Source organism: Dasypus novemcinctus, chromosome 30 (genome assembly GCF_030445035.2).
Source record: "Dasypus novemcinctus isolate mDasNov1 chromosome 30, mDasNov1.1.hap2, whole genome shotgun sequence".
Taxonomy (NCBI): domain Eukaryota; kingdom Metazoa; phylum Chordata; class Mammalia; order Cingulata; family Dasypodidae; genus Dasypus; species Dasypus novemcinctus.
Window position 1 is genome coordinate 30394880 of NC_080702.1, and position 72089 is coordinate 30466968.

At 41.8% G+C, this 72089-nt stretch overlaps 1 protein-coding gene across 1 annotated transcript; it reads right to left on the minus strand.

Annotated features, from left to right (window-relative positions):
• Positions 1-474: 474 nt before the first annotated feature.
• On the minus strand, positions 475-36166 carry LOC101429006 (adhesion G protein-coupled receptor E2). The gene is made up of 21 exons (XM_071212771.1): positions 36072-36166; positions 35424-35477; positions 35036-35158; positions 20319-20474; positions 19090-19091; positions 18604-18733; positions 17946-18092; positions 17414-17560; positions 17264-17310; positions 17086-17163; positions 16607-16784; positions 15517-15624; positions 15122-15336; positions 14792-14968; positions 9274-9471; positions 8401-8636; positions 6735-6801; positions 4697-4788; positions 3553-3721; positions 3358-3468; positions 475-644 (listed from the first exon to the last, which is right to left on the minus strand). The coding sequence occupies exons 1-21, from the start codon at positions 36127-36129 to the stop codon at positions 585-587; spliced, it is 2553 nt and encodes an 850-aa protein (XP_071068872.1). The 5' UTR covers positions 36130-36166; the 3' UTR covers positions 475-584.
• Between the last annotated feature and the right edge of the window lie 35923 nt (positions 36167-72089).

A 72089-nucleotide genomic window follows, 5' to 3' on the forward strand; every position in this document is an offset into this window, starting at 1 on the left:
TTAGCCGCATGATGTATGGACCCAACTTCTTCAGCAAATGAGTGTCCAGTATTTCTTGCATATTTCCCTCACAATTCTACCACTAAAAGTTACTTATGAAATGGTGAAAGCAGATCACAGTGTTTGTAGCTAGCAGAGCTATTACATGGGTATGATAGCAGTTGAAAGGGAAGTCTAAGGAAAGCTTAAAAAATGTGACATAAGACTGTATAACATAGTGAAACCTCATGTGAACTATGAATATGGGTGATATTGCATATATAAGACTCTTTTTACAAAATATAAATACAGAAAAACGAGAGAGATGGAAACAGAATGGCATGGGAAGTATAGAGAGATTGAGAGGTTATGAGCTCTTTTTTTGTTCTTTTTAAAAATTATTCTTATTGGAATAAAGAAAATTCTCTAAAATGATTGAAGTGATGAGTGCACAATTATGTGATTATACTGAATACACTATATTGTACACTTGGGTGGATTTGTGCTTTATTAGTATGTATTAATACAATTGATATTTTAAAAAATTACTCGTAGCAAACATTAAAAAGTATTTTTTTTCATGTTCTTCTCACATAGGATGACATTCATGATTTTCTTCCTTTTCTAGGAGACAAGCTCATCTGGTTTAGCTGGTCATAATTCTCCTGAAAAGGAAATGATACTGTGTTAAAGAAGTGCAAGAATTGTACACTGAAAACTATAAAACATTATCGAAAGAAGTTAAAGAAGGTGCAAATGATTGGAAAAACATCTCATGTTCATGAGTTGGAAGCCTTAATATTTCTTAATATTGCCAAATTGATCTACAAAATCCAGTTAACATTTTTGTGCAGAAAATAACAAGCAGATCCTAAAATTTATTTTATCGGGGTATCAAGAATGGTCAAGGGAAGCGGACTTGGCCCAGTGGTTAGGGCGTCCGTCTACCACATGGGAGGTCCGCGGTTCAAACCCTGGCCCTTCTTGACCCATGTGGAGCTGGCCCATGTGCAGTGCTGATGTGTGCAAGGAGTGCCCTGCCACACAAGGGTGTCCCACGTGTAGGGGAGCCCCACGCGCAAGGAGTGCACCCCGTAAGGAGAGCCGCCCAGCGCGAAAGAAAGTGCAGTCTGCCTAAGAATTGTGCTGCCCACACGGAGAGCTGACACAAGATGATGCAACAACAAAAAAGAAACACAGATTCCCGTGCTGCTGACAACAACAGAAGCTGACAACAACAGAAGTGGACAAAGAAGAAGACGCAGCAAATAGACACAGAGAACAGACAACCCAGGCATGGGGCGGGGGGGCGGGGTGGAGGGGAGGGGAGAAAATAAATAAATCTTAAAAAAAAAAAGAATGGTCAAAACAACCTTGAAAAAGAACTACTTTGGAGTGATCCCTAATTTCAAAACTTACCACAGTAATCTACAGTAATCAGGAGAATGTGGTTCTGGCATAAAGATAGACATATAAATCAATGGAATAGAATTAAGGGTCCAGAAATAAACCCTTATATGTATGGTTAATTTATTTTAGACAAGGACGCCAAGATAAGTCAATAGGGAGAGAATATTCTTTTCAACAAATGATGCTGCGCCAACTGGATATGGTCCTGGAAAAGAAAGAAGATAGACCTCTACATCACACCATATGTAAAAATTAACCCCAAATGGATCATATATCTAAACGGTACAACTAAAACTATACAAATTTTGGAAGAAAAACAGGTATAAATTTCTGTGGTGTTGATATTAGGAAATCATTTCTTTGATACAACACTGAACACACGACTGATGAAAGAAAAAAATAAATTGTACTTCATCAAAATTAAAAATGTTTGTGCCTTAAGGGACACCATCAAGAAAGTCAAAGCATAACTCAAAGAATGGGAGAAAGCATTTGCTAATCATATGTCTGATAAGGGACTAAAATCCAGAATACATAAACAATTTTTTCAACTCAATGATAAAAGAAATATAAATACCCAGCTAACAATGGGCAAAGGAGTTGGACAGACATTTCCCAAAGAAGATAGGCAATTGGCCAATAAGCACATGAAAAGATGCTCAACATCATTAATCATTAGGAAATGCACACAAAACCACAATGAGATAGCACTTCATACCCACTAGGATGCCTAGAATTAAAAAAAAAAAAAAGAAAAGAAAAGTAACTGTTAGTGAGGACATGGAGAAATTGGACCCCTTGTACATTGCTGGTTTTGTATATCTGAACTACAAATATTTGGTATTACTAATATTGCTAGCATTTATCCTACATCCTCTGTGATCCTCCACTCAGATTTTGCTATGTTTGAGGGTGCTGAAAATACCAAGAACCATTGCAAAGTATTTTTATTTTAGTACTGTACACATAAAGCCACAGTTACCATTTTAGTCACTTAATGTGTACCATTAGGTGGCATTTAAGGAATAGACCATGTTGTGCAACCATCACAACTACCTAGTTCCAAGACATTTTCATCATCCCAAAAGGAAACCCTTTGGTCACATCCCATGACCTCCTTCCCCCAGCCCCTGGCAACCACTCATCTGCTTTCTGTCTCTATGGAGTCATCTGTTCTGGACATTTCATGAAATTGTACAATAGGTGGCCTTTTGCATCTGGCTACTTTCACCTAGCATTATGTTTTCAAGGGTCACCCATTTTGTAGCATGGATGAGTATTTCACCCCTTTTTGTGCCTGAATAATATTCCATTGCATGCATGTGATACATTTTGTTATCCATTTATCAGATGATGGACATTTGGGTTGTTTCCATCTTCGGACTCTTGCAAATAAGCTGCCATGAACTTTCATGTATGAGTTTTGTTTGAACACCCGTTTTCAGGGTTGCATACTTTTAAAGTCTTTTACAGCCAGAAATTCAAATGAATACTTCTTTCACTTTACTTTTATGACTATATATATCAATATGCCATGTTTTTATTGCTCTTGACTTAGGGGGTGACATGGTGTGACTGTGTGTAAAGCTTCTGCATCACTACTTCAGATATTTGGTGCCTCCTTATTTAGCTTGCCATAATGTCCTTCTCTGCTTACAAGCATTTTGTATCTTCTTTCCCAAATAAAATGAGACAGCACATGCACCTGGTATGGCACAAAGCGGGGGCTCAACATGTGGGGAGTGAGATGTCAGCCATGGGCAAAGGTCCAGTTGAGCACAGTTGAAAGTTAAAGTGAAAGCAGACAAAGACCTTGAATGAGAGAGAATTGCCTTTGAGTGAGACAAGCGTCAAATGGAGTGTGAGCAGCACTGCAGTATCTCCCACTGTAGACCCAAGCCAACTAGTGTGACAGGCATGTGCTGCTGAACCATACCTATTATTGAAGTACTTTGGGAGGGAACTTACTGTGCTGGGTTTGGAGGCATGAGGTATGATCCTGCTGGTGACTGTGTGCTTCTCAGACTCAGTTTTCATTCCCTGGATCCCTTTGAACCAGTTCCTGTATTGCTCCCGGACCTACAACGACAAAGCATGCCCTGGGTTAGCCCACAGAGAGGAGCAAGGATGGGAGGAGTCCTGGATAGAGCCAGGAAGAGGTACCTGCTGGCTGAGGAGGCAGTACACCAGGAAGATGAAGACTCCCTGCAGGCTGTTGACGATGGTGAAGAGGTAAAGCATCACATGGGCAGCTGGGCCCACCTGCAGCATGCCCAGACACCACGTGCATCCCAGGATGAAGAGCTGAGCAGTTGCTTTAAATGCCAACATCCTGGGCAGAATGAGAAAGGAGACCTACATTGTGCCCAGAGTGTTCAAATTAAGGCTGTTTTCATCTCTATCCCATGGACATCCTTGTCTTCCTCCCCTGGTGACGTGTTCCCACTGCTTTGACCTTTACTGTCAAATAGTTCCCCAAAATAAAGACCACTTGGGTCCAGGATGGCATTTTGATTTAGACTGAGGAGGCTAGTGATGTTCCATGAAGATACCTAATTCCATGTCGTAATGCTGGGACATTATTTAGTAATGTTGGAATGGTAAATGGAACATTATTGAGGATACACTCTGCCCCTGGCTCTGTGCTGGAGTCTGGGCACAAGAATGAAAAAGACAAGATTTCTGCCGGCACATACCTTACAACCTAGCAGAAAAACAGAAGCAAATAGTCACTTATATTTGTGAATTGCAAGCTACTAAGCTGGCTTGCATCTAGGACCCTTTCCATCCTCAACCTCTCCATGAACTGCCTGCGCATCTTTGCCTAGAATAGAGATCATTAATTCTGTGCAAAGGTGAAGAAAGTAAAGATCATCCAAAGCCGCCTAGAGAAGGTGATTGTGGATATTTAAATGGGTTTGAACAATTGTGGGAGTGGAGTGGGTAAAAGGAAGAGCATAAATGCAGGAGCAGGACATAGATGGGCATGCTGTGTTCCAGTACAAGCTATATTTAATATCCCTTAGTGTTTCACAAAGAGATACATATTCCCTGGACCTTTGTCATAGTACCAATAAAATGTCAATATAGAACAAAGTCAATTCTCTTTTCAGCTGAGGAAGTTTCATGCTGGGGAATATTTTGCTTGGGTGTCAGAAGCAAACCACAGTATCTGAGCTGGGTATGGAGGAGGTGCTGGCCACACTTATCTCCTTTGGGTCCATGCAGAGGTTCTGATAAGGGACATCAGGAGCTCAGAGGCACATGAACTTGTTCCTGGACCACGAGTGCCAATATTCCATCTTACCTTGTGTTCTGGAGAGTGGAGACCTCACTGTTGAGGGAGAAGAGCTTGGTTTTCACAATCCAGAAGGTCATCAGAAAGAAAGCCAGATTAATCTGCAGAAATCCCACAAGATGTATGTGCAGTTTGAATTTGGTGAATCACAAAGGAGTTTTTGAACTAATCCATTATTGTGGGTATGAGACCATTTGATTGCATTAGAGTCTGTTAAGGGGCCTTGATTAGCTCACTTGGTTAGATGGCTTTTGATTGGATGATGTCAATGAGGACAGAGAAAGGAAACTGCCATTTTGACCTGGCCATGTGAGAGAAAGGACTTGAAGATGACTAGCAGCTGAAGCTGAAGCATGAATTCCCAAGAGGCTGGGCCCCCAGGGTAGCTCAAGGCTGATAGCCCACAGTTGAACTCAGGAAGAAAGTGGAGTAGGTGAGACTGAGAGAGGAGGCCTGGAAAGAGACAACCCCTGTGCCTGGTTGCCCATGGCTGAGCTCTGGGAGGCAGTAGATTCTGGAGTGGAAGCCAGAGAGCTCAGCAGATGTTGGCTGCCATCTTGCTTCAGCACATGTCAATACGACAGGATCCCAGTAGCTGATTTTGGTGAGAGAGCATTTCTGATGGTGTTTTTTTTTTTCCACATTTTTTTTAAATGAAAAAAATATTTTTATTATCTTTTTTAAAAATATGCATAGATCACTCAAAATGTTACCTTAAAAAATATGAGAGTTTCCCATATACCCCACTCCCCCCACCCCACACTCCTCCCACATCGACAACTTCCTTCATTAATGTGGTGCATTCATTTCATTTGATGAGTACATTTTGGAGCCCTGCTACACAGCATGGATTATAGTTTATGTTGTAGTTTACACTCTCTCCCAGTCCATTCAGTGGGTTATGGCAGGATATATAATGTCCTCATCCATCCCTGCAATTTCAATGAGGACAACTCCAAGTCCTGAAAATGTCCCTATGTCACACCACTTTTTCCTTCTCCCTGCCCTCAGCAACTCCGGTGGCCACTACAATTTGACATCATCTTACACCCATTAGACTGGCGGCTATTAAAAAGACAGAAGACTACCAGTGTTGGAGAGGATGTGGAGGAATGGGAACCCTCATCCACTGCTGGTGGGAATGTACAAGGATCCAGTCATTCTGGAGGACAGTTTGGCTGTTCCTCAAAAACCTAGCTATAGATTTGCCATATGACCCAGCAATTCCACTACTGGGTATGTACCCAGAAGAATTGAAAACAAGGACATGAACTGACATATGTGCACCAATGTTCATAGCGGCACTATTCACTATTGCCAAAAGTTGGAATCAACCCAAAAGCCCATCAACAGATGAATAGATAAACAAATTGTGGTATATACACACAATGGAGTACTACTCAGCTGTAAGAAGGAACACAGTGCTAACACATGGGATAGCATGGATGAATCTTGAGGACCTTATGTTGAGTGAAGCAAGCTAGGCATTGAAGGACAAATACTACATGACCTCTCTGATATGAATTAAGTGAATCTGATGGTGTTTTGATTTGGATGTTTTACAACCTTGGAACTGTAAGTTTTTTGCCCCGAATAAAATTCTCATGATAAAAGCCAACCCATTTCTGGTACTTTACACCAGCAACTCTAAGGCAAGCTAAGACAGTGTACTGAATTAATTCCACACCTTCAAAACCTTCCTCCTAGCCCACTCCACACCTAACTCATCATACCAAAAGCTTTTGTATTCCACAGCAGTCATAGAAACCACGCCAAACCCCCAATAACTCGGTGACATTAATGGTCCCATTACTAGGGTGACCAACTTGTTCCAGCCTTCCTAGACTTTCTTGGTTGGAGAACTGTGTTCCCATATCTTGTGAAATCTGTCACTCCTGATTTTAAAACTGGAAGTCACACAACCCAGGAATGCTGTCAGTCCTAGGCCATATGGAGTGAATGGTCACCCTACCTGACCTCTGCATATGCCCTGCTCTTTGAGTGACACTTAGATGGACAGTAAGGATGCTGTGATGTCATTACTCACAGAGAAGATGGCGCAGACTGGTCCAAGAAAGGCCCATATAAACCCGTTGTCTGTGTGGAGCCAGCACCTAAGAGAGAAAGAGATTCAAGAATATATTGACCATTGTATGCACATGATGGAATGCTATGCATGGGTGAAATGAAATGAAGTCATGACCCATATGACAACATAGATGAACCTGGAGGACATTACCATGAGTGAAGCAAGTCAGACACAAAAGGACAAACACATTCTGATTGCCCTATGTTGAACTAAATATATTATGTGAGATATGAATATGGGTAAAATTGCATATATAAAGCCATTTTTAGTCATTGAATAAAAAAGTTCATTGTTCATTGAAGCTGAACAAATGTAGGCTAATATTACAAAATGTTAATATCAGACAAAAAACTAAGTGGAGGAGACCATGTACAAAGTACTACATATTGTATGATTTCATTTATATAAAATGTAAATATTATTCAGTTTATAAAGATGAAATTAGATTAGTGGCTATGTAGGGCTGAGGAAAAAATATGGAGTGCTTTTGGAGTAATGAAATTGTTCTAAAATTCAATTGCTAGAATAATAATGTCGATAACAGAACAATAAATCTGTCTGATTTTTAAAACTTGTTTTATTGGAACACAGCCAAGCCTACTCATTTCTGTGTTCTCTACAGCTTCTTTTGTGCTCTGTCAAAGCTGAGTACTTGTGACAGAGACCGTATGGCCTGCAGAACTGAATATATTTATTATCTGTCCCTTAGAAAAATTCTGCTGACTTCTATTCTAAAGTATTCATAGAAGGTGAGTTGTTCATGGCTCATCTGATGCAGGTAAACGTTAATTTGTCAGCTGTGACTGTAAAACAGCTGGGCCAGATTGCCTGGCTTCAAATCCCACCTCTGCCACTGACCTGCTGAGTGATCTTGGCCACATTGATTAATTTCTCTGTGCCTCAGTTTCCTTATCTGTAGATTAGTGTGATACTAGTTTCTACCTTAGAAGATTGCTGGGAGGATGATTTGAGTTATACATGTTACATATGGAGAACATTGTCTGCATGTCAGAAGTGATTTATAAACGCTAGTTCTGGCAATGATATTAATTTTCATCATCTAAATGGTATTTACATTTCTAAATGATAAACTGTCATTTCTTTTAGAATTCGCAAACCAAGGTCACTTATCATTTCAATTTTGTTTACTGGAAGATAATGCTATCTTAATATGCTTTATTGATATGATATGTATGGCATAATTAATCTTATACCAATATCTAATCAGTAATAAATAATACTTAGAATAAATTGTTTAGATAAAAATGACCTCATTAATATAATATACAATTTACTCTTATTAATATAACATACCATCAGCATTATATTAGCAGTTATTGATATAAAGCATACTTAACATTATATGTTATAATAATTAAAATATAACATATTATACGAATGTATGATTAATAATATGCTATATAATTAATACTACAAATAATTAAATCTAAATGATCTACCAACAGTCTCGCCACTGATATCTTTCATCAGTAAGATGTCTTTGGAGCGGTTATTTAGTTTTATTCTTCCTATCATATTCTGGTGAAACTAAAGAGCTATGTGGGTTGTACTGGTGGCCACAGTCATGCTGGAGAGGATATGGGTAGGTGGGATTTGCATTTACCGTGTAGGTGTTCCATAACGGTGAGGTCTGGATGCTGCAGAAATGGTCACGACCACAGCTGGGACACCATAGCCCACGGGGAACATGGACTTCTTCATGAATCTGCTGACACTGGAGTAATTGAGCACCGTCAGGTTCCTTGCCATGAGGAAGAGGTGCAGGCCCTCCAGCAGCATCCAGGCGAAGGCGGCCAGGTAGAGGTAGTGGAGGGCACCGGCAATGATGGCACACAGCACCTGGGGGAGAATCCAGAGGCAACCAGGGCAGCAGGGATGGTGCGGGTGTGGACCTAGGATTTCTCCTTCACTTGAAAAACAAGAGGGAGATTCCAAGGGAGAATTTCTTTTCTCGTTGAGACAGGCAGTGTGAACTTGGCTACTTACTCCTCTAAGTAAAGTCATTTTACTAAGGTATCAAATCGCCCCTTGGGCAGGGAAGTATGTTTTTTTTCCTTTGATTCTATTTTTTAAAAAATAGAAAGAATTATCATATATACAACTCAAAACTTCCCATTTAATCAATTTAGTTATATCCACAAAATTATGCCATATCACCAATATCCATTACCCAGCTTTACCACACCTCAAACAGAAATTCTGCATCCATTAAGCAATAATCCCTCTATCTCCTTCTCTTCCTCTGGCTCCTGGAAACCTGTAATCTACTAACTGACTAATGAAATAGTCTTCTTCTACATATTTAATATAAGTGAGGTCTTGCAATATCCTCTTGTGTCTGGCTTATTTCATGCAACATGATGTCTTCAAGGATCATCTGCTTTGTTGCCTGGATCAGAACATCATTCCTTTTTTATGGCTGAATGGTAATTTCACTGAGTGGATATAACACATTTTTGGTTGACACCATTGGTACCTTGGGCTCGGTTCGGTCGATCCCAGTGAGGAACAGCAGGTGGGCCAGGAAGAGGCAGATGGAGAGCTGCAGGTGGAGTGAGGTGCTGGTGTTCTGGATGGCTTTGCACAGGACGAAGGTGAGGGCAGCCAGGAAGAGGCACAGCAGGGAGAGCCCCAGCCCCATGTAGGTGATCACGGCCAGCACGGGGTCTTCATCCTGGGACCCAGCAAAGAGGAGACCACAGTCAAGATCTTTCCTGCTCTCTGGTGTGACCACTCACCTTTTTTTTTTCTCACTGCTTTTTTTTTAATTTTATTTTTCCTTGTCTTTTTTTTTTTTAAAAGATACATAGATCCCAAAACATGTTACATGAAAAAAATATGAGGTCCCCACATACCCCACATCCCACTCCACTCCTCCCACATCATCAACCTCTTTCATCATTGTGACACATTCATTGCATTTGGTGAATACATTTTGGAGCAGTGCTGTACCACATGGATTATAGTTTACATTGTAGTTAACACTCTCCCCCAGTATATTCAGTGGGTTATGGCAGGATATATAATGTCCAGCATCTGTCCCTGCAATCTCATTTAGGACAACTCCAAGTCCCCGAAATGCCCCACATTTCATCTCTTCTTCCCGCTCCCTGACCTCAGCAACTACCTAAGAGTTGCCTCCTGAGAGCCTCCATGTTGTTCAAATGTGGCCACTCTCTAAGCCAAACTCAACATGTAAACGCATGACCATTCTCCTTTTATCCTTCTGCTCGGCAGATGTGGAATTAGAGAGCCAGGCCAAATGGTGCTTTTCAAAGTACACTGGCTAATTGGACAAAGCTTATAAACATAAATAGTCCCACGTGTTGGCAAAAGTGGAACAACTGGGACTCCATTTATTGAAGAATGAAAAAGATGGCCACCATTTTGGATAAGGATTTTGTGCTTTCTTATCAAATTAAACATACATTTCCCACATGACCCAGAAATGGAATTGCCTGATTTACCCAAGAAAATGAAAAAGAAAGTTCACAAAAAGACTTGTTTAAGAATGTTCATAGCAGCTTTACTCATAATAGAACAAATTGAAGACAAAGCAAATGTCCTTCAAGTGGAGAACAGATCAATAAGTTGTGGTATCAATATATGTAATGCTATAGAGCAATAAAAAGGAATGAACTAAAGGTACATATGACAACAACATGGAAGTATCTCAGAGACAATATGTTGAGCAAAACAAAGAAGATACAAAAGTGAATGTACTGAATGGTCGCATTTTTATGAAGTTCCAGAACTATCAACACTAAACTATGGTGGTAAAAATCATACCAGTGGTTTTCTGGGGGTGCAGGTAGAAGCTTGACTGCTGAATATAATCAGATACTTCCTTGGGCAATGGAAAGATTCTATTTCTCAGCTGGGGTTGTACTAACAGGGTGTTTACAACTGTCAAAAAGCATGGACTATTCACTTATAAAACAATAAAGCTGATTTGTCAGAATATAGGTTGGTTTCTTAAAGAGCGAGTTACTTGAGGGTCTGTAGCCCTGAGACATCCTGAACTAATAACTGTAGTATTTTGATTCTGAAATTTGTGTGCAGCTGAGTTTATTGGGTTTATGTGTTCCTTTCTTTTGCACCATTCCCTACCCCTATTCCCTGAGGTCACCTGTGTGAGTCTTTGTACCTGTGGAGCTAAAAAAAGCTTCCTGGGATGGGAAAATAACATGAACTTGAAAGCACATGAATTCATCTGGCTCTCTTATTTCTCCCTTATCTCTCTGAGCCACCAAATATTTCTTTCAAATCCTAGTCTTAATTAGGAGAAGAAGTGAATTGTTTTGGTATTTTAGACGGTGGCCCAAAGTTTGCATCCCCACCTTCTTGGAAACCATCTAGAAGATGCAAGGATAAAGAGAAACAAAAACACCATCTCTATTTTCTGTGAAACTGGAAAATAATTGTAGAGTTTCTAAAAGCATAGATGATTGACAGAAAATATTTACTATGGCTTCAGAGCTCAGAAGAACCAGAAAAGAATGCTTTCTGCTGGTGGGGACATTTCTTAATCTGCAGAATCATAATTTCAGTTCTGTTGGCAGGAGTTTCCTTGTCAATTCAAAGGTTGAGAGGAGTTCAAACTCTGTGTGTTAATGCACAAATAGAGTAAGCCATATTTGCAGGAAGCCGGATGACTCTGGCTGTGGTGGAAAAACAGATTGTGTACATGAAAGCCCCACAGCTCACATGACATTTTTCTTGGACAAAATAAACAAGCTCTCATCAAACTCTGTGATACCCTGTAATATAGCCCTGAACACTTTTTCACATAAATATATTGCAAATAACTCCTCTAGGAAAAACCATCTGCTTTAAAGATGAGTAATGGAAAGGAACAAATACAGGATATATGCACAAATATCACAAAAACAAAAGGTAAAAGAAAGACTAAAAGTGCAGCACACTCATCAGTAGATGACCATTGGAACATCATTGACCATGAATCAAAAAATGTAAGAAAAAATTGCCTTTATGAAGAAAGAGATAAAAAAGCACAAAGGACCTAAATCAAGGGGGAAATTGAAAGGACAAATGAGTTTATACGGCTATGTGTCTCTAAAAAAGAGCCTGGAGGTTATCAGAGGGGTTACCCTTATGAACCCCTCATCAGAGTCCCAGAGACAGATAAAGTAGATACAATGCCAGGTATTGGTTCTTCTGAGGGCTACAGAGCCCCACAGGTTTTATGGTCATGGCAGATGGAGTTCAGTGCCATGTCAGTTGGCCCTTCTTTGGAGTTGGTGTTTCTGTGTGATGGAGCTGGGCTCAGATGTGATCTCTTTTCACAAGCCTTTTCTGCTACTTTACCAGAATTATAGTTGGTGCTGGGGTTTAAGATATACCCAGGGGTTCTGAATCTCTGGACTGACCATATGATAGCCAGGCCCTGAGCCTCAACAGACTTCGGGTCCTATACTCTGGTTTTTTGGACTTACCACACTCAGCTAACATGGAGTTGAAGAATGTCAACCACCACACCATGGAGCCAAGAGTGCCTACAACTGAAAACAGGAGGATTGCATCCAGCATCCATGTGGAATCCAAGCCCCCTCTTGATATAGATGTGGAATGGACACAACAAATCCAAGGTCCACAGGATGGAGGCATAGAATATGGATTAGAGTGGACTTACTGATATTCTATTCATGAACTATTGTGGTTAGTAATCGAGAAAATGTGGCATTGGTGTGGAAAAAGTGGCCATGGTGGCTGCTGGGTGTGGGGAATGGGAGGAAGAGATGAGATGTGGAGGCGTTTTCGGGACTTGGAGTTGTTCTGGGTGGTGCTGCAGGGACAATTGCCGGACATTGTATGTCCTCCCATGGCCCACTGGATGGAATGTGGGAGAGTGTGGGCTATGGTGTGGACCACAGGCCATGGGGTGCAGCAATGCCCAGAGATGTACTCACCAAATGCAATGGATGTGTCATGATGATGGGGGAGAGTGTTACTGTGGGGGGAGTGGTGGGGTGGGGGCAGTGGGGGTGAATGGGGACCTCATATTTTTTGAATGTAATATTTTTTTTTAAAATGAAAAAATTGAGTAGAATTTGGAAAAAAAAAAAAAAAAGAAATAGGCCTGCAGCAATGAAGTAAAAATTTAAAGAAAGCTTATGGAGAATGGAAGCATTTGAAACAAAGTTTCAGGGATACAGACAACGGGAATGAGAAAATGAGCAAAATCTGATGGACATAAGGAAAGAGATAAAAAGAATCAGAGGAGAAATATAGATGCTAGACAAAGGAGAGCCAAAATACACAAAATTGGAATACTCAATGAAGAATACAAAAATGATAGAAGAGGGCAAATATAAATAGATATATTTCAGAAATGAAATAAATGCTGAATTTACAAATTTAAAGGAAAGCCATGCATGGATGTGAGGGGTGGAAATAACCAAGAGTGATACACAAACATGTCCTAGTATAGTTACCATACTTTAAAATGTAAAGGAATTCACTAGCCAGCAATAGAAATTGTTGTAGCCTCTTTGTGTTGAAATGTGGCACTATCTTTCAAAATTGCAATTACAAATTTGACCTGGCAATATTATTGCCACATTGTAGTAGCAAAAGATGGAAAAAAAGTTCATCATTAAAGTCTTGTCAAATGAGGTAGGGTGCATCCCTAAAATGGCCGCCTGCATAGGTGTAAAAAGAATTGAAATGTTCTTCATATACTGGGACAGGAGTGTTGAAATATATCAAGTGAAAAAAATGTCTATAGTATACACCTGCTTGAGTAAAAAGGGAAAACAAAGTGAAATGTTACAAGTATTCACTTGTTCATGCCACAATTATCTCTAGAAGGACTCAAAAGAAACTGAGATGTAGACTTGAATCTCTGGACTGCCCATGTGCCATTTGGGCCCTGAGCCTCAGGAGAGTTGCAACTCCTACTCTGCTTCATTTGACTTACCCAGGTCAGCTAACAGGGAGGTGAAGAAGGTCGACCACAGCACCAGGGAACCAAGAGTGCCAACAACTCCAAGCAGGAGAATCACATCCATCAACCATGTGGGATCTAAGCCCCCTTTCATTACAGAGGTGGAGTGGACATTGCCATCCCAGGGTCCACAGGATGGATAAATAAAATATGGATTAGGGTGGACTTACTGATATTTTACTAGAGAACTATTGTGATTAGTAATGAAAGAAACTGTAGCATTGATGTGGAGAAAGTGGCCACGGTAGTTGCTGAGGGCAGGGAGAGGGAAGAAGAGATGAGATGTGGGGGCATTTTTGGGACTTGGAGTTGTCCTAAATGATATTGCAGGGACAGATGCTGGACATTATATATCCTGCCACAACCCACTGAATGGACTGGGGGAGAGTGTAAACTACAATGTAAACTACTATCCATGTGGTGCAGCAGTGCTCCAAAATGTATTCACCAAATGCAATGAATGTTGCACAATGATGAAAGAGATTGTTGATATGGGAGGAGTGGGGTGAGGGGGGCGTGGGTATATGGGGACCTCATATTTTTTGAATGTAACATTAAAAAAAATAAAGATAAAAAAAAGAAACAGATTTCTTCTCAGAAGATTTCTTCTCACTAGTGTACATGACTGGGAAAGAGACTTTGCAATGTCACACCTTCTGGACCTTTTGCATTTTGAGCCATGTGAATATTTTACCTCTTCCAAAAATTAAACAACAACAAGAAAAAAACTTGCACAATGTATCCTATAGGAAAGTGATAGGGTAATCACATTGTGTTGGAGTGTTGTTTGGATTTTTCTGGGTTCCCATGAGGTTACGCCATTTAGCTCATGTTGCTGTGATCTGATGACACATTACCTGGGGTTACCTGAGGGAATCATTTCCTCCTGATCCAAAGAAAGTTACCATGTCATCTGGACAGAGCACACAGCCCCGGATGCACCTGCTCTCCCTGGCCTCTCTTCTTCCAGCACAGCTCTTCCTTTCTGGCTCTGCATCTTCAAGCTTCCCTGTCTCCAGCATCTTACCTGCATGTCACCTTGGGCCATAAGGATGGCGAAGCTGCTCAGGTGGGTGCAGCGGCAGGTGGTGCTGCCATCCGTGGTGCCCAGCATCTGGCAGCCTGTGGTGGCCCAGTGACCACATCCATCCTGGCTGTGCTCCCAGAAGGCACAGACCACCTCCTGCCCTGGCCTGGGGGTCCCCTAGAGTAGGAACAGGGCGTAGGTGGCTTGGGAAGGGCTGACAGTCCTGGGGAGGTGATGCGCCCCCGGGGCCACCCCCAAACCCCAATGCTGAGCTGAGCGGCAGGGCCATGCTGGAGATGCCCCCACTCACCCCACCCCACCAGGACTCACGTCGTGGGCGAAATTGAAGGTGACCGGGGAGCTGAGGTTCTTGGTGACCTTGTGCCCCAGAAAGGCAGAGATGACGCTTGAGAGCAGGATGGGGGGGCGTGCCTGTGGCCAGACCTGGAGGGGCTCATGCAGAGGCTGCTTCCCCGGCTCCCGGACCAGGGCAGCCTCAGCGAGCAACTTCCCTGGAGTGGACACCAGGCCCACCACGGAAGGACCTGGGGGACGAGGCCACGCCTACTGTCTCGGGGTCCCCTCCAGAGACTCTTCCTCCTCAGGGGCTCCCCTCCTGGCCTCAGTCGCCCCACTTCCCTGTACTTTTGGGTGCCCTGTGGTCACATGCGGGTGGCTTGTCCCCTGTGGGTGCTGTGCATGTCCCTCCCCCTTCTCAGCGCTACCTGAGTCACCAGGTTCCTGAGCCACGTCCGGGTCCAGCAGCAGCTGTGCCTTTGCCAGCTTCAAGGTCACATTGTCACCTCCTCCCTTCTGCACCAGGAGGGACAGTTCTATGAGGTGTGGGAGCGATGGAGGGGTGAGGAGAGATAGGTTAATATCATGCCAGGAATAGGGTTATGCAAAACTAGCATTGAACATATTTTATTTACAATGTGGGCAAAACACACCTAATGCAAACCATGGATCAAATTAAAAAAAAATTTTTAACACTTTTTAAAATTAAGGCTAATAGAGCACAAAGAACATTACATTAAAAAACAAGAGGTTTCCATATAACCCACTCTCCATCACCCCACCCCCAACATTTTTGTAAATTGCATTTTTTTTGAAGATATATACATGAAAAAACATAACAGGTTCCCGTATACCCCCCACCTCCCCACCCCACTCGCCATGGATCAAAGTTAAGGTAATATTTTAATATTCTTTCATCAAGTGTTACAAAGCTGCCACAGTAATGCAAAGTGTCAGCAATAGGGCGGTAGATGAGGGCATCGTGTTTTTTGCATGACCTTTCTGTAAGACTTCACCTTTTCTATTAAGGAAATTACAATAACTAAAAAACCCCCAATATTATGTAAGTGAAAGAAACCAGACACAAAGTACTACCTATTGCATGATTCCATTTACATAAAATGTAAATATAAATACATTTATAGAGATGGAATTAGATTACTGGGTGAGTAGGCCTGGGGAAGAGTGGAGGGATTGAGAGGTGACTGTTAAAGGTATGAGGTGTTTCTTTTTTGGAGTAAAGAAAATGTTCTAAACTTGATTGTGATGATGAATGCAAAATCTGTGTTGATACTAAAAGCCATTGATGGAACACATTTGATGGGATGGATTGTATGGTTTATCTCAATAAATTGCTTTTATTGAACCTGTAGTTGGCTCTGCAGTTGGTAGGTATACCTCCAAGAGACTGGAATTTCTGGACTGTCCGTGTGCCAGCTGGACCCTGAGCCTCAGTGGAGTTGCAGCACCTAGTCTCCAGGTCATTGGACCTCACCTGTGCCAGGGCCAGGGGCTCACCTGTGCCTGCAGGAGCCGATGCGTTCAGTGGCCCATAGGGCAGGGCCTTGCTCATGCCTCTCAGGACGTCCTCCAGGCCAGCGAGCAGGTGAGCGGCCACGCAGTGCTGCTGTGAACGGGGCAGGCTCTCCAGGTCCCCGGGGGTCTCCAACAGGCCTCCCACGTCCTGTATGAGGCCCTGGGGGCAAATGGGACAGGGCTCAGAGACCAGACCCGGGGACCGTGTCTCGGGGGGGTAAAGGGCGCACCGCATCATCCCTGGGGGGTCCTTGCCCCTGGACCCCTGCACCTAGGAGAGCAGCCCTAATCAGGAGCTGCGAGAACGACATAAAGCAGAGTCCACGAGCAGCTCCAGGGAGGCCCTTAGTGAGGGCACCTGGCTGGCTGGGGGCCCGTCTTACCTGGGGGCCTGCTCCTCCACCCCCCGGCCAGGGCCCCTGGACAAAGCTGCCTGGCCACTCGCCTCCCCCAGCTCTTACCTTGATGGTGCTCTGGGCTGTGGTTGGTTTGAAGTCCCTGAGCAGGGTCTGGACTTTGTCAAAGAAGCCGGAGAGTGTCTGGGGGAGGGAGAAGATGGGCATTAGAGCACACAGCTGAGGAGGGGTCCCGGGGCACAGGGGCATCTGCAGAGGTGGTTCACCTGCTGGGGCCACTCACCTGGCTGCTGATTCCAGGGGGCGGGGCCCAGGGAGGGATGGAGGACTCTGCAGGGACAGGAAGGTGCTTCATTAGGTGGGAAGGGGTGAGTGCGTGTGTCTGTGTGTCTATGTGGCCGGGGCGGGGTCGGGGGTCAGGTGAGCAACGCACCTGTACAGACGGTGGTATTCTGGTTATTCAGGCACCCCGGTTTGGGCACCCAGCCTCGGCGGCAGCGGCACACGTAGGCACCAATGGTGTTGACGCAGTAGGTGGACTCGTGGCACCGATGCTTCCCGGAGCTGCACTCGTCCTCATCTGCGGACACAGGAGGAGAGGGTCAGGCCCCGTCCAGCCAGCTCAGGCCCCCTCCTCTGTGTGCCCCGCGCCCCTTCTTCCTGGCTGGGGGAGACGCCCCGTGGTGATCCGCATTCCAGAGAATGGACACGGCGGGGATTGTGGGAAGTCACAGGTGAGCCCCTGCAGATGCTCAGGTGTGAAAGTACTGAAACCCCTTCCTCCGGCTGGAAATAGGCTGCTACAGGGGTCCCCAGGCAGCCCCCGGCCCTCAGCTCCTTCCCTGCACCCCAGATCTTTGCACATCCAGCCTGGCTCGGCGGGGGCCTCCAGCTGCGGCTTGGGTGGAGCGGGTGCCCTCACACGTGGGCTATTGATGAGGGAGGGTGGGCTCTGAGCTCTGCACCTTCGCACACGGTGGTGTTTGGGCCATGGGGAGACCCCGGCGCTGGCTTCCAGCCGGGTCGGCAGCGGCACTGGTAGCCCCCCACTTTGTTAAGGCAGTGGGCGGAGCTGTGGCACGGGGTTCGCTCCGAGGTGCATTCGTTCACGTCTGGGGACAAAGTCAGAGGTCAGAGGCCCCGCCCCCGCCTGGCTCAGGCCTCCCCAGCTCACCTCACCACTTCCCACTTCTCACTGCCGGTGCCCTGGATGGAATTGTTGTTGCAAGAGCTGCCACCAGGTGACCTTCCACTTATTCTAAAAGCAACACACAGTGGCCTCCCGGGAGGACGGGAAAGGCAGGGACCATCGTCTCTGGTTTACAGGAGGTGAAACAGTCCGGGAGGGAAACTGAGTCACAGGAGCTGCACCTCCTACCCACGAATCCTCACTGGCTTCTTCCCTAGCCCTGCTCGAGACTCCCCTGCTCAGAACCGGAAGTGGCTCCTTCTACTCTGGGGGCGAGGCCGGGGTGGGTGGTCTCAGAGGCAGGAGCTCTGCCAGGGAGCCGAGTTCCAGAAGGGCCTGCGCCTCCCGGCCCCGTGCAGGGCCCTTGCTGGGAGGCGAGTCCTCGTCCCTCCTCCTCGGGCGGCGCGCCCTGTCCGGCCTCCAGGGGCCTCTACCTGTGCACAGGCTCGGGTCCCCCGGGTCTCGCCGAAAGCCAGGCAGGCACTGGCAGGTGTAGCCTCCCCGGGTGTTGGTGCAGAGGCCTCGCCCCCTGCAGATTCTGGGGTCCTGCTGACATTCGTCCAGCTCGGCAGGGGGAAGGGGAGGGGATGGACACCTGCGGGTGTGGGCAGCTTGTCCTGGCGTGGGAGACTTTGGAGGACTCCGCTCTCTCCTCCCTGTGAGTGGGAGCCACTCCTAATTCACGGGAGGCATCCTGTGGGGCCCAGATGCTCTGGGGCCTGGGAGAATGTCGGAGGCGAGGAGCAGGGACAGAGGCCCCAGTGCCCATCAGGTCCCATGTGCCGTGTCCTCAGGCATGGCCCGGGCCGGAGTGGGGTAAGGCCATGGCATGGGGGGTCCTCAGGCTCGGGCTGGATGGAGCCCCTCACTGAGCAGGCGCAGGCCCTGCTCCACCCAGCACTGCTCTCTCCCCTCCACACATCTCGAGGTCCTCAGGGCAGCTCTCCAACCTCTCCACTGCTCATCTCTCTGCCCTGGTCTGTTTCTAAAAATGGCAACATGCTTCCTCCCTAACCACCCTCCTTTCCATGCGAGGGGCTCATGAGAGCCTCCCCGGGACACAGAGGGTACCCATGACCACCATGGGCAGTTGCTCAGGTTGTCCACTGCACCAGGGTCCCCAGCCAAGGTGGCCAAGAGGGCTGAAAACCAGCTATGCCCCTGTTCCCCAGAGCTGTCTTCCACTGGGAGGAAAGGGGCTTCCTCCCCATCCTTGCGAGGGCGCTGGCCTCCAGCAAGCCCTGGACGTGTGGGCCCGTGAGGGCCAGCAGTGCCACAGACAGGGCCCCCACTGGGCTCTGCGTGGGTTCCGACTGCCCCAGCCAGCATGCAACCCCCTGCCCTGTCCCTCCTCCCTCTTGCCAGGCAGGCTCGACTGCCCACTGCTCGCACGTGGGGCCAGGAGGGAAGGGCTGGGCCAGGCCGTGGCTCCTCTCTGCAGTAGGGCAGGCCTGCTTGAGCTGCTCACATCCTCACCCCTCTTTTCTCCCTCCTCTCCCCATTCTCTGGACTCTCCACTAACTCCCTCTCCCTGTGTGAGCTGTGGCTCCCACCTGCCCTCTGTCAGCTCCCCTCTGCAGATATCTGAAGCCCCCTCCCCACATCAGCAGCCTCCATGAAGTAGTGAAGGTGTACAAAGGCTGGTGATGCTGGAGGCACAGGCTCTCCTGGGCAGTGGTGGAGCTGGCTGTGTCAGCCCAGGGCATAACCCCAGGAGAGCCTGACCTTGCTGCCTTCCTCTCACTGGGCAGCTCTTTAGAAGGCGCCTACTATGTGCAGGCCTGTTAAAGCGCTTGTCATTTCCTGGACCCTCCCAGGAGGCATCTAGAAGGCATCACTATTATCATTCCCATTTTACAGATGGGTAAACTGAGGCTCAGAGACTTGGAGTGATCTGCCAATGTCACACAGCAAACAGATGATAAAGCCAGGACCTCACCCAGGTTTCCTGGACCTGGAATCCATGTCCTTGGCCCTCAGGCCGCCCTGCCCTCTGTACTGATGGGGCAGATACACCGAACACCTGCCCTGTCTCAGACCCAGCACTGCACGTGTCAGCAGGGCTCTGCTCCCTGGGCTCCACAGGAACGGCTCTGGGGACCCCAAAACCTGATGGAGAGGAATCGGCAGGATGTTGGGTGTTTGTTACCTTGACACCTGTTCTCACTCTCATTCCTGAACGTTTTTCCCCCTGAAGGGAGCATGTAGCCTGCGCTGCACTCGCACTCGTAGCTCCCCTCCACGTTCTTGCATGATGCCATCTTCCCACAGGACACTGTCATGGGCGGCACACACTCGTTGATGTCTGGAACACAACAGGGGAAAGGGTCACCTGCTGTAGATGTGATTCCTTCATGATGGAGCCTCCAGCCTCCAACTTGACCCCCCAGCATGGGGTCGGACACTGTTCTGTCTTATGAAAAGACTTAGATTAATTAATCAGTGATTTATTAATCAATCGGTGTCTTTTTTCTATTTTATTTAATTTTTAAAATTTTATTTCTTTGAAGATACATAGATCATAAAAATGTTACATTAAGAAATATAAGAGGTTAGCATATACCCCGCGCTTCCCCCATTCCTCCCACATCACCAACCTCTTTCATCATTGAGGTGCATTCATTGCATTTGATGAATACATATTGGAGCACTGCTGCACCGCATGGGTTATAGTTTACACTCTCCCCAGTACATGCAGTGGCTTATGGCACTCTATATAATGTGCAGCATCAGTCCCTGCAATATCATATAGAACAAATCCAAGTCCTGAAAATGCCCACACATCACACCTCTTTTCCCCTCTCCCTGCCCTCAGCAACTACCATGGCCACTGTAGCCACATCAATGATACAATTTCTTCCATTGCTAGAGTCACAGTAGTTCTATAGTAGAATACAGGTAAGTCCACTCTAGTCCATAATTTATTCTTCCATCCTGTGGACCCTGGGTTGGTGATGTCCACTCCACCCTAAATCGAGAGGAGACTTAGACCCCACATGGCTGATGGATGTGATTCTCCTGCTTGCAATTGTAGGCACTCTCGGTTCCCTGGTATCGTGGTCGACCATTTTCACTTCACTGTTAGCTGACCTGAGTAAGTCCAACAAACTGGAGAGCAGTGTTGCAACTCTGCTGAGGCTCAGGGCCCAGCTGACACATGGACAATCCAGAGATTCATGTCTCCTGAATATATACCAAACCCAAGGCCAACCAGAGGTTGAGTAAAAGTGACATAAGAGGCATGTGTAGAAAGGTCAATCTGAGTCCAACTCCATCACACTCAGGAACACAAATTCCAAAGTAGGGCTCACTGACAAGTCACTGAACTCCAGAGCCATCTGCCATGACCACAGAACCTATGTTTCTCCATAACCCTCAGGAGCACCAGTACCTAGGGTTGTATCTACTTTAGTTGTCTCTGGAATCCTGCTGAGGTGTGCATAAGCATGACCAATTTGATGACCTCCTGAATCTTTTTTGAAGACTCTTAGACATATAAATGCTTGCCTTTTTTTTTTTTTTTATCATTTCCCCCTTTTATTCGAGGTCTTTTTCTATTGAATCACCAGTTAGTGATTTGTAGTAATCCCTCAGTGCCAGGGAGGCTCATCCCCAGGATTCATGTCCCATGCTAGGGGGAAGGTAATGCACTTACAGGCTGAGTTTGGCTTAGAGAGTGGCCTCATTTGAGCAACCTGGGGGCTCTCAAGAGGTAACTCTTAGGCACTCTTCAGGTCTAGGCCTAATTGAAATTTCAGACATACAGGCTCATGAGCATAGTCATCATCAAAACTACAATGAGATACCATCTTATTCCCATAAGACTAGCAGCTATCAAAAAAATCAGAAGACTACAAGTGCTGGAGAGGATGTGGAGGAATGGGAACACTCATCCACCGCTAGTGGGAATGCAGAAGGATCCAGTCTGGAGGACAGTTTGGTGGTTTCTCAAAAAAACTAGCTATAGATTTGCCATATGACTCAGCAATTCCACTGCTGGGTATATACCCAGAAGACCTGAAAACAAGGACACAAACTGATATATGCACACCCATGTTCATAGCAGCATTATTCACTATTGCCAAAAATCAGTGTCTTTTATGAAGATTAGACCTGCTAAGTGCATGGCTGAGGTTGGACTGTGGCTGTGGACTGTGGATGGTGGCTGGAGCCAGCCATTCCTGAAGGTCCCTTAATCAGCTCATCTCAGCCCTCTGGCTGGCACCCCAGATTTGGACACAGTGGGCAAATGCCAAGCTGGGGAGTGAATGGGCAACTCTGCATCCCCTTCCAAGTCCTTACACAGCAAGCTGAGGCACAGGGTATAGCCTCCAAACCAACTCTTTGCTCTGTGGGGCTGGAGGCAGCCACTCTGAAGGCTTGCTGACCAGTCTCCCTTCATTATGCTCTCTGGCTGGGCCCATGGACAGTTAGAGTCAGACACCATAATTGTGCCAAGTTGGGCCAAGAGGAGGTCTGGAGCCCCCTCCCCAGTCCTAAAGGGGTTGATGGAGGTTTAGAGTCAGGGCATCGTGGAAACTGATAGCCGTGCTAGATGCTGAGGCAGAGGGTGGAGTTGAGCTGTCCAAACCAACACATCTAAGGCCTGAGGATAAAGCCTGGTGGTCCAGGGCCGCCTTTTTGCCCAGGGGGGCCCACACACAGCCCCACCCCCATGGACCAGGCCCTAGCCCAGCCCCAATGTCATGCACAGAGTGGGGGTGGGGGTGGAAGAAAGGCCATTTTGAGATGACCCCACTGAAGAAAAATGTTTTGGGCGCAGCATATTTCTAAGGTTGTCTGCTGTCTCCCCACCCCCTTCCTCCTGGCTCAGGGAACTCCCCCACCTCTTATCTGAGCAAGTCATGGGTGAGAAATGACAAGGCAGCAGGATGTGGTCACAGCTGTAAGTCGTGGAGAAGCTTCAACTTATCTCTCCCTGATTGCTAAATCGAGAGGAGAGAAAGCAGGCACCAGTTTCCCTTCAAGCAGCTCAGAGCAGAGTGTAGATGCCATTGACTAAATAGAACAACAGCTAAGACCATTAACACAGGAAAGAATCAAAATTCAGGGATGAGGCAAAACCATAGAGATGGTAAAAAAAAAAGTCATCAGTTGCTAGGGGTTTAGGGCAGAGAGCGGAGCAGGGCGGACTTTTAGGTCAGTGAATTGTTTCTGCATGCTGCTCTATTCGTGGATACATGACATTTTGTTTTTGTCAAAACCCACAGAACTAGAAGTGTGTAACACAGAGTGAAACCCAATGTAACCTATAGACTTTCGTTACTAGTAATGTATCAATGTTGGTTCCACAATCTTAACAAATTTACCTCATTAATGCAAGATGTTAACAATGGGGAAAACTATATGTTAGAGGGAGGGGAAGTTTCTTAGGGGAACTCTCTCTGAATTTCTTTTTGTAAATCTGAAATTGCTTTAAAAATTTCATTATTCCCACTGAATGGACTGAGAGAGAGTGTAAAGTACAACATAAACTATAATCCATGCTGTGTAGCTGTGCTCCAAAATGTACTCATGAAATGCAAAGAAGGCACCACACTAATGAAAGAAGTGTCAATGTGGGAGGAGTGGGGGTTGTGGGGAGTGGGGTATATGGGAACCTCATATATTTTAATGTAACATTTTGTGTCATCTATGTATCTTTTAAAAAAAGATAAAAAAACAAAAAAGTTTGTTATTAAGTGTCATTGCTTGGGGGCACATGGTTGGGAGGGAGTTCTCCAGGGCATGTATATAGGATATATAAATATGTTTGGATATTCATTGGGTATTATCATGGTAGGTAGAATTACACACAACTGAGGGAGCGCTGAGTTCCTAGTTGGGGGAGCTGTTTGCATTCCCCAATGGAACAGTAACAACCCCCCAAGTACAAAGGCAAAGACCAGTGAAGAAGGATGGTCAAATGATGGGCCCTTGATAATGATAACTATGCTTATGAGCCTGTGTGCTTGAGAATTCAAACAGGCCTTGAGCTGCAGGATACCTAAGAGTTACCTCCTGAGAGCCTCCATGTTGCTTAAATGTAGCCACTTTCTAAGGCAAACTCAGCATGTAAATGAATTACATTCCCCCCAGCGTGGGACATGACTCCCAGCAATGAGCCTCCCTGGTGCTGAGGGAATAATACAAAGCATCAGCTGATGAGGCAACCAGAAAAAGACCTTAAATAAAAGGGGGAAATGATAATGGCAAATGAGTTTATATGGCTAGGAGACTTCAAAATGATTTGGGAGGTCATCAGAGGGGTCATGATTATGCACACCTTAGGAGGATCTCAGAGATAGCCAAAATTGATACAACTACAGGAAGTGATGTGTTGGAAACTGAGGCACAGTGGCCTCACAAGGAGAGATGTCCTGTCTCTATGCTAGTGCTGTCTCCATTGCTACACTTGCAACCTAAGGAATGTGGTAATTAAGAGTTCCTGCAAATGGGATGAAGCTGTTAAAGGCTGAAAGAAAAGATGAGCACATACTTTTTGTAGTGAATAGAACACTTAGACTTTGTTCCTTGAGATAAGATTTTTTAAAATTCCTTGGACTATGGGTAATGCTGATAGTTAATACATGTTGCTGCTTAATGTCACGTATGTTTTATGTTTATGCTTATTGGCACATAGGCTATGTTTACCTGCTTCTTGGCACATACACTGGGGTATATAAAGAGCCCCTTGTAAACAATAAAGTTGTCTGAGGAGTTATTACTCGCAGACCCCCTGATCCCAGCTCTCTTTCTTTTTCTCTTGCTCATTCTTTCTCTTTGTTTCCTTCTCCCTTTTTCTCTTTCTTTCATTCCCGATACCCTTTGGGTCCAAATCTCTGACATCTGGTGCCCCAACGTGGGGCCCGAAGAAGTTAGTGAGTCTTCCAAATCAGTATTGGGAACCATGGAAAAGACCTCATTGAAGGTTGTGTGATGTCCAAAGTAGTGTGACTTGAGTCTTCTTTTAAGTAAGTAACATTTTCTGCGAAGTCATCAGGGTAATGGGTAATCAAATGGGATGTGTGGAAACATATTCGCCTTAGAAACTTTACCGAAAGTTAGTGGGGTGCCTGTAAAAAGTTGTGAGTTAAAAGAATTGTTTGCATTAATACAAAAGCATTGTTGCTGGCTTCAGCCTTGGGGGCATAATGTTTTAAATTTGAAACAGTGGAAATGTGTAATGAAAGCTTTATGAAGAGTATATCAAAAAAAGGGAATTCATTCCATTATCAATATGGGCCTTATGCCACCAGGTAGCATCAGCTTTAGATCCTTTACAGTCTGAAGAAGGAGAGAAAGATGCAATTACTATATTTTCTAAGCCTGTAAGTAAATTTGAAATGAAAGAAAGTAAATTGGAACAAGAACAGGAGCTTGAGGTGCTCAATATAGTCTTACAGAGGAGTAATCAAAAAATGTGTGTTAATGGTCTAAATTGTTAAATAAGAGCTTAGCTACATTTATGCTGCTCAAGTTATCTTAACTGATTGCAGATAACTAGTAAAAATGTTTCCAAGCACAAGCTTGCATGTTATAGGCAACATGGATTCCAGAAGAAATCTTAAAAAGTACAATCTAAGATGTGATATAACAGAGAACTTAAAAGCAGCTATACCAAGAAAGTAAGAATTATGAGGCAATGGTAAACTGTATGTTTCTGTTAATGTGTTGTAATTGTTTTGTGTTTGTCTGTTTGTTCAATGTCAGTGTATATTTTGATAGCTCTGGATGGTGATATAAATTAATAAGTAAAAATTTTTAAAAGAGCTCTATTCAAATGGCCAAAAATTAAATAAGTGCTTATATTAATTCTTAAGTTTAAATGTTAATAAGATCTCTACAATGATAAAAATTTTAAATCTTGATTAACAAAATTACTATGAGTCTTCATAAAAAGTTGTTCTTGCCTAGATTGAAATGAATAGTTTATTTTTCTTCACAGGATAAATTGAAGATTGTAAAACTTAAACGAATATTAAAGGTTAAAAGTTTGTGGGAATGCTGACTGAAATTTAATAAGTTTTTTCTAAAAGGTGTGTTTTGTCCTAAAGTAGGATTGCTAATTTTCATAAACTCTTGGAACTTAAATGTATGTGGCAAGTTGTAGAAGGTATTGTGGTAACTTTAAGTAAGGGAATGTGTTCTGTGAAGGTAAAATCTGTCTTAAAATAATATAATTATGTCTGCATGATTATAAATAATTATAAAACGTTTAATGAAGCATTGTCTAAATTAAGGTATTTAAATGGCTAATTCCAAAAAGTCATTATTAAACAAAAACTGAATTGATAATAATAAAAAAAGGTAATTTTATAACAGGAAAACTTGTTGGTGGGCAGCCTCCCCTGCCAGCTTGCTTTTAGGGGACTGTTTCTGGTATTGCATGCTACTAAGTATTTAAAGGGAAGAAAAGTTCATTATTTTAACAAGCTTGTTTAGTATTGATGGCAATTACATGTTGTAAGAAGTTTGCCTGGTAACTTAGTATGTGGGATATATAGAATGTGTTTTTATTATTAAAAATAATAGTAATAATTTTGTCCTAAGATAAAATGATTGATTATTAGGGAAGAGTAGAGTGTGGGGCAAAACCTGAATGAATACTGAAAGTGTAGAAGGTTCATGGAAAAGAAATTTTTATGACTAAAGTTAAATAAAATTTGATGGATCTATCTATACAGTTTTAAAAGGTTTAGTACCAAGTAGTATACTAATGCAAAGATAAAAGCTTTGTCCTTTTTCAAAGTCTCTCAAGTCATTAGACTGTTTTAGTAAGTTTCCTGAATAATCATCATACAAAGAAAGTCTGTTTTATCAAAATAGCTTCTTGTGCTTTAACCTCATCATTTCCTCAGTGTTTGAAGAAGAAAGGGTCTTATCTCTTTTAAAGGAACATAATGTTTAAACCTGCTTTCTAAAAATCAAATCCTGAAAAGTAGCTTTTTATTCCGAACTAATTACAAGAGATTTGTTCTTTTACCTTGAAAGAAAAATTAAAGTAACAGTTAAGTTCATTTAGTATGCTATAACTTAAGTAGAGAGTGCTTAAAAGTGTTACAAAATTAACAAGATTTTTTAACCCCTGTTAATTAAAGTTGTATGAGTAAGAGTTTCAAATGAGTACTTAAGAATGTATAAATTTACCAATATTTCAACACAATATTAAACAGAAGTACAATGTGATTACTTATGGTTTTAATTATTATAAAAAGGTATGTGTCACAGAAACAACCTCTTATCATAAATTAAAATAATACTGTAGTATGCAGCAGTCCCAAATACTGCTAGTTTGTTGCAAAAAATTAATATCCAACTATGTCATTCTCACTTTGTTTTGAAACATGCTAAGACTTTCTTTAGTATTTCCTTAGGCAAGTCAAGCCAGCCTGCATTCTCCTACCTGTAGAAAAGTCAACAATGGACTTTTACAGTGCTTCCCCAAGGCTGTGTTCATAGCCCAACCATCTGTCCTGGCATGGTGATAATAATCTAGCTGCACAGAAAAAAATTGGTGGCTGAAACTCTCCTGATGACATTATAAAACCAGTAATCCTTTTTTCAGAATGAAAAGAAACATCAGAGACACTATCTTATCTTAAGAGCCTGAACTAAGCAAACAATTGGGACAGGCTGCAGGATCCCTGCTGCTCTATCAAATTCTTCAATAATGTTTAGTTCAGTAAAACAAAACTATAGATTGCTGTAATTGATAAAGTACAATGTTTTCTCATGTTAATGTAGTTTGCAATATTGTTGGAATACTAAAAATCTTTCATCCCTCATTTAGCTCAAATATGAAAACCATTGTATGTATTATTTGGGAAAAGTCCTTCATGGAAGTAGGAAAACCTCCAGCAAGCTGCTTTTAATAATAATAAAAGGAAGGTAAATTGTGGACATTACTTAACCTATGAATTGGATGCAGCAAGCACCAATATTGGCTTTGGGTGGAGTTTGTGGCAAAGGCAAAATTCTAAACAAGTACCCCTTGGGTTTTAATCACAATTTTGAAAAAAGGCCAAAAGCAAAATATAAAAAAGTAATTGTGTGCAGCATGGGAAGCCCTGTCAAAAGTGAAAGATGTAACCCAATAGTGTCTGGTCACTCTAAAGACTGCCATCCCTATCCAGGGGTAGATTGCAAATACTAAAAACAAGACAGAAATGATGACTATTGTAAATCACCCTCAAATTATGAAAAAACATCTGGGATACCTGCTAGTAGTAACAGGTGACTGTCATGTCCCTGCCCACTCCACGAACATCCCTTTTAGGACTGTTGATGCAAATGCCTTTGCGAAGGTCCAGGGCCCTACCACTGAAACCTGAGAAAAGGCAGAGTGGCTCCTCCAGAAAGGAAAACATCAAAGTATGTTGCAGGATGAAGAAACAATAGCGATGGCCAGAAGAAGAAAAAAAAAGGCATCTGAATACCTGTGAGAATGATGCAGATTTGGCAGTCATCTTCTGAAAGTCAATTATTGCTACATGACAATTCTTCAAGTGGACTAAATGCTTTATTGGACTGCTTATTATAAGCATGTTGGGACTGATTGGAATCATTACAGCTACTGCTACTGCTATGGTAGCTTTATGTGAAAGTACAAACTCAACAATACGTGCAAGACTGGCATAAAAATGCTAGTGATGGGAAATGGACTTGGCCCAGTGGTTAGGGCATCCGTCTACCACATGGGAGGTCCGCGGTTCAAACCCCAGGCCTCCTTGACCCGTGTGGAGCTGGCCCATGCGCAGTGCTGATGCACACAAGGAGTGCCACCCCACGCAGGGGTGTCCCCCACATAGGGAAGCCTCACACGCAAGGAGTGTGTCCTGTAAGGAGAGCCGCCCAGCGCGAAAGAGAGTGCAGCCTGCCCAGGAATGGTGCTGCCCACACTTCCCGTGCCACTGATGACAACAGAAGTGGACAAAGAAACAAGACGCAGCACATAGAGAATAGACAACCGGGGGGGGGGGTAATTAAAAATAAATAAATAAATCTTTAAAAAAAACAAAAACAAACAAACAAACAAACAAAAAATGCTAGTGATTTGTGGCATAGCCAAGAGCACATTGATGAACAGTTAAATAATTGGGTTAATGAGTTAGAATCTGCTGTTTTGCATATTGGAGATCATTGTATAATTTAAACTTGTTAAGGGGATTGAAATATGATTGGAATGAAAGCAAATTTTGTATTACTCCTCTTGCCTATAATTCATCTGATATAGTATGGAAAAAAATTAAGAATCATTTGCTAGGCTATAAAAGTAATATCTCTGGAAATAATTGAATTACAAAGGAAAATATTAGAAATGTCTCAAAATCAAATTCATGTAGCCAATGAAAAGGATATTTTCTCAGATATGATTTCACATATTACAAAATTTAACCCAGTTAATTGGTGGAAATCACAACATTTCCTGTCAGCTTTAAGAATAGGGCTAATCATATTTGTTCTGTTGCTCATGATTCTTGCCTGTGCCAGACAGTGCTTGCAAAGAAAATTGCAAAGCATAACAGCTATGGGACATGCAAATAATCTGGTGCTAGCAAAAGAACTTCAATAATTTCCCCAAGTTGAAGAGCTTGGCTGGTAGTCAATGATGGGTAAGACTCTCAGAAGAGGGCAACCTAAGATAGGCATGGTCACCTCGACTAAAACAAAAAGGGGGCAATGTTGGAAACTGAGGCACAGTGGCCTCACAAGGAGAGATGTGCTGTCTCTATGCTAGTGCTGTCTCCATGGCTATGCTTGCAACCTAAGGAATGTGGTAATTAAGACTTCCCACAAATGGGATGAAGCTGTTAAAGGCTGAAAGAAAAGATGAACACATACCTTTTTTAGTGAATAGAATACTTAGACTTCGTTCCTTGAGATAAAATTTTAAAAAATTCCTTAGACTATGGGTAATGCTGATAGTTAATGTGTGTTGCTGCTTGATGTCACTGGTTGATGTCATATATGCTATGTGTTTATATTTATTGCACATAGGCTACATATGCCTGCTTCTTGTCACATACACTGGGGTATATAGAGAGCCTCTTGTAAACAATAAAGTTGTCTGAGGAATCATTACTCACAGACTCCCTGATCCCAGCTCTCTCATTCTTTCTCTTTGTTTCCCTCTCCCTTTTCTCTTTCTTTCATTCCTGATACCCTTCAGGTCCAAATCTTCAAAAGTGATGCTACTGGGGGCTATTGGGACAACCAGGTCCCTTGGTCATGGCAGATGATTCTGCAATCCAGTACCTTGCCAGTGGGCCCAACTTTGGAATTTGTGCTTCTGAATGTGAGGGAGTTGGACTCTGATGTGACCTCTCTACACATGCCTCTTCCTTCACTTTTACAGAACCTGTGGTTGGCCCTGGCATTGGTGTATGCTCAGGAGACTTGAATTTCTGGACTGTCCATGTGCCAGCTGGGCCCTAAGCCTCAGGAGTGTTGTAACATCTCCTCTCCAGTTCATTGGACTTACCTAGATCTGTCAGGGAGACGAGAATGGTCAACCACCTCACCAGAAAACTGAGAGTCTAAAACTTCAAGCAAGAAAATCACAACCAGCAACCATGTGAGATCGAAGCCCCCTCTTGATTTAGAGGTGGAGTGGGCATAGTCATCCCAGGGTCCACAAGATGGAGGAATAAAATATGGATTAGAATGGACTTACTGGTATTCTACTATAGAACGATTATGACTATTAATGGAAGAAATTGTATCAGTGATGTGGAGACAGTGGCCACAGTAGTTGTTGAGGGTAGGGAGAAGGAAGAAGAGGTGTGATATAGGGGCATTTTTGGGACTTTTGGAGTTGTCCTGAATGATATTGCAGGGATACATGATGGACATTATATATCCTGCCATAATCAACTGAAATGGACTGGAGGAGACTGTAAACTACAATGTAAATTTTAATCCATGTGGTGTAGTAGTGCTCCAAAATGTATTCATCAAATGCAATGATTGTGCCATACTGACGAAAAAGGTTGCTGATGTGGAAGGAGTGGAGGAGAGGCAAGTTAGATATATGGAAACTTCTTATATTTTTTAATATTATCTTTTGCATGATCTATATATCTTTAAAAAATTGCTAATAAAAAGTCATTATGGTAGGAGTTGCAAGTCTGCTGAGGCTCAGGGCCTGACTGTCACATGGACAGTCCAGAGATTCAGGTCTCCTGAGTATACGCCAATCCCAGCACCAACCACAGGTCCAGTAAAAGTAACAGAAGAGGCATGTGTAGAAAGGTCATGTCTGAGTCCAACTCCATCATGCTCAGGAACACAAACTCCAAAGTAGCACCAACTGACATGGCACTAAACCCAGAGCCATCTGCCACTACCATAGAACTTGTGGGTCTCTGTAGCCCCCAAGAGAACCAGTATGTGGTCTTCTATCTACTTTGGGCTGTCTCTGGGACCCTGCTGAGGTGTGCATAAGCATTACCCCACTGATGACCTCTCGTCTCTTTTTTGGAGACTCATAGCCATATAAATTCATTTGTCCTTTCCATTTCCCCCTTATATCCAAAATCATAAAGCAGTTTTTAACACCTGATACTACATGTAGTCTGAGATATTCTGCTGATCTGAGTTGATCCCTTTATTCAAGGTCTTATTCTAGTTACATTATCAGCTGATGCTTGGTAGTAATCCCTCAGCACCAGGGAGGCACATCCCTGGGTGTCACATCCTATGCTGGAGGGAAGGTAATGCATCTACATGCTGAATTTGGCTTAGAGAGTGGCAACATTTCAGCAATATGGAAGCTCCCAGGAGGTAACTCTTAGGCACACTGCAGCTCTAGGCCTAAATCATATTTCAGGTGCACAGGCTCAAAATCATAGCCATCAGTATCAAGGGCTCAAAATTGTACCATCCTTCTTTATTGGTCTTTGCCATTGCACTTGGGGGATTGTTGCTGTTCCATTGGGGAATGTGATAGAGCTCCCCTGGGTAGGAAATCAGCACTCCCTCAGTTGTTGTTTTTAGCTGAAACCACTATGAAAATATCTAAACTGTTTTGATAATTTTTAAATTTTATTTTATTTTTATTTATTTAATTCCCCTCCCCTCCCCCGGTTGTCTGTTCTTGGTGTCTATTTGCTGCGTCTTGTTTCTTTGTCCGCTTCTGTTGTTAGCGGCATGGCAAGTGTGGGCGGTGCCATTCCTTGGCAGGCTGCTCCCTCCTTCGCGCTGGGCGGCTCTCCCCATGGGCGCACTCCTTGCGCGTGGGGCTCCCCTACACGGGGGACACCCCTGTGTAGCACGGCACTCCTTGCGCGCATCAGCACTGCACATGGGCCAGCTCCACACGGGTCAAGGAGGCCCGGGGCTTGAACCGCGGACCTCCCATGTGGTAGACGGACGCCCTAACCACTGGGCCAAAGTCCGTTTCCCTCTAAACTGTTTTGTACCCTGTGTACATGCCCTGGAAAACTCCCTCCCAACCATGTGCCCCATATCAATAACACCCCACATCAGTGTTCCTCCCCTGCCATAGTTGAACCTCTCTGTGTTCCAAAACTTCTTTAAAAATGAAGCCTAATATATTGCCTGGTTCCATTAATAGTGAAATGGAATATAGTAATGGGTTTAAAGGTTAGATATAGAATACACACTACCCTGGTCAGCTAACATGGAGGTGAAGGCCAACCACCACACCAGGGAGCCAAGAGTGACTACAACTGCAAACAGAATTGCATCTATCATCCATGTGCAATCTAAACCCCCTCTTGATATAGAGGGGGAGTAAACATAATCACCCCAGGGTCCACAAGATGGAGGAATAAAGTATGGATTAGAGTGGACTTACTGATGTTCTACTATGGAATTATTGTGATTAGTAATGGAAGAAATTGTAGCATTGATGTGGAGAAAGTGGCCATGGTAGCTGCTGAGAGTAGGGAGGATGAAGAAGAGATATGATGTGGGGGCATTTTCAGACTTGGAGTTGTCCTGGGTGGTACTGCAGGGACAGATGCTGGACATTGTATGTCCTGCCATGGCCCACTGGGTGGACTGGGGGAGAGTGTAAGCTACAATATAAACCATTATTCACGTGGTGCAGCAGTGCTCCAAAATATATTCACCAAATGCATTGAAAGTCCCATAATGATGAAGGAGGTTGTTGATGTAGGAGGAGTGGGGTGAGGGGGTGGGGGTATATGGGGCCACATATTTTTTGAATGTAATATTTAAAAAAAAAAGAAGGAACAAATGATTATGTAAAAAGAATCTCTTTCAGCTTGTATATCTAGAGTAGTTTATATATATATATATACACACACACACACGTATATATAGAAAAGAGTTAGAAACATTTCACCCTATACCTTCTGCTCCTGGGTCCAAAGGCTTTCAGAACCTAAAGGACTCACAGGTTGATGATGGCTCAGGACAGGTGTCTGATCTCTTCCTGATTGTAATTCTCCTCTCTGCTCTGGCAGATATCCCTCCTAAGACCCCTGATCAGGGCTGTGTGCATCGACACTTGGACAGCACAAGAAAGGGAGTATGGGATCTCTGTTGGATCCATGTCAGCCCCACCTGGGCAGTGGGGTTTCCCACATGCTGCCCTCAGCCTGAGGTCATGGCTGAGATCTGTTCTCAAGGTTGACCGATGAGGTAGAGTCAGGTGGGTGATAGCTGGTAATGAGGTGCATGGATGGGGAGGGCATGGCAGTGGAAATTCCCTACCTAGACAAGTGTCACACAGAAAGGAGCTTGGACCCAGTCCTGTTTGCAGCAGCAACTTCCCTCCAGGTTCACCCATGTTGAAATCCCCAATTGGACATGAAATGGCAACACACAAAATACACCTTTAGGAATATTCTAGGGCCACAGATGATGTGGGCAGTGGCAACACTTTTTACAGATTAAATCTAACTTTTTTCCAAATTTTAAATAGTGCAGGAACATCAAGACTGTAAAGAAATTATAAAACATGAAAACAATGAAAATCACTCATAATTCCACCATACACAAGATTGTAAAACATTTGGGGTGTCTTTTTCTTATCCTTTCAAGCATATTAGGAATATCTTCCTTTATCAATAAATACAAATGTAAGATTTTTTTTTTAAAATAGGAGGAGTATTTGCTCATGTAAAAGTGAAATAATTTCCTTTTACTGTTGAAGAATAAACCCCCTTCATTTTAGACCTGGATCTAGATTCTGCCATCCTACTTGTTTTTAGATCTTGGACAAGCCTCTCAATCTCTTTGAGTCCACATGTGATCATTTGAAAACTGATGCTGACCTTCCTTTCCTCATGGAATTTCTGTGAGGGTCTCATGAGGCACATTTATGATGTCCTAGGTGAGCATCAACTACTGTGCAACATGAGATGAGAAACCACTGTCGTGAGCTTGGCAGGAGCTCCCGGCGAGCTTGAGCTGGTGGGAGAGTCCTGGGCCTCAAAGCCCCGGGGATTTCTCTTTTCTTGCTATTTCTACTACTTGTCCTCTTTTGCTCGCACAAGGAAAATAATAATACTGGCAGTAAAAATGATAATTGTTTCTGTATGTTGACAATTTATTCTGTACCTGTCCTTTACACAGATAAACTTTAAATCTCCATGAGGGGCAGCTGCAATGATTATCCCCTATTCACAGATAAGCAAATGTGGACAAAGAGAGGTGACATAATCTCCTCAAGGTCAGGGCCAGTCCATGGTCGAGCCTGGCCATGAACCCAATAGACCAGCAACATCTCAGTTCTCCACATGACGCCCCTTGATCAGGAAACCTGACTGCCTAATTCCATCACACTTCCCTGCCCTGTCTTCTCTGTCTATCCGCAAAGTATGGGGAACTCCACATCTCTACTGTACCCCTCCCTGCCCTGGGCATCTGTACCTTCACAGGGCTCCTCAAAGCTGCTGCTGATCTCCCCAGACAGGGAGGTGAATCCTGGATGACAGCGACAGGCGGTGGCACTGACACATGTGGAGTGCTGGGAGCACCATGGAGCACAGGGCGCTGTGGGAAGACCCAAGGACTGGAGGATGCCCACTGCCCACTGGGGACCAGAGAGCAGAGTGGGGGGAGGGAGTGTGGTTGCTATTAGAAGTTCAGGGGACTCTCTAGGTGTTTGGGTGGGAAAGGACAGTTTCTATGATCCTCAGAGGAAGAGTGTCCCTGAGCCTTAGAGACATATTCAGCCCCCCGCCCCATCCCACACTTCCTGTGCCCAGGATTCACTCCCCAGCTTAAGTGACTAATGAGGGTTGGTGCACAAACTCACCTGTAGGCTTCTGGGCTGCGGCTCCCAATGACAATAGCAGGAGCACAGAGAGCCCTGGAGCAGAACAATAGACACATGAAAGAGGAGACACAAGCTCCAACTGCAGCTGCTCATATTTTCATAAAAACCAGGAAATAAATGGCAATCAAGCAGACCAACATGTAAGGACCACCTACTAGATTCCTTGTCTTATCCTAAGCATGGAGGAAAATAAAGACTCATCAGAATCAAGCTGACCTGGCTGATAGCAATTTTCAACAATAATGTTCTTATCCTTCATATTATTCCACAACCCACACAGACTTCAGACTTCAGACTTCATGACAAAGTTCTGATGTTTTTCTTAGCACAATCAAATTTTGAGTGAGTCTGGTTTCCTAATCTAGCAAACATAGATTAGGTGGTAAAATGAGAAATCCCTTAGTAAGTCCCCAAGTTTGCCCTAGGAATCGATTTCACCAACTCCTCCTTTGAGAACATAATATGAACTTAATAACATCCTTCTTGAATTCTCTTCCCTGCTCTCTATTGTACATATAGTGGGAAAACCAGCTAGGAATCAAGCCAAGGACAGGTCAGGTCGCAATCAGGATAGATAGCACCCAGATAGCTTTCATCATCCATCACCATTGTCATGCTGCTCCCTACCTGGTAGAAGTCTTCGAGATCCCCTTCTCCAGGCACAGAGCCTTGCAAGCCCAGCCATGGAGAACGTTGTGATCTTGTTTGTGAGAGTTCAGAAGACTTCCTGTTTTAAGTATGTTTGGCTTCCTTGATGAACCAACTTTGGAAACTGCTTGTCTGCTATTCACTTCCCCCAACCTAAGTGTTAAACAACTTCTCAGAAATCATAGTACTAGTTGTTTTTTTCGCACGTATTTTAATAAGTTACAAAATTTATTTACATTTGCAAAATGTACTCCAATCTCTTCCTATATATATGAATCTTTCTGTATTTGCAATAATGACCTTGATGATCATCCTGTTCTGCACTTCATCTCTCTGATTTGTTATTATTTTTCTTTTATTTAATTTTTAAAAAATTTATTGCAATGTACCACTCATACATAAACATACATAAACAATAAATGTATAATTGTTGTGAACTTACAAAATAAACATATATAACCTCAAACATATATAATATCTCACCCTACCACCAAAAACTTGCATTGTTTTTAAACCTATTTAACTAATGATTAGAGAGCATTGTCAAAATATTACTACTAAACAAAGTATTTTTCCCCTAACCAATCTAATTATCATCTTTATATAATTTGTATATGAACATAGATAAATAATTAAGTGTATAATTTTTGTCTTTATTCATTTTTTAAATATTGTATTAAAAAAATATGAGGTCCCCATATAACCTTCATCCCCCTCACCCCACTACTCCCCCCATAGCAACATTCTCCTCCATCATCATGAGACATTCATTGCATTTGGTGAACACATCTCTGAGCATTGCTGCACCTCATGGTCAATGGTCCACATCATAGCCCACACTCTCCGATGTTCCATCCAGTGGGCCATGGGAGGACATACAATGTCTGGTAATTGTCCCTGCAGCACCACCCAGGACAACTCCAAGTCCTGAAAATGCCTCCACATCTCATCTCTTCCTCCCATTTCCCACACCCAGCAGCCACCATGGCCACTTTCTCCACACCAATGCCACATTTTCTTTGATTACTAATCACAATAGTTCATGAATAGAATATCAGTAAGTCCACTGTAATCCATATTCTATTCCTCCATCCTGTGGACCTTGGATTGGTTGTGTCCATTCCACATCTATGTCAAGAGGGGGCTTAGATTCCACATGGATGCTGGATGCCATCCTCCTGCTTTCAGTTGTAACTACTCTTGGCTCCATGGTGTGGTGGTTGACCTTCTTCAACTCCACTTTAGCTGAGTGGGGTAAGTCCAATAAACCAGAGTGTAGGAGCTTAAGTCTGTTGAGGTTCAGGGTCTGGCTATCATATGGTCAGTCCAGAGATTCAGATCCCCCAGGTATATCTTAAGCCCCAGCACCAACTATAATTCTGGTTAAGCAACAGGAAAGGCTTGTGAAAAGAGATCACATCTGAGTCCAGCTCCATCACACAGAAACACCAACTCCAAAGAAGGGCCAAATGGCATGACACCGTACTCCATTTGCCATGACCATAAAACCTGTGGGTCTCTGTAGCCCTCAGAAGAACCAATACCTGCGGTTGTATCTATGTTATCTGTCTCTGGGATTCTGCTCAAGTGTGCATAAGGGCAACCCCTCTGATAACTTCCTGTTTCTTTTTTAGAGACTCATAGACATATAAACTCATTTGTCCTTTCCACTTCCCCCTTGATTTAGGTCAAAAAGCATTTTTAACTCCTGTTAGTATATGTAGACTGAAATATTCTGCTGGTTCAAGTTGACCCTTTTATTCAAGGTCATTTTCTAGTTACATCATCAGCTGGTACTTGGTAGTAATCCCTTGGCACCAGGGAGGCTCATCCCCGGGAGTCATGTCCCATGCTGGGGGGAAAGGCAACGTATTTACATACTGAGTTTGGCTATGAGACTGACACATTTGAGCAACACAGAGGCTCTCAGGAGGGAACTCTTGGGCACCCTGCAGCTCCAGGCCTTGTTTTTATTTCAGGTGCACAGGCTCACAAGCATAGTCGTTAGTATCAAGGGCTCATTGTTCGACCTTCATTCTTTCTTGGTCTTTGCCATTGCACTTGGGGGATTGTTGCTGTTCCTTTAGGGACTATGATAGAGCTCCCCTGGCTAGGAACTCAGCATTCCCTCAGTTGTTGTTTTTAATTGTTTCCACTATGAAAATATCCAAACATTTTTATGTACCCTGGATATATGCCCTGTAGAACTCCCTGCCAACCATGTGTCCCCTGTCAATAATATCCCCCACCTGTATTCCTCCACTGCCATTGTTGAACCTCTCTGTGATCCAAAACTTCCCTGAAAAGTGAAGCCCAATATATTGCCAGGTTCCCTTAATAGTAAAATGGAATATAGAAATGAGTTTAAAGGTTAGATATAGAATACATATCAATTTAGAAAAATTAAGGTAAAAATAAGTTGGGGTATCAAAAAATTAAAAAATTGCAAAAACTTTGTTTTTTGGTGTTTTGCCTTCCATCACTGCAATAAGTGCTGCCCTGTATGCAACTTGGCAAGGCAACTACTTCCTTCTTTTCCTCAGTGTCTATGTCTTATCTTTTTCACTTTTTTTCTAATTATTAACCTTATCTTCACAAAAGTTTTAGATCACAGTAATTCATATAGACAATATACAGTACTCCCACATATCAAACATAAACCCTTTTCCCTTTCACAGCAATAATCTTTTTACATATTCATACTACATTTACTGAAACTCATGTACAGATATTGACACAATAGCTTTCAAACAAGGTAACATTTGTGTTTACTTTGTGGTATATATTTTAGACTATACAATTTTCTAAATTTTTAGTTATCTTATGTCTTACAGTATGATTTACATTTTAGTCTATCAGCCCTATATATTTTTCATGTAATTTAACATATTTTATATCTATCCTTGTGTACTCTTGTGGAACACTTCTATTGCCCACACAGTTACATTGGTTCCATCTATTCAATACCTCTCTCCCCCTCTCCTTAGGGCCCACAGTGACAGTCAATCTTCATTGCTTGAAGGGCCATGTTCAGAGATACTTGCAACAGTGTTGAGGGCTTGACATGCTCAACTGCCCTAATGCACTGGGAGCCATCATTTCTCTTGAGAGATACAATTCCCTCTATCTGAGGGCATCAGTCCTCCCCAGGATGTGGGTATACCTTCACTCTCATTATATGGGTCTCTATCCAATGATGTAACCCACTTTGGCAAAATGAGCATTCACATATTCCCTAGGAGCCTGTCCTGCACCCGATTATCCTCTTTAAGCATCTTAAACAGGTAACCTTCCTTATTATATTTTTGAAAAAGTTTTCTCAGCAATATACTCTCAACCAAATACCTGACAATCTCCTATGTTCATATGTTGCCCCACCCTCCCCCCAGTTTCTTGGGCAATATTACCCATCCTCCCATCCCTACCCCCCTCAAGCCCACAAAGCCCCACCCAAAGGTAACCCTATGCACCCATTTTATCCCTTATACAAATACTTACCTCCAGCTTATCATAGATTTCACCCATGTAGTAGTCAGCTACATCCTTCCTCTAAACCCCAATTTCCTTTAAGCCTATCATCCAGTCTCTAGCTCTCTGAGGCAGCTTGGTTTCTTCTTTCATATCATTGAGGTCATGTAGTATTTGTCCTTCAATGCCTGGGTTGCTTCACTCAACATAAGGTTCTCAAGATTCACCCATGTTATCATGTGTGTTTGTAGTGTATTCATTTTTAAAACTGAGTAGTATTCCATTGTATATATATACCACATTTTATTTATCCATTCATCTGTTGATGGGCATTTGGGTTGACTCCAACTTTTGGCAATAGTGAACAATGCTGTTATGAACATTGGTGTGCATATATCAGTTTGTGTCCTTGTTTTCAGTTCTGCTCGGTATATACCTAGCAGTGGAATTGCTGGGTAGTTTTTTGAGAAACTGCCAAACTGTCCTCCAGAATGGCTGGATCCTTCTGCATTCCCACCAGCAGTAGATGAGTGTGGCCATTCCTCCACCTCCTCTCCAGCATTTGTAGTCTTCTGTTTTTTTCATAGTTGCCAATCTTATGGGAGTAAGATGGTATCTCATTGTATTTTTGATTTGCGTTTCCCTGATAGCACTTTGGAGCATTTTTTTCATGTGCTTTTTAGCCATTTGTCTTTCTTCTTTGGAGAAGTGTCTGTTTAAATCTTTTTCCCATTTTTAAAATGGGTTGTTTGTGTTTTTTAATGTCAAGATATAGGAGTTCTTTATATATGCAGGATATAAGTCTCCTATGCAATATATGGTTACAAAATATTTTCTCCCATTGTGTAGGCTCTTTTTTCCCTTTCTTGACAAACTCCTTTGAGGTGCAGAAGGCTTTAATTTTGAGGAACTTCCATTTATATATTTGTTCTTTTGCTGCTCGTGCTTTTAGTGTGAAGCTCATGAAACCATTTCCTATTACAAGGTCTTGTATATGCTTCCATACACTGCTTTCCAAAGTCTTTATGGTCTTGGCTTTTATATTTAGGTCTTTGATCCATCTTGAGTTGATTTTTGTATAAGGTGTGAGATGGTAATCCTGTTTCGTTCTTCTACATATGGGTTTCCAGTTCTCCAGGCATCATTTGTTGACTAGGCCATTCTGTCCAAGTTGAGAGGGTTCGGTGGCTTTATCAAATATTATATGACTGTATATATGAGGATCTATATCAGAACTCTCAATTCAGTTCCATTGGTCTGTGTGTCTCTCCTTGTGCCAATACCATGCTGTTTTCACTACTGTAGCTTTCTGGTATATTTTGAAGTCAGGTAGTGTGATTCCTCCAATTCGTTTTTCTTTTTCAATATGTCTTTTGCTATTTGGGGCCTCTTTCCTTTCCAAATAAGCTTCATAGCTAGTTTTTCTAGTTCCCTAAAGAAGGCTGTGTTGATTTTTATTGGGATTGCATTGAATGTGTAGATCAGTTTGGTAGGATAGAATACTTATTAATATTTTGTCTTCCTATCAATGAACAGGGAATATTCTTCCATTTATTTAGGTCTTCTTTGATTTCCTTGAACAGTCTTGTATAGTTCTCGGTGTATAAGTTCTTTACCTCTTTAGTTAAATTTATTCCTAGGTATTTGATTTTTTTTGACTATTGTAAATGGTATTTGTTTCTTGATTTCCTCCTCAGCTCGTTCATTGTTGGTGTACAGAAATGCTACTGATTTTTTGCATTGTTCTTATAACCTGTGACTTTACTTAACTCATTTATGAGTTCTAGAAGCTTTGTTGTAGACCTCTCAGGGTTTTCTATGTATAGGATCATGTCATCTGCAAATAATGAAATTTTGACTTCTTCCTTTCCAATTTGAATGCCTTTTACATCTGGTTCTTGCCTCAGTGCTTGAGCAAGTACTTCTAAGACAATGTTAAGTAGAAGAGGTGAGAGTGGGCATCCTTGTCTTGTTCCTGATCTTAGAGGGAAGGATTTTAGGATTTCACCATTATAAATGATCTTGGCTGTGGGTTTTTCATATATATTCTTTATGATGTTCAGAAAATTTCCTTGTATTCTGATCTTTTTCAGTATTTTTAACAAGAAGTTGTGCTGTATTTTGTCAAATGCTTTTTCTGCATCTTTAGATATAATTATGTGATTTTCCCCCCTTCAATCTGTTTATATGGTGTATTACATTGTTTGATTTTCTTATGTTGAACCATCCTTGCACACCTGGAATGAATCCCACTTGGTCAAGGTGTATAATTCTTTTAATGTGTTGTTGAATATGGTTACCAAGTATTTTGTTGAGGTTTTTTGCATCTAGGTTCATTAGAGAAATTGGTCTGTAATTTTCCTTTCTTGTGGTGTCTTTGTTTGGCTTTGGTACTAGGGTAATGTTGGCATCATAGAATGAATTAGGTAATGTTCCTTCTGTGTTGATTTTTTGGAAGAGTTTCAACAGGATTGGTATTAGTTCTTTCCAGAATGTATTGTAGAATTTAACTGTGAAGCCATCTGGTCCTGGGCTGTTCTTAGTTGGGAGGTTTTTAATGACTGATTCTATCTCTTTACTTGTTATTGGTTTGTTGAGATCATCAATTTCTTCTTTCATCATTATAGGCTGCTTATATATTTCTAGGAATTTGTCCATTTCCTCTGAATTGCCATTTTTGTTGGAATATAGTTTTTCAAAGTATCCTCTTATGATAGTCTTTATTTCTGTGGGGTCAGTGGTGATATCTCCTTTCTAATATTTTGTGTATTTGCATCTTCTCTCATTTTTCTTTGTTTGTCTTGCTAAGGGTTTGTCAATTTTATTGATCTTCTCAAAGAAATAGCTCTTGTTTTTGTTGATCTTTTCAAGTGCTTTCTTATTTTCTATTTCATTTAGTTCTCCTCTTATCTTTGTTCTTTCTTTATTCTTCCTGTGTGGTTACTTTGTTGTTTTTTTTACCATTCCTCCACATGTGCAGTTAGTTCTTCAAATTTGACTCCTTCTTTTTTTGATGTATGAATTTATGGTTATAAATTTCCCTCTCAGTACTGCTTTTGCTGCATCCCATAAGTTTTGGTATGTTGTGTTATCATTTTCATTAGTTTCATGGTAGTTATTAATTTCTTTTGAGATTTCTTCTTTGACCCACTGTTGTTCTAAGGGTGTGCCATTTAATTTCCATGTCTTGGTGTGAAATCTGGGCCTCTGGCCCTTGCAGATTTCCAGCTTCACTCCACTCTGATCAGAGATATTATTCTGTATGATTTTGATCTTTCTGAATTCTTTGAGCCTTTCTTTGTAACCTAGCATTAGTCTGTCTTGGAGAATGATCCATGTGCACTTGAGAAAAATGTATATCCTGCTGTATTCAGGTGTAATGATCTGTATATGTCTATTAGATCCAGCTCCTCTAATATACTGTTCAAAGGTTTTGTTTCTTTATGGGTTCTCTTTTGAGATGTTCTGTCCAAAGTTGATAGTGGTTTATTAATATCTCCCACTATCATTGTAGAGGCATCTATTTTTTCACTTAGTTTTTCTAGTGTTTGCCTCATGTATTTGGAGGTGCTCTTGTTAGGAGCATAAATATTTATGATTCTTCATTCTTCTTGAATGTTTATCTCTTTCAGTAATATGTAGTATCCTTCTTTGTCTCTCACAAATGTTTTTCATTTAAAGTCTATTTTGTCTGATATTAATAAAGCTATTCCTGCCTTTTTTTGTTTATTGTTTGCTTGTAAGTTTGTTTTCCAGCCATTCACTTTCAACCTCCATGAATCCCTGGGTCTAAGAAGTGTTTCTTATACACAGCATATAGATGGGTCATATTTCCTTATCTAATCTCCCAGCATGAATCTTTTGACAGGCGAGTTTAATCCATTGATATTCAGTGTTATTACTTTCAAGGAATTATTTATGTTAGCCATATTTTATTTGGACTTGTGTTTGTCATATTTTGTTTGTTTTTTTCCTTCTGTTTTTGTCTTTTTTTGTTACTCTTACACTCTCCTCCAACTCTGCCTCTCCTGTTTTTTCCTTTCTTCCTGTAGAATTCCCTTTAGCATTTCTTGAAGGGCAGAGTTCTTGTTGGCATACTCTTTTAATTTCTGTTTATCTATTAATATTTTGACTCTCCATCATTTTTGAAGGTAGTTTAGCTGGGTAGAGTATTCTGGGTTGGAAATTTTTTTTCTTTCAGTACCTTGATTATATCATACCACTGCCTTCTTGCCTCCATGGTTTCAGATGAGAAATCAGCATTTAATCTTATGGAGCCTCCCTTGTATGGATGGTTTTCTTTTCTCTTGCTGCTTTTAGAATTTTCTCTTTGTCTTGAGCATTGGATAATTTGACAAGTGTATGTTTTGGTGTGGACCTGTTGGGATTTATGGTGTTTGGTGTGCATTGTGCTTCCTGGACATGTACATCTATCTCTCTCAGTAGATTTGGGAAGTTTTCAGCCATTATTTACTCCAACACTCCTTCTGTCCCCTTTCTCTTCTCTTCTCCTTCTGGGATGCCTATAATATGTATGTTTGTGCATTTTGCCTTGTCATTCAGGTCCCTAAGTCCTAGCTGGATTTTTTCTTTTTATCAATCAGTTCTACTATCTGTTTGATTTCAGATGTAATGTCTTCCATGTTGCTATTTCTCTCCTCTGCCTCTTCTAATCTGCTGCTATTTGCTGAGAGTGTATTTTAGATTTCTTGAACTGTGGTGTTCATCTCCATCATATCTGTGATCCTTTTGCGTATGTCTGCAATTTTCTCTCCAAGTGTTTTCTTCATATTGTTAATCTCTTCCTTTACTTCATTAAGTTGGTCTCTAATATATGTTTTGAGATCTTTGATTCCTTGTCCGATGTTCTGCTCCCCTTCCTGGTTTTTAGTTTGTTCATTGGATTCAGCCATGTTTTCCTCATTATTGGTTTGGTTTGTAGTTTTTTGTTGCTATCTGTTCATCATTTTATCTTGATGGGTTTAATCAGTTCCTTAGCTTCTTTGTCTGTTCTTGGGGATTAATTAGCTGTTCATGCATAAATGTTATATCTTCTGTTTGTCACTTTGTTCTTCTTACTCCATTTTCTTGTTGCTGGCTAAGTTCATTTTGAAGGGAAATATTAGGGCCAGGGAAAGCAAAATGTGTAAGAAAAGAAAATGTATAAAGTAGTATTGGTAATAAATGTTAACAGAGCAACAATATGAGATCTGGGAGAATGGTTATTAGACTCATGTAAGCTGTGTAGATTTATAGCAGTAAGTATAGTACCTATAATGAGACAGTCAACTGAATATGGGGAGGAATATAGTATGAATTAAAAGGTCAGTGTTTTCATGAGAGAGGGAAAGAGAAAAGAAAGACAATAATATCAAGAGTGGATAAAAGACAGAAAACAGAACAAAGGTACTAGAAATTAAAATCAGACAATTTGGGGGCCAAAGAAAGGGAGGTGGAGTGTAAGAGAAACAGTAGATGTCAGAGGATAGAAAGATGTGGGGGAAAGGGAATAGTGTAGGTGGCCAAAATCAATACACACAGAAAAGAGGAAATGGAGGATGAGGAAACACAGCAAGTGTGAAGTGCTCCGTGCAGCACCTATTATATAAAGAAAATAAAATAAAATAAGTAGAAAAAGAGAGAAAAGAAAAAAAAAGAAAAGAGAAAAAGTGGGTGGGCAAAGAAAAGGGGGGAGGGAACAAGCAAGATAAAGAAAAAGAGAAAAAAACTAAGTAAATGAAAAAAGACCTTGGGGAATAAAATGGGAGAAAAGACCAGGAGACAATGCAATATTAGCAACAACAAACAACAAAAAAAGCAGAAACACCAAGGGCTAGGGTAATCCAGGACCTCAGATGGACCTCAGGGTGTGGTGGATTCAGGTATGGGAAGTCTGTGATATTGCAGACTGAAGGTGTGTGTGTCTCTGGAGCGTGGACCACCAGATTTTATGGGACACAGACCTGGGAACCATGCATCTGGTTAACTGTGGGCCTAGGAGCACTGCAGCACAACACAGCCTTCAGGGATCCTTGCAGCTGGGCACCAGCCCTAGGAGGAGGGATCCTGCCCACAACCTCTGACCTCTGTGTCAGAAACCGCAAGTTTCACCTCTTGCAAGTTGTCTGTGCTCCCTTGAGAAAAAAATATTAGGATCAGAGAAGAGGAAGGAGATATGAAGAGAAAAAGAATAATAGTTTTAATAAAAATAGAAAAGTTAGAAGAGGCATGATACAAGAGCTAGGAACATAAGTAATATGGGTTAAATTTTTTAAAAATTGCAAAGGAAGAAGAATAAAAAATGTGGAAAGTAAAAAATGAAAAAGGAACAAAATATAAAAAATAGAATGATTTAAAAGTCTGGAATGATTCATGTGAAGGGAGGAAAAGAAGAAGAAATAAAAACCTAAACAGGTGAAATGAAAGGAAAACAGCAAAAAACAGAAGATAGAAAAATTAAGGAAAGTAAAGAAATAAGGTAGTTAGAGGAAGAGGTGAGCCAAAATGGCAATGAAGTTAATGCACCCACATCATCTCTCCTACAAAAAATGTCCAAGTTTGGACAAAATCCTGCCTGAGTGAGCTGTTTTGGGAACCCACAAAGCAGGAGGCTTCTGGACCCTGATCCAGAGAAAGCATGACAAAAAGTGTCATAGTTCAAGGTAAAACCTTGGATTTCTGCCCCTCCTCAAGGTCAAGGAGTCTTGGCTTTCCTCTTGCAGGTCACACAGCCAGAGAAGAAAAACCTTTGAGATTGGGAAAGTTCTGGTAAATGGTGGATAGGGGTCCTTCAACTGTGGGCTCAGTTGCTTAGATCCCCCTTTTTTTTTAGCTTTGAGGAGCATACCAAGTGTCTTGAGGAGAAACCAGGAATAGGAGAGAGGTGAATCTGTTGAGGCAGCATGATTTACCTAATCTCTGTGGGTTACATCTGGGAGAAGGTGGAGCCAGGCAATTAAATAATCCTGAGGAATACACTTAAGGGAAGGGGTCAGTAGGAAGTGCTTGGTAGGCTTTCAAGATCTTATTTAGGGTCCCCAGCAAGGTGTGGGTGCTCTCTCAAAAAGAGACTGAGAGTCAATATTTTTTGTGGTGATTTGGTACACCAGGGTCCCATTTGAATTTCAAAGGGGAGCTATCACACGGGCTTCCTGCTTCCCAGAAAGAGAGGGAAGTGAGGAAGGGAGAAAGGGGGAAGGACAGATTCCTAATCAGTTCATTCAATTGAAAAAGTCAATCCTGCCCCTGGATGGGGACTCTTTTTGAGGAGCAGATTTACCCAGAAGGAGGGCTTGGGTTAGTCGAGGAGTTTCAGCCTTGAATTTGTAATGTTTCTGGTTCAGTCCCTAGTTCCTCTTAGAGTAGTGACCCATTGGATATTAGCTGCTACTTTGAGACAGGGAAATCCTAGGCATTCTCCTTGTATTAGCTTCTCTTGGGTGTCTTATTTTTCCTAAATAAAAGCTTAAGAAGGAAGTCTGGTATTTCTTATTGTTTGGTTTACTCCTTCCTTAAGGGCTTATCTGTGGTTTTTTTTTTTTTTTACTTGTCTTTCCTTCCTCTTTATCTCCCCACCCATTTTTATGGTTTTTTTTTCCTTTTGTACAGTTAGGTTCTGCCAGCTTGTTTCTTGTTTGCTGTGCTTCCTCAATTTCCTCTTTTCCTTGTGTACTGATTTGGGCTACCAATGCTATCTCTTTTCCTTCCTACATCTTTCTATCTTCCATGTTCTGTTGTTGCTCTTATACTCCACCTGTCTCTGTTTAGCCCCCAATTTTTCTGTCTTTTTATTTCTAACACTTCTATTTTCTATCTTTTACTAACTCTTTATGTTATCATCCTTTCTTTTCTCATTCTCTCATGATCTTGCTAGCCTTGTAATTCATTCTATATTATTCTCCATATTCAGTTTCCCATTCCATTGTAGGTACTCCACTTTTTTATTCCTATAACTCTACACTGCTTAGATGAGTTTAATATTCATTCTCTTGGGTCTTATATATATCTTCTGCTGACATTTACTGTCAATACTATGATTATACTTCTTATTTTCTTATAACTTTTGTTTTCCCTAGCCATAATCCTTTTTCTTCAAGGAAACTTAGAAAACAACAAGGAAGTAGAATTAGAAGAACAAAGTTTGAGAAGGAAACTTAACACACCTACAAAAACAGCACCTAAATAAAATCTGAGAAAAGAAGGAGATGATAATCAACTGAACAAACCTATTAATACAAAGTGACCAGATGGCAACAAAAAATTACAGACCAAATGAATAATCAGAAAGACTTTGCACAGTCCAATGAACAAACTAAAAGCAAGGAAGAGGAACAGAACATAGAACAACTAGTCAAAGCTCTCCAAACAAATATCATGGACCAACTTACTGAAGTGAAGGAAGAGATTAAGGACATTAAGAAAACAATTTGAGAGCATATTGAAGAAATTTTAAACCTGCACAAAAAGATAGTGGAGGGAAACAGACTTGGCCCAGTGGTTAGGGTGTCTGTCTACCACATGGGAGGTCCGCAGTTCAAACCCTGGGCCTTCTTGACCCGTGTGGAACTGGCCCATGTGCAGTGCTGATGCTCACAAGGAGTGCCCTGCCACGCAGGGGTGTCCCCCACGTAGGGGAGCCCCACGCTGGCCCATGTGCAGTGCTGATGTGCGCAAGGAGTGCCACCCCCTGTAGGGGAGCCCCACATTCTAGGAGTGTGCCCCATAAGGAGAGCCACCCAGTGCGAAAGAAAGTGCAGCCTGCCCAGGAATGGCACCGCCCACACTTCCTGTGCCACTGACGACAACAGAAGCGGACAAAGAAACAAGATGCAGCAAATAGATACAGAGAACAGACAACCGGGGGAGGGGGAAATTAAATAAATAAATCTTTAAAAAAAAGATAATGGATATGATGGTGATGAATGGTTAACATTCAAGAATAAAAAGTACACTCAGCATATAACAACAGATCTTAAGAAGCAGAAGAAAGAATTAGTTATGTGGAAGATGGTATATCTGAAATCAAACAGATTGTAGTATTGATAGATTAAAAAGATAGAAAAAATATAGCATGGACTTTGAGTTTTGAATGACAAGGAAGCACAGTGCACCCCAAACAGTATAAACATCAACAAGTTACCCCAAGACATATATTTGCCAAATTATCTGGAGTTCAAGACAAAGAGAAAATACTGAATGAATCAAGAAAAAAGGAAACCATCACATAAAAGGGAAGCTCAATAAAATTAAGTGTTGATTTCTCATCTGAAATCATGGAGGAAAGAAGGCAATGGAATGACATATTCAAGGTACTAAAATTAAAAAAATCCAGTGAAAAATATTCAATCCACCAAAGATGGCATTGAAACATGACAGAGAGTTCAATATTTTCACAGATAAACAGAAACTAAGACAGTATGCCTATAAGAAATCTGCCCTTCAAGAAATACTAAATTGAGTTCTTCAGAAGGAAAGAAAGAGTTGAAGGAGAGTGCAAGAACAACAAAAAGACAACAAGAGAAATAAAAACAACATATAATATACAAAAATGGAAAGAAAATATGGCTAATATAAATAATTACTTGAGAATAATAATACTGAATGTTAATGGATAAAACTCACTTGTGAAGAGACATAGATTGGCGGAATGGATAAGGAAATATGACCCATCTATATGATGTCTACAAGAAACTCATCTTAGACCCAGGGATTCAAGAAGGATGAAAATGAATGACTGGAAAACAATCATGCAAGGAAACAATAACCAAAAAAGGGCAGGAGTAGCGATACTAATATCAGACAAAATAGACTTTAAGCGCAAAACTATCGTGAGAGACAAAGTTGGACACTAGATGTTAGAAAATTGGGTAATCTTTCAAGAAGAACGATCATAAATGTTTATGCACCTGATCAGGGCACCTCAAAATATGTGAGGCAAACCCTGGAAAAACTAAGGGAGGAATAGATGCCTCTACAATTATAGTGGGGGACTGTAATCCTCATTATCACCATTAGACATAATAGCTCAACAAAGAATCAATAAAGAAACAAAGAATTTGAATATTATATTAGAGGATCTGGACCTAATAGACATATACAACATGACACTGAAATTCAGCAGAATACATATTCTTCTCAAGTGCGATGGATCATGCTCCAAGACAGACCACCTGCTAGGCCACAGAGAAAGCCTCAATGAATTCATAAAGATTGAAGTCATACAAAATAATTTTTCTGACCACAGTGAATTGAAGCTGGAAATCTTCAAGGGCCAGAGAAACAGATTAGGGACAATGATATGGAAGTTAAGCAACAAAAACTTAGACAAATATTGGGTGAAGGAGTAAGACTCAAAATAAATAGTAACTGCCTTGAAACCAATGAAAATGACACCACAACTTATCAAAACTTATGGGATACAGCAAAAGCTGTACTGAGAGGGAAATTCATAGCCATAGATGCATACATTTAAAAAAATAAAAAAAAGAGCTAAATTAAAGACCTTACTCTACACTTGGAGGAATTAGTAAGAAGAAAACAATAAACTAACCCAAAAGGAAGAAGAAAGAAAGAAAGAACAAAGATCATAGCAGAACTAAATGAAATTGAAAAAAAGAGAAAGCACCAGGAAAAATAAAGAAAACAAAGAGTTGGTTCTTTAAGAAGATCAATTAAATTGACAAAGCCTTAGGTAGATTTATAACAAAAAAAGAAACAAGATGCAAATGCACAAAATACGAACTGAGAAAGGTGGTATCACCACTAATCTGACAGAAATAAAGATTATGATAAGAGGATACTTTAAAAAACTATACGCTAACAAGAAGACAATTTAGTGGAAATGGAAAAATTCCTAGAAACACATAACCAGCCTACAAGGATGAAAGAAGAAATTGGTGATCTCAACAAACAATGACAAGTAAAGGAATAGAAACAGTCATTAAAAACCTCCCACCTGAGAAGAACCTCGGGCCATATGGCTTCACTGATGGATTCTAACAAATATTCCAGAAAGAACTAACACCAATCTTGTTTAAACTCTTAAAAAATTTGAAATAGAAAGAACATTGCCTAACTCATTCTGTGATGCCAACATCACCCTAATACCAAAGCCAAAGACACCACAAGAAAGGAAAACTACATACCAATCTTTCTACTGAACCTAGATGCTAAAATCCTCAAGAAAATACTTGCTAATCATATTCAACAACACATCAAATGAATTACACACCATGACCCAGTGAGCTTCATCCCTGGCATGCAGGGATGGTTCAACATAAGAAAATCCATCACCACATAAACAGATTGAAAGAAAAATTCTTATGCTCATGTCAATAGATGCAGTAAAAGCATTTGACAAAATACAGCATTTCCTGATAAAAACAACAAAAGATAGGAATTGAAGGAAACTTTCTGAGCAAGGTCAAGAGTAAATAAGCTAAAGCAGCTGTGGCTCAGTCAGATAAACTCCCATCTGCCATATAAGAGGCTCTTGGTTCATGTCCCTAGGCCTCCTTGTGAAGGCAGGCTCATCCGCACATCACAGAGCACCACCCTGCCTGCAGATGCCATGGAGAGCTGACTCAGGAAAGTGATCCAATAAAAGAAGGGAGACAAGGGAGAACACAGAAAAGCCCTCAGCAAATGGACACAGAGAGCAGATAGCAAGCAAGCTGCAATGAGGGGAAAGGGAAATAAATAAATGAAGACACAGAAGAATGTACAGTGAATGAACACAGAGAATAGACAGCACACACACATGCACACAAAAGCTGCAAAAGGGGGGGTATTAAAAAAAAGAGTACATATGAAAATCGCATAGCTAACATAATTAACAATGGTGAAATCCTAAAATATTTCCCTCTAAGATCAGGAACAATACAAGGATGCCCACTATCACACCTGCTGTTTAATGTTGTGTTAGAAATATGTGGTTGAGCCCTAGGGCAAGAAACGAATATAAAAGGCATCGAAATTTGAAAGGAAGAATTCAAAATTACACTATTTGCAGATGACATGATCCTAAACATAGAAAGCCCTGAGAAATCTACAACAAAGCTTCTAGAACTTACAAAAGAATTCAGTAATGCACAGGTTATAAGATAATTGTGTGAAAATCAGTAGCATTTCTGTATACCAATAATGAGTAATCTGAGGAGGAAATGAAATAAAAAACAATTACAATAGTAAATAAAAAAAGCAAATACCTAGGAATAAATTATCTAAACATGTAAAAGACTTATACACAGAAAGCTACACAACACTGTTAAAGAAAATCAAAGACTAAAATAAATGGAAGAATATTCCCTGCTCATGGACAGGAAGGCTATATAGCATTAAGATATTTATCCTACTAAAACTGATCTACAGATTTAATGCACTCCCAATAAAAATAAACAGAGCATTTTTTAATGAACTGGAAAAACTAACAATAAAATTTATTTGGAAGGAAAATAGGCCCCAAATAGCCAAAGACATATTGTAAAAAAAAATTGGAGGAATCAAACTACTTGACTTTAAAACAAACAAATAAAGCTATAATGGACAAAATGGCATGGTATTAGAACAAGGATAGTCATACTGACCAATGGAACCGAATCAAGAGTTCTCATATAGATGCTCACATGTACAGTCATCTAATATTTGACAAGGTCACCAAGCCCACTCTACTGGGAGACAATGACCTCTTAAACAAATGGTTCTTGTAGAACTGGATATCCATATGCAAAAGAATGAGAGGAAACCATCTCACATCTTATACAAAAATCAACTCAAGATGAAACAAACATGTAAATATAAGAGCCAAGACAATAAAGACCTCAGAAGACAATGTAGGGAAGCATCTACAGGACCTTTTAATATGAAATAGTATCATGAACTTCACACCCAGAGCATGAGCAGAGAAAGAAAAAATTAGATAAATGGGACCTCCTCAAAATTAAAGCCTTTTGCACATCAAAGGAGTTTGTCAAGAAAGTTAAAAGACAGCATACTCAATGGGAGAAAATATTTGGTAACCATATATCTGATAGGAGCCTAATATCCAGCATATATAAAGAAATACTATATATTGAAAATAAAAAGACAAACATCCTATTTTAAAAATGGACAAAAGATTTGAACAGATACTTCTTCAAAGAAGAAATAGAAATGGCTAAAAAGCACATGAAAAAGTGCTTAACATCACTAGCTATTATGGAAATGGAAATAAAAACTACAATGAGATACTATCTGACACTCATTAGTCTGGCAGCTATTAAAAATTCAGAGGACTGCGAGTGTTGGAGAGGATGTGGAGGAATAGGAACCTTCATCCACTGGTGGTGGGAATGTAGAATGGTCCAGCCATTGTGAGGACAGTTTGGCCATTCCTCAAAAAACTAGCTATAGATTTTCCATATGACCCAGCAATTCCACTATTGGGTATATACCCAGAAGATCTGAAAACAAGGACATGAACCGATATATGCACACCAATGCTCATAGCAGCATTATTCACTACTACCAAAAGTTGGAATCAACTCAAATGCCTATCAACAGAAGAATGGATAAACAAAATGTGGTATATACAAACAACGGAATTCTGCACAATTGCAAGAAGGAATACAGTACTAAAACATGTGGTACCATGCATGAATCTTGAGGATCTTATGTTGAGTGAAGCAAGCCAGGCCCTGAAGGACAAATACTACATGACCCCTCTGATATGAATTAAGCCTATCATGCTGTCTCAGAGACCCAGAGACTGGAAGATAGGCTTACTGGAAATAGGGTGGGAGAGTTTGGGAGCTGATGCCCACATGGGCAAAATCTATGATAAAGTGGAGGTAAGTTGTTGTGCAGTGAAGAGATATGTTGGGGGCTCAGAGATACTATCATGTTGTGCTTTTCAAGCTTGAGGAGGCTAGGGTTGGGAAGATGGCTCACATGTTCCAAGAAGTTGGGACAAGTGTTGAAGGGGAGCAGATGAACATTGGAGAATGTTGGGTATGTGGTTGAAAGTATATTGATGAGAAGACTTTAGGAAATACAATAAGGAAGGGTTACTGGTAAGATGTTTGACAGGGGGCATCTGGCACAGGGTGCACATGGGGCAGACTTCTAGGGAGTGTAAAAATGCTCCTCATGTAATATTGTTGTGTATCAGTGGGTGGTGACTCATACAATGAGTAGGAATGTCTTATAACCCCATTCTGGGGAGGTCTGTGTTTTTCAAAGAGAGGGGAGGGTGTCTCTTAAGAGCATGAGTAGCTCACAATTGTGCGTCAAAATCTTACCACTAATTTTAGTCCTTATCTTACATTTGGTTTATTTTTCCCCTGACCCACACTATTATTATTTTGTAAATATATTTTTACTACAGAAGTGGTAAACTTACAAGACAATCATGCACATGTGCAGAACTCCCAAACAACACCTCCATCTATCAACACATCACACTATGGTGGAACATTTGTTAGAGATAAGATAATATCATCTGATATTTACCACATCCATAGCATATATTTGGAACACATTTTACATACTGCCCCATTATCAGTGCAGTACATCTTTGGTTTAAATGCAAGAACATTATATTATTACTGCTAACCACAGTCCATAGGTCACTCCAGTTGTATTTTTCCCATGCATCTCCATATTCCCACCACCTTGCAGTAGTGATGTACATTTGTTCTAGGTTGTAAATTACACTTTTGCATCTCTATCATCAACAATTCACAATTCTCATCCACCTCTTGGTTTACTGTGCTATTCGGTTCCTAGATAATTCTCTAGCATTCTGTCAACTGGCATTTACATCCCTAGATGTAAATGCTCCCCATTTATAAACTAGCTGTTACTCACTATTTGTTACCATCCACTCTATACATTTCCACACTTTTACAGGAATGCTAATTAAAACCTCTACATAACATTAAACATCAGTAGTCCATCTCAGTCCTCCTAACTCCTTTAAGACTCCACAACGTACCACCAAGTCTGGAATATATTTTCCTATAATTTCTTCTAGAATTTTTATGGTTCTTGCTTTTATTTTTAGGTTTTTGATCGATTTTGAGTTAATTTTTAGAAAAGGTGTGAGATAGGAATTCTCTTTACTTTTTTTTTTTTTGGCTATGGATATTCATTTCTTTCAGCACCATTTGTTGAATGGGCTGTCCTTCCTGAGCTATGTGATTTTGACAGGCTAGTCAAAAATCTCTGGACCATAAATGTCAGGCTCTGTCTCTAAACCATTAATTTGGTTCCATTGGTCTATGTGTCTCTCTTTATGCCAGACCATGCTGTTTTTTTTTTTTTTTTAATCACTATAGCTAGGTAACATGAATTAAAATCAGGGGATTAGGATTTGCTTTTCTTTTTTAAGATGTTTCTGATTCTTCCTTATCCCTTATCCTTCCAAACTAATTTGATACTTGTGTTTTCAATTTTAAAAATGCTGGCAGAATTTTTACCAGGATTGCATTGAATCTGTATATCAGTTTGAATAGAATTGACATCTTAATGATATTTATTCTTCCAATCCATGAGCATGGAATGTTCTTCCAGGTATTTAGGCCTTTTAAAATTTCTTTTAACACTGAATTGCAGTTTTCTAAATATAAGTGCTTTACATTGTTGGTTAAGTTTATTCCTTACTACTTGAGTTTTATGTGTCCTATTTTATTTTCACCGCTCTTTTGGCATGTTTAGCTACTTTTACTGATATAATCTTCATTTCTAGACTTTCTTCCAGGCCTCTCTCTCCTGTCTTTTCAGGCTCTAGCAAACCTTTTAGTATTTCCTGAAATATTGTCCCTTGGTTTGAAATTCTCTGTTTCTGTTTATCTGTGAATACTCTAAACTCTCCCTCATTTTTTAAAAAAGATTTATTTATTTCTCTCCCCTTCCACCCCCCCACCCCAGTTGTCTGCTCTCTTTGTCTATTTGTTGCATCTTCTTTGTTCACTTCTGTTGTTGTCAGTGGCACAGGAATCTGTGTTTCCTTTTGTTGCATCATCTTGTTGTGTCAGCTCTCCATGTGTGCAATCTGTGTTTCCTTTTTTTTAAAAGAAGAATTTGCTAGAAATGAACCCTGAGGAAAGTCATACATTAGAACTTTTAGAGCCAAGACTTTATTTTCTTATTTTTTAAAGATTTATTTATTTATTTATTTCTCTCCCCTCCCCCCCCACCCCGGTTGTCTGTTCTCTGTGTCTATTTGCTGCATCTTCTTTGTCTGCTTCTTTTGTTGTCAGCAGCATGGGAATCTGTGTTTCTTTTTGTTGCATCATCTTGTCGCATCAGCTCTCTGTGTGTGCGGCACCATTCCTGGACAGGCTGCACTTTCTTTTGCACTGGGCGGCTCTCCTTATGGGGCGCATTCCTTGCATGTGGGGCTCCCCTATGCTGGGGACACCCCTGTGTGGCACGGTACTCCTTGCGCGCATCAGCACTGCTCATGGGCCAGCTCCACATGGGTCAAGGAGGCCCAGGGTTTTTTTTTTTTTTTTTTACTTTATTATTATTTTTTTAATTGAATTTTTTTTCTTTTTTTTTTATTGACTTTGTAATAATATTACATCAAAAATATATATGTGAGGTCCCATTCAACCCCGCTCCCCCACCCCCCTCTCCCCCCCCAACAACACTCGTTCCCATCATCATGACACATCCATTGGATTTGGTAAGTACATCTTTGGGCACCTCTGCACCTCATAGTCAATGGTCCACATCATGGCCCATACTCTCCTCCATTCCATCCAGTGGGCCCTGTGAGGATTTACAATGTCCGGTGATTGCCTCTGAAGCACCATCCAGGGCAGCTCCATGTCCCAAAGACACCTCCACCTCTCATCTTTTCCTGCCTTTCCCCATACCCATCGTCCACCATGTCCACTTTTCTCAATCCAATACCACCTCTTCTATGTGGACATTGGATTGGTTGTGTCCATTGCACCTCTATGTCAAGAGGAGGCTCAAATTCCACATGGATGCTGGATGCAATCCTCCCATTTTCAGTTGTAATCACTCTAGGCTCCATGGTGTGGTGATTGTCCTTCTTCAACTCCATCTTAGCTGAGTGTGGTAAGTCCAATAAATCAGATTGTAGGTGCTGGAGTCTGTTGAGGCTCAGGACCTGGCTATCACATTGTCAGTCCAGAGATTCAAATCCCCTAAATATATCTTAAATCCCAACGTTAACTGCACCTCCAGCACATTAGCATGAAAGTCTTATGAAGGGAGATCCCATCTGAGTCCAGATTCATCACACATAAACACCATTTCCAAAGAGGGGCCATCTGCCCTGGTAGTTAACCCCATCGGCCATGGCCATAACTCTCATGGGTCTCTTTAGCCTTCAAAGGAACCAGTATCTGGGGGTTGTATCTGCTTTATCTGTCTCTCTGACTCTGCTCAGTTGTGCATGAGGGCAATCCTTCTGCCAGCCTCCAGACTCTTTTTTAGAAACTCGTAGCCATATAAACTCATTTCTCCTTTCCATTTCCCCCTTACTTTAGGTTAAACAGCATTTTAAAGTCATGTTATTTTATGTAGACATGGATATTCTGCTGATCCACATTGAACCTTCCGTATAAGGTCCTTTTCCAGTTGCATCATCAGTTGGTATTTGATAGTGGTCCCTCGTTGCCAGGGAGGCTCATCCCCAGGTGTCATGTCCCACGCTGGAGGGAAGGCATTGCATTTACATGCTGAGTTTGGCTTCGAGACTGGCCACATTTGAGTAACATGAAGGCTGACAGGAGGAAATTCCCAGGCACAATGTTGCTCTAGGCCTTGTTCTTATTTTAGGTTTATCAGCTCACAAGCATAGTCATTAGCATCAGGGGCTCACTGTTGAACCCTCACTCCCTCCAGGTCCCCGCCGCTGTACCTGGGAGACTGTCGCTGCTCCCCTAGGGACCGCGGCAGAGCACCACTGGCCAGGAACCCAGTACCCCCCCTGCTGTGGTTTTTAATTGTTGCCACTATGAGTATATCCAATCATTACCATGCCCCCTGGACATATGTTCTGTACAGCTCCCTGTCAGTCATATATCACCTGTCATTGGTATCCCATACCAGTATCGCTCCATTGCCATTGTTGAAACACTCTGTGGTCCAGAACTCCCCGAAATTTGAAGCCCAATATAATGTCATGGTCCCTTACTAGGGAATGGTATATAGCGATGGGTTTAAAGGATGGATAAAGAACTTGGATAAAGTTAGATAAAGAACTTAGATAAAGAATGTTGACTTGAAAAAATTCCACATCCTATCCTTTTTTTTTTTTTTTTTCTTCCCCCCCCCCCTAATTATTCAGCATTTCTTCACAGGAGTCCTAGACCACAGCAATGCATATATATAATATACAGCACTCCCATACATCCACCACAAAACCTTTTTCCTTCCACAGCGATACTCTTACACCCTTTTCACATCATATTTACTTAAGGTGATGTACAGAGTCTGAGATATTAGCTTTCTAACAAGGTAATATCTGTGCTTACATTATGGTGCATACTTTAGGATACACAGTTCTTTACATTTTTAGTTATCCTATGTTTTACATTATGGTTTACATTATCAGTCTGTCATCTCCTATATGTTATGGTGTAATATTACATGTTTTATATCCATCCTTGTGTACTCTCAAAAAACTCCTCTCTTGCCCCCCTTTTACTTTGGTTCCACACATTTAACGTCCATTTTCCCTTCCACCTTGGTGCCCACAGTGACAGCCAACCTTCGTTTCCTGAGGAGCCACTTCCAGAAATAGATGGAATAGTGTTCAGGGCCTAACTTGCTCAACTGCCCCAATGCCCTGGGAGCCACCCTTTCTCTCGAGGGATACAGTTCCCTCTATTTGGTGGCATTAGTCCTCCCCAGGATGTGGGTCCACCCCCACTCTCACTACTTGGGATTTTACCCCATGGTGTCACCCACTCTGGCAGAATGAGCATTTAGGCATTCCCCAGGAGCCCGTCCTGCATCAGACCCTCCCCTCCGAGCATTCTAAACAGGTAACCCTCTTTATTATATTTTGATATGATTTTCTCGGCATTTTACTCTCCACCACCTCCTGACCCTCTCCTGTGTTCGTATGCTCCCCCTCCCTCCCCCCACTTTTGAGAGGCCCAGGGTTTTAATTGCAGACCTCCCATGTGGTACATGGATGCCCTAACCACTGGGCCAAGTGTTTCCTTTTGTTGCATCATCGTGTTGTGTCAGCTCTCCGTGTGTGCGGCACCATTCCTGGGCAGGTTGCACTTTCTTTCACGCCAGGCAGCTCTCCTTACAGGGCACACTCCTTGCGCATGGGGCTCCCCTATGCGGGGGACACCCCTGCGTGGCAGGGCACTCCTTGTGCACATCAGCACTGTGCATGGCCCAGTTCCACGTGGGTCAAGGAGGCCCTGGGTTTGAACCGTGGGCCTCCCATGTGGTAGACGGACACCCTAACCACTGGGTCAAGTCTGCCACCTTCTCCTTCATTTTTTAAGGACAGCCTGGTTGGATATAAGATTCTTGGCTGGTAGTTTTACTCCTGTAGTATCTTAAATATATCATACAACTGTCTTCTTGCCTCCACGGTTTCTGGTGAGAAATTAGCACTTAATCTTTTTGGGTATCCCCTATAGGTTATCCAATCCTTTTCTATTGCTGTTCTTAGAATTCCTTCTTTGTGTTTGGCATTTGATATGCTGATTAGTATGTTTCTCAGAGTTAGTCTATTGGGTTTTTTTGGATGGCAGTATGTTGTGCTTCTTGGACATGGATATCTATGTTCTCCATCAGTGTTAGGAAATTTTCTACCATAATTTCTTCAAATATTCCTTCTGCCCCTTTTCCCTTCTCTTCTCCTTCTGGGACACCCATGACACATATGTTTGCATGTCTTTTGCTGTCATTTAGTTCCCTGAGAACTTGTTCATTTTTTTTCCATTCTTTTCTTCATCTGTTCATTAGAATGTTCACTTTCAGAGGCTATTTCTTCAAGCTCACCAGTGCTTTCTTTTGCTGCCTCAAGTCTGCTATTATATGTTTCCAATGTTTTTTTTAAAAATTTCATTTATTGTGCCTTTCATTCCCAAAAGATGTTATTTTTCTATATATGTATTCAAATACTTCCTTGTGCTCATACAATGTCTTCTTAATATCCTTAATCTATTTAGCCATCTCATTGAATTTATTAAGGAGATTGTCTTGAATATCTATGATTAGTTATCTGAACTCCTTTATATCATCTGGAGGCTTATCTTGTTCCTTTACTGGACCATATCTCCCTGTTTCTTGGTGTGGATTGTAATTTTTTGTTGGTGTCTGGGCATCTGGCTTACTAGAGTATTTATTCTGGATGCAGTTTTTCTATTTAGTTTAGGGCTTCTTGCCCTTTCTCTCTTGCTGGTTGTGCAGTAGGAGCCAAGGATATAGTTTGTGCTAGAAGCCATGGAGGCTCAAGCTGCCTTCCTTGCCAGAGAGATTGATGAAACTTCCCCAAAATTTCTCCTTTGCCAGGGGTTGGGACAGAGTCACAGCTGTGTGAAATAATCCAAGTCATGCAGGCCTAGACTGTAGTTGCCCAGAGAGACTGATGAAACTTCATGTCCCTTACTCCCCTGCCTGGGGTGGGGACGGAGTTGCAGGTTGGGCAGCAATCTATGCAGTTCAGGTCCAAGATGATGCAGTTGCCTGGATAGACTTCTGATTATTCAGTTTGTGCCAGCCAATATTACCTGCAGTTACCTAGATAGGTTGGTACAGGGCCCATCAGCCACTCTGCCAGAAGTGGGGCTGAAGTCTAGCCTTGGACTGCAGGGTGATCCGGCAGAAGAAAACTGCTTCCTACCATTACCATGATTTTCAGACAATGAGCTTCCCTTATGGTGGGGGTGGCATAAAAATGGTGGCCACTGGCTTCTTTCTGACTTGGACAGGTAAACATCCGAGCTGTTCCTGGGGTTGTACCTTAGCAAGCTGAGTCTACTAATCAGTAACCAAAATCAGTGTCCAACCATCTACTGCTCCCCTGTTTTTGTTAATCAGGCTTCCAATTCCCACCACAGAATAGCTTCTGGAGCAGATTGTGCTGCCAGAGTAGAATAATCACTAGCCTCCATCGCATGGCTGGTAACTTCCCAGAGAGGCTGGCATAGGTCCCCTCAGCTTCCTCCCTTCTAGAGGTGGGGCTGGGGCTTAGGCCAGAGCTGCAATATGATCTGGATGTAAAGAAGCCAATTCCCACCAGCACTTTGATTTTCATTCCACCCTGCTTCTTCTCATTCCAGGTGCAGAGTTGAGATGGCAGCTCCTGGCCTCTTTCTGACTTGGACATTCTCAACTTTAGCTGTTCTTAGGATTACACTTTGCCTGCTGAATTTACTCATTAGTAGCTGAATTTGGTGTCTAACCATCTCTTCCTCCCCCATATTTGAGAATAAGAGCTTTCAATTCCAGCTGTAACATCTCCTGAGGTGACTTGTTCCTCCAGGAGAGGCTAGGCACCAGCCTCTGTGGTGTGGAGTGCTTTACTTATAAATCATCTGTGCAGATGGGCAGTTTCTTTTCATTCCTTCCAGGATGTGGCAGGATGCTCTTCTGGTCTCCTGGAGGACCCAATCATGTGCTTCAGCTAACTCCAGATAGCTCTGGGTGTCTACTAATTGCCCTGTAGCAGGAGCTTACTCTGTCACCATCTTCCTGGTTGTTTCCCAAGTCATGGTTTTTACGCATCTGTCTCTACAACCTCTTCACCTTAGTTCTTCTCTCTCTCCGGTTGGCTGGGTGTGATAGCCTGCCTGATCACATCTGCTCCCCCCTCTCCCTGCAGCCACATCAGTACCGGTCATTTGAGCACCCTCTGACATTCAAAGGGGGCTTAGCTGGCCAAACTTAAAAAAGGAAACCACTCTCTGCCCTCCACCAGACCCCTCTTCCTCCTGGGGAATGCTCAGCCTCACTCAGTACTGCAATGTGTTAGAGGTTTTACCTCCACTATATTTTTGATGTAACACTTATGTAATCTAAAGCTTTGTTTTAAAAAGTTAACTCAAAATTATATGAGGCAATGAAAATCAATGTAACTGACATCCAGGAATAAAGTTAAATTAAGATTATCCCTAAAGATAAAGATATAGTAACCAGGGATTATCACCACTTTGATCCTAGTAGTCCAGTGCCTTCAGAAGAAGGAGAAAAGGACAATCTATTCCAAGTTCTTCCAGATAATTTTTCTGCTAAAATAAGACAAATCATAATTCTGATAGTATTTAGCTTGGTTTTCTCCACCCATAATGCAGACCACTTCAACCCAATGTCCTGTTCTAATTCTCAAACAACTAGATTGGATCCTTAAGCAAATGAGTCAATTAAAGTTCTTTTATAAAGTCTTTTATTAAAAGTTTTTGGACCGATTTGATCGATGGGCTCTAGATTTCCATGCTCTGATCTAGTGTTGGGTATAGGAACATAGTTGAATCTGTAAAATATGTAACTATGCGTGAAATGAGCAATTTGAAAAAGAATATATATTAGGAAAGTGCCAGAAATTTGTTTCTTTATTGAGATAAAATTCACATGACAAAAATTAAGCACTTTAAAGTATACAATTCAGTGGCATCTATTGCATTCATGATGTTGTGCAACCATTAACACTATTTGCTTTCAAAGTGTTTTCCTCATTCTGGAAAAAAAACCCCGTATCCATTAAGAATTCACCCCCATTTCTCCCTTCCACAGCCCCTGGAAAGCACTAATATGACTTCTGTTTCTGGACTTACCTCTTCTGGAAACTTAATGTAAATGCAAGCACACCACATGTTGCCCATTGTGTCTGGCTTCTTTCACCTAGCATAATGTCTTCAAGGTCCATCCATGTTGTAGCATGTATCAGGGCTTCATTTCTTTAAATGTCTGAATAATATGTATATGCTACATTTTGTTTATTCATTCTTCAATTGATGAAAATTTGGTTGTTTCCACCATTTGGCTATTGTGAATAGTGCTGCTATGAACATTTGTATACAAGTTTTTGTTTGAACACCTGTTTTCAATTATTTGATATTTATACCGAGAAGTAGAAATGCTGCGACATAGGCAATTCTTTGCTTAGCTTTTTGAGGAACTCCCAAACTGTGTTCTGCTCCATTCTACCTTCCTACCAGCAATGCACAGGGGCCATATATTTATTCAAGTATAAAATGATGCAAACCACCAAATGTACAAGTAAAATTTAAAAAATACAAGTAGCACAGGAGGCAAACTATTTACGGGTACTGGGTATCCTTCAGGGTTGGGACTTTAAAGAATACTGAACCCACGCTCTGGAGCAGGCTTCATCTATGTGATTCTCAGCTCACAGAGTTTTGAGGCAGGTGTGACTTCCACTGATGTTACTATGAGAGAAAAGTGAATTCTGGAGTTCAGTCGTAAAGATTCCCAAAAATTCTCTGGAACCAGGCCACAATCAGGACAAGCCTCTGTTCATGGGATACCACTTCCCCACTCATTATCTGTCTTCTCCAACAAAGAACCCCCACATCTTGTTCTGTGCTCCATAGAAAACTGAATTCTTAAGACACCGAGTAACAATTGGATGTTTCATCTACTGGTTCATTAATGAACACGTATTGTACCTGAAATGTGCCAGGCACTCTGCTAGGTACAGAGTAATTACTCAGTTATTCATGACAATTTACAGCCTATCAAAAGCATAATATGAATATTAAACTCATTGTACATTGGTTCTCTCCTTTATCACTCAGTGATCATTTTCACATCATTAAAAGTTCTCTTAACAGTATTTCTTCATTATTTTTATTATTTTAGAAAATCAAATAAAAGTAATGAATGGTTTTGAATCCTTGGGACCAAACACTCCACCTTCCCTTTTTCCATAAAACTTGTTTCTTCCTGTTTGTTGCAAGGGAAGTTTGTAATCCAGTGCCAAATGTTGGAAAGTTTCAATATTGTCTGCTTTGGTGATAGGTGAGAAATGGATCTAGGAGTGAGGATTCTGCTTAATTTGCATAATTTTCCATACTGTGTTCATCTGGATATGATCTCTTCATCTTTTGGATCATGCCTTAGAAGGCTTCTTCTCAGAAATGTTTGATCTCACTTTCCCCTATATAGACAACTAGAGTGTATCTCTCTAATACGCAAATGCCAGTCTCTGTACATATCATTCATAATGCAGGCTTCAATAAATGGGCACATATTCTTTGCTGTATACACTTAACAAGTCACCTCTATTACCAGTTTGGAGTATCAAGTCAACTTTATAACTGTTCATATTCAACAACTCTCCTCTGTTTTCTGGGGATAGGAGACTAAAATAATATGTAACGTGGGCCAATTGACTCGTGGGAGAATTCTTTGGAGCTCCAAATACATATTTTATCCCATTGGACTGCTTTCTCCTAGGAAGAGGTCAACTCTCTGATTTTGGTCTCTGAGTTCAGATAACCCATAATAATTGCACTGTGCATCTCTAGGGTATATTTCCTTCTTTCTTTAAAATTAATTAATTAATTAATTTCTCTCCCCTTCCTCCGCCTGCCAGTTGTCTGTTCTCTGTTTCTATTTGCTGCATGTTCTTCTTTGTGGGCTTCTGTTGTTGTCAGCAGCATGGGAATCTGTTTCTTTTTTGCTGTTGTTGTGTCATCTTGTTGCATCGGCTCCCTCTGTGTGTGGCGCCATTCCTGGGAAGGCTGAACTTTCTTTTGCACTGGGCGGCTCTCCTTATGGGGCGCACTCCTTGAGCATGGGGCTCCCCTATGAGGGGACACCCCTGCGTGGCACAGCACGCCTTGTGCACAATAGCACTGTGCTTGGCCAGCTCCACAAAGGTCAAGGAGGCTGGGGGTTTGAACTGCGGACCTCCCATGTGGTAGACGGATGCCCTCACCACTGGGCCAAGTCCACTTCCCCATTTCCTTCTTCAAAGAATTAAAGAACATAGTTGGCTATATTTTATTGAGGTACCAATGGTTTATGAAAATACTCATGAGCTCACAAACCCTTCATCAACTCACAACTGTGTTTTTATCATGATTTCTCTCCATATAAATTGGTTGTGGAATTTATTTTTATTATTTTTATTTTTTAATTTTTATTTATTTTATTATTTATTTATTAAAATTATTTATTTTTACAAATTACATTAAAAAATAGGAGGTCCCAGTCAACCCCACCGCCCCCACCCCCCACTCTCCCCACAGCAACACTCTCTCTCATCATCGTGAGACATCCATTGCACCCAGTAAGTACATCTCTGAACATCACTGCACCCCGTAGTCAATGGTCCACATCATAGCCCACACTCTCCCACGTTCCATCCACTGGGCCCTGGGGGGATCTACAATGTCCTGTAATTGTCCGTGAAGCCCCACCCAGGATAACTCCACGTCCCGAAAATGTCTCCACATCTCATCTCTTCCTTCCATTCCCCAAACCCAGCAGCCACCATGGCTACCCTTCCCACACCCATTCCACATTTTCTCTGTGGACATTGGATTGGTTGTGTCCATTGCACATCTATGTCAAGTGGGGGCTTAGATTCCACATGGATACTGGATGCACTCCTCCTGCTTTCAGTTGTAGACACTCTAGGCTCCATGGTGTGGTGGTTGACCTTCTTCAACTCCATGTTAGCTGAGTGGGGTAAGTCCAATAAATCAAAGTGTAGGAGCTGAAGTCTGTTGAGGCTCTGGGCCTGGGTGTCTTATTATCAGTCCAGAGATTCAAATCCCCTAAATATATCTTAAACCCCAGCACCAACTACAATTCCAATAAAGTAGCATGCAAGTCTTGTGGGAAGAGATCCCCTCCAAGTCCAATTCCATCATGTAGAAACACCAGCTCCAAAGAAGGGCCATCTGCCATGGCAGTGAACCCCATCTGCCATGACCATAGAACCCGTGGGTCTCTTTATCCCTCAAAAGAACCAATACCTGGGGTTGTATCTACTTTATCTGTCTCTTAGACTCTGCTCAGTTGTGCATAAGGGCATTCCTTCTGACAACCTCCAGACTCTTTTTTAGAGACTCATAGCCTTATATTCTCATTTCTCCTTTCCATTTCCCCCTTATATTAGGTCAAACAGCATTTTGAAGTCATGTTATTATATGTAGACAGGGATATTCTGCTGATCCGTATTGAACCTTTAATTCAAGGTCATTTTCTAGTTGCATCTTCAGCTGGTATGTGGTAGTGATCCCTTGGTGCCAGGGAGGCTCATCCCCGGGTGTCATGTCCCACGTTGGGGGGAATGTACTGCATCTACATGCTGAGTTTGGCTGTGAGAGTGGCCACATTTGAGTAACATGAAGGCTGTCAGGAGGAAACTCCCAGGCACAGTGCTACTCTAGGCCTTGTTCTTATTGCAGATGTATAGGCTCAAAAGCATTGCCATTAGTATCAGGAACCCACTGTTGGGCCCTCCTTCCTTCCTGGTTCTTGCCTTTGCCCCTGGGGGACTGCCGCTGCTCCCCAGAGTCCATGACCGTGACCCCCCGGCCAGGTGCCCAGTACCTGCCCCAGCTGTTGTTTTTAATTGTTTCCACTATGAGTATATCTAGACATTACTATATACCCTGGGCATATGCCCTGTATAACTCCCTGTCAGCCATATATATCCTGTCAATAACATCCTATATCAGTATTCCTCCACTGCAGTTGTGGAATTTAATACAGAAAAAGTCATTCCTGTCAAGAGGACATAGGGTGAGAGGATTGTAGGATAGATGGACTGACATGGTCTCCAAGAGTGTCATGAATCAAAGAATTCACTGATTAAAATTAGGCACAAAGTTTAACATTTTATATTTGATATTTCATTTAGTTCTTTGTTAACACTAAGAAATTGGTATCTGTAATCTGAATTTATGGTTGACTAAAGTGAGACTTACAGCAATGATGCTGCTTGTCTCAGGCATGTAGTAGAGTCTGGAGTCAAGGACAGAGTTTTGTTTCCTAAGCATTTGCATTTCAATAATATTTTTAATTTTTAATAAACTTTATTTGTGAATAGTGTTAGTGTACAGATAAATTGTGAAGGTATTACAGAGAATTTCCCGCATATTGACATCTCCCACCCAGTATACCCCATTGCATTTGGTGGTCATTTCTCTTTAAACTTCTCTGCTCTGTGATATATAGTATATATATATTAACATGACCTATCATTCTTCATGCAAATTTCGATTACCAGACTAAGATAGTATTTGTTATGTTTATTCACTGTAAATTTATTCTTTCCCCCTTTTTCTTGGTGTATTTTGTGAGAGCAAGTCAGTATACACAGGTGACATTTCAGGAGTGGGTTGTTATGATTCATCTCTTTGAGAGCAGGGTATCTACATAAATCATTAGAATACTTTGGCATGGGAGATTTCATTCATTAATTGACTTACTTTTCTATCCAATCATTCATTTATATAATTATGAACTCATGGCATTTATTTTATACTTTAGGTAATATCTCAAAAAATTATTTATTTTGTTCCTTAAATTATTCAAATTTGGTTCTTGAGTGTCCCTGCAAGAAATTGCCAAACTTACTTCCAAAGTGGTTGTACTATTTTGTATTCCCACAGCAGAATGAGAATTTTTATTCCTCCACATCTCTCTAGTAATTGGTATTGGCAGTTATACATACTTTTTTAGCTATTCTAAAAGGTGTGTACTGGTATCACAAAGTTGTAATTTGCAGGTACCTAAGGATGAATTGTGTTAAAATCTTTCCATTTGCTAATTTTCCTTGGTGAAGTTCTGTTCATATCTTTTGTCCATTTAAAACCTGCATTGTTTGTTTACTTATTGGTATGTTTTTAAGTTTCTTTTTTTTTGTCTTTATTCCTTTTTTTAAAATATTAATTCAAAAAATATGGGGTCCCCATATACCACCCCACCCCCCTTACCCCACCACTCCCCCCATAGCAACATTCTCCTCCATCATCATGAGATATTCATTGCATTTGGTGAATACATCTCTGAGCATCGCTGCACCTCATGGTCAGTGGTCCACATCACAGCTCACACTCTCCCATGTTCCATACAGTGGGCCACGGCAGGACCTACAATGTCCAGTAATTGTCCCTGCAGCACCACCCAGGACAACTCCTAGTCCCAAAAACGCCCCCACATCTTATCTCTTCCTCCCATTCCCCACACCCAACAGCCACCATGGCCACTTTCTCCACACCAATGCCACACTTTCTTTGATTACTAATCACAATAGTTCATGATTAGAATATCAGTAAGTCCACTCCAATCCATATCTACTCCTCCATCCTGTGGACCTTGGATTGGTTGTGTCCACTCCACATCTATGTCAAGAGGGGGCTTAGATTCCACATGGATGCTGGATGCAATCCTCCTGCTTTCAGTTGTAGGCACTCTTGGATCCATGGTATGGTGGTTGACCTTCTTCAACTCCATGATAGCTGAGTGGGGTAAGTCCAATAAACCAGAGTGAAGGAGCTGAAGTCTGTCGAGGCTCAGGGCCTGGCTATCATATGGTCAGTCCAGAAATTCAAATCCCCTGGGTATATCTTAAACCCCGGCACCAACTACAATTCTGGTAAAATAACAGGAAAGGATTGTGAAAAGAGATCACATCTGAGTCCAGCTCCATCAAACAGAAACACCAACTCCAAAGAAGGGCCAACTGACATGGCACTGAACTCCATCTGCCATGACCATAAAACCTGTGGGTCTCTGTAGCCCTCAGAAGAACCAATACCTGGGGTTGTATCTACTTTATCTGTCTCTGGACTCTGCTCAGGTGTGCATAAGGGCAACCCCTCTGATAACCTCCCAGCTCTTTTCTAGAGACTCATATCCACATAAACTCATTTGTCCTTTCCATTTCCCCCTTGATTTAAGTCAAATAGCATTTTTAGGACGGTGGGGCAAGATGGTGGCTGAATGAGCGCACCTGAGATTCTCTCCTGCAAAGAAGCGCCTGGGCAGCATTGGAAATTCTTCGGGACCAGGCTGTTTTGGGATTTTGCAGGGCAGGAGGTGTCTGGACTTCGATTTGGTGGGAAGGTAGCAGAGAAAATTCGTGTATAAGATAAAATTGGAGCTCTATTACATGGAGGTGGGAGCTGTGCACGGGAAGCTCCCTCCTGGGGTGGGCGGAGCCGCAGCACTGGCACTGGGGCAGTGATTTCTGGAGTCTCTGTGGTACTAGGGAATTCATACGCCCTGAGCAGGCTACTGGGGGGCTAACAGAACAGGAGGCCTTCGCAGACCGATTCAGGGAGACAAACGGGAGTTTTATTGTGAAGCAGGGAATTTTTGATTGCAGACACAATAGCGCTTCTGCCTAGAGGCCTGCCCCCCCAAGGCCGGCTGCCGATCTAAAGCAGCCTTAAATTGTTCACAATAAAGAGACATCATCAGGAGACTGTTTCAGGGCTTGCAGGATGGGAGATGCCTGGAAGCCAATTAGGGGAATATTTTGCGAAGCATGGGAATTTCGGTTTTGGACTCTGTTATCAGCATTTCTTGCTGGAGCCCCACTCCCGGGCCTGGCTACTGATCTGCATCATTAAATTGGCTGCAGTGTAGAGGCGCCCCCAGGTGGTCATTCCAGGGGCTTACAGGGTGGGAGGTGACCTGAAGTCGAAATGGTGATACAGCCACAGAATAGACCCGAGTGAGTGAGTGAATTGCAGGGTTCAGACACATAGGTTAGAGTTTGCAGATGTGACCTCTCCCATAGGGCTGGCACCCAGCTGCGGGGATCCCTGAAGGCTCTGTTGCACTGCAGTGCTCCCAGGCTCCCTGTTAACCAGATTTGAGGTTGCCAGGTCTGAGTTTCCTAAACCCTGGTGGCCCACACCCCAGAGACTCACACCTCTTGAGTCTACAATATCTCAGACTTTCCATCCCTGAATCCATCACGCCCTGAGGTCCATCTGAGGTCCTTGAATGTCCTAGCCCTCAATGTTTGCGTTCTTTTTTGTTTTGTTTTGTTCTGTTCTGTTTTTATTTTTATTTTATTCTTTTTTTTTTAATGTCCTGATTGATAACATTGCATTATCTCCTAGTCTTTTCTCCCAGCATATCCCCCAAAGTCTTTTTTTTTTTTCAGTTATTTGGGGGGGGGGGGGGATTTGTTGTTGCTGTTGTGGTTGTTCCATAAGATTTTTTTCTTTTCCCTACTTGTTCCCCTCCCTTTACCGACCCCTTTTTCTTTCTTCCTTTCTTCTCTTTATTTTTCTCTCTCTCATCCCTCATTTTCTTCTTATTTTATTTTATCTTAATTATACAATAGGTGTTGCAGGGAACATCTCACATTTGCTGTGTTTCCTCATCTCCACTGCCACATTTCTGTGTGAATTGATTTTGGCTACCTACACTATCCCCTTTCCCCTACATCTTGATATCCTCCATCATCTACTGTCTCTCCTATATTCCACCTCCCTTTCTTTGATCCGCAAAGTGTCTAACTCCTAATTTCTAATACCTTTATTTTGTTTTCTGTCTTTTATCCACTCTTTTTTTTTTTTTTTGGTTTAAGTGTTCCATAACCCCACGAAGTTTGAGTTTATTATTAGTCAAATGTAAATTAAAATTCCATAGAATATCACTGACATGACTAAATAATATAATTTATGAGACAAGTCACTACTCTGATTTTTAAAATAAAAGTGATTAGATAATGTCCTGGTAAATATTTTTCAACCCACATTATACCTATTTTTATTCTTATTGCTTGTTCTACATCATTCTCTACATGCACAAAATAAAGTATGACAGTAAATGTTAAGAAATGTTGTCATGAATGACAAGAAAAAGAAAAGTTTCTGTTCTAATGCTTAAGCTAAAACTACAAAGATAGAGTTCATTTGTTGATATTGATAATTTTCATGAAAAACACATTTGGTCAGTGCATTAGTCAGCCAAAGGGGTGCTGGTGCAAAGTACAAGAAATCTGTTGGTTTTTATAAAGGTTATTTATATGGGGTAAAAGCTGACAGTTACAAGGCCCTGAAGAGTCCAACTCAAGATACCACAAGAAGTACTTTTTTAGCAAAGTCTGTTGCCATATTCTGAAGCAAGATGGTTGCCAATCTCTATGAAGGTTCAGCCTCACTTCTTCCTCTTAAGGTTCCATGGTTCCAGTTTTTTCCTCTCTCAGCTGTAGGCTGGCATAGAGCTCCTTTCTAGGCTCAGCTGCTCTGATTAATAACTTGAGATTCCAGAGATTCATTGAAACTGAGGAAATTTGACATGTACTTTGAGAGACATTTCTGTTATTTTTCAGCTTTTCATTATTTTAGGGAGGATCAAGATTTCATCCCTAAAGTTGAATGACATTTAGAAGAAAGCAGGAGAATTGATCTAATGTTGAATGAAGAAAGTGTAGCATAAAAATTACATTGTGGGGAAACGGACTTTGGCCCAGTGGTCAGGTCGTCCGTCTACCACATGGGAGGTCCGCGGTTTGGATCCTGGGCCTGCTTGACCCATGTGGAGCCGGCCCACGTGCAGCGCTGATGCACGCAAGGAGTGCCATGCCACACAGGGGTGTCCCCCGCGCAGGAGAGCCCCACGCGCAAGGAGTGCACCCATAAGGAGAGCCGCCCAGTGCGAAGGAGGGAGGAGCCTGCCGAGGAATGGCGCTGCCCACACTTCTTTATCCACTCTTGAAACTATTGCCTTTCTTTTCTCTTTCCCTCTCTCATGAAAACACTAGCTTTTTAATTCATACGATACTCCTCCCATATTCAGTCGACTACCTCATTATAGGTATTCGACCTACTGCTATAACTCTACACAACTTACTTGAATATAATATCCATCCTCCCAGATCTCATATTGTTGCTCTGTTAACATTTATCACCAGTAATACTTCACACTTTTTCCTTGCTTATGCAATTGCCTTTCCCTGGCCCTAATACTTTCCTTTAAAGTGAACTTAACCAGCAATAAGAAATTAGAATAAGAAGAACAAAGTGAAAAAGAGAAGATATAACACTTACACAAAAACAACAGCTAATTAATCCCCAAGACTAGACAAAGAAGCTAAGGAACTGATTAAACCTGTCAAGATAAAATGATGACCAGACAGCAGCAAAAATCTGCAAACCAAACCAGTAATCAGGAAAATATGGCTGAATTCAATGAACAAACTAAAAACCAGGAAGGGGAGCAGAACTTCGCACAAGTAATTAAAGATCTCAAAACATTTATCACCAAAAATTTTATGAAGTAAAGAGAGAGGTTAACAACATGAAGACAACACTTGGAGGGGAAATTGCAGACATACACAAAACGATAACAGATATGATGGGAATGAACACCACAGTTCAAGAAATCAAAAATACACTTGCAGCAAATATGAGCAGACTAGAAGAGGCAGAGCAGAGAATTAGTGATGTGGAAGACAGTACATGGCAAATCAAACAGATAGTAGAATTGACCGATAAAAAGATAGAAAAAATCGAGCTAGGATTTAGGGACCTGAATGACAATGCAAAATGCTCAAACATCCGTATTATAGGCATCCCAGAAGGAGAAGAGAAGGGAAAG

What these genes read in the sequence shown, in the direction of transcription:
- LOC101429006 (XM_071212771.1), bottom strand. Translation starts at nt 36,129, where the DNA reads ATGGCTGGGCTTGCAAGGCTCTGTGCCTGGAGAAGGGGATCTCGAAGA. An exon ending in ATCTCGAAGACTTCTACCAG is followed by an intron (nt 35,478 to 36,071) that starts GTAGGGAGCAGC and finishes GTTCTGCTCCAG; the next exon opens with GGCTCTCTGTGCTCCTGCTA. An exon ending in CCTTCAATTTCGCCCACGAC is followed by an intron (nt 14,969 to 15,121) that starts GTGAGTCCTGGT and finishes TTCCTACTCTAG; the next exon opens with GGGACCCCCAGGCCAGGGCA.